Source organism: Salvelinus alpinus, chromosome 33 (genome assembly GCF_045679555.1).
Source record: "Salvelinus alpinus chromosome 33, SLU_Salpinus.1, whole genome shotgun sequence".
Classification (NCBI taxonomy): Eukaryota; Metazoa; Chordata; class Actinopteri; order Salmoniformes; family Salmonidae; genus Salvelinus; species Salvelinus alpinus.
In genome coordinates, this window is record NC_092118.1 from 29,086,335 (window position 1) to 29,158,423 (window position 72,089).

The 72,089-nt window shown below is 43.9% G+C and overlaps 3 protein-coding genes across 5 annotated transcripts in view; 1 reads left to right on the forward strand and 2 right to left on the reverse strand.

The window, feature by feature from the left end:
* Positions 1–21,680: 21,680 nt before the first annotated feature.
* LOC139563330 (proline-serine-threonine phosphatase-interacting protein 1-like) lies at positions 21,681–39,225 on the forward strand. 3 transcript variants are annotated; one of them, XM_071381956.1, is made up of 15 exons: positions 21,681–21,929; positions 22,880–22,980; positions 23,137–23,211; positions 27,276–27,310; positions 27,389–27,495; positions 27,603–27,665; positions 29,560–29,634; positions 33,121–33,219; positions 35,579–35,624; positions 35,833–35,912; positions 37,335–37,433; positions 37,659–37,755; positions 37,987–38,083; positions 38,330–38,561; positions 38,952–39,225. In XM_071381956.1, the coding sequence occupies exons 1-15, from the start codon at positions 21,897–21,899 to the stop codon at positions 39,081–39,083; spliced, it is 1,371 nt and encodes a 456-aa protein (XP_071238057.1). In that variant the 5' UTR covers positions 21,681–21,896; the 3' UTR covers positions 39,084–39,225. The 3 variants fall into 3 exon arrangements, with proteins under 3 accessions (XP_071238057.1, XP_071238058.1, XP_071238059.1); XM_071381957.1 differs by lacking the exon at positions 29,560–29,634; XM_071381958.1 differs by lacking the exons at positions 29,560–29,634; positions 33,121–33,219.
* Positions 39,226–40,954: 1,729 nt separating this feature from the next.
* Positions 40,955–46,967, reverse strand: LOC139563331 (tetraspanin-3-like). The gene is made up of 7 exons (XM_071381959.1): positions 46,756–46,967; positions 44,767–44,958; positions 44,577–44,651; positions 44,337–44,438; positions 44,050–44,202; positions 43,112–43,195; positions 40,955–42,108 (listed from the first exon to the last, which is right to left on the reverse strand). The coding sequence occupies exons 1-7, from the start codon at positions 46,816–46,818 to the stop codon at positions 42,016–42,018; spliced, it is 762 nt and encodes a 253-aa protein (XP_071238060.1). The 5' UTR covers positions 46,819–46,967; the 3' UTR covers positions 40,955–42,015.
* Positions 46,968–68,673: 21,706 nt separating this feature from the next.
* LOC139562752 (signal peptidase complex catalytic subunit SEC11A) overlaps positions 68,674–72,089 on the reverse strand; it is an 8,424-nt gene continuing 5,008 nt past the window's right edge. The window contains exons 5-6 of the mRNA XM_071380742.1: positions 69,314–69,371; positions 68,674–69,088 (exon numbers count right to left, since the gene is read on the reverse strand). Of these exons, the coding sequence (XP_071236843.1) occupies positions 69,038–69,088; positions 69,314–69,371 (109 nt within the window). The 3' untranslated portion in view covers positions 68,674–69,037. The remainder of the gene's footprint in view (positions 69,089–69,313; positions 69,372–72,089) is intronic.

Below are 72,089 nucleotides of genomic sequence, written 5' to 3' on the forward strand. Positions count from 1 at the left end.
TAACCGATAATTACTCAAAGCTACACAATTATCTTAGATACAAAGATAGCAAAGAAAACTATGTAGCTAGCTAACACTACACAAATCAAGTCGTTCCGTTGTAATGTAATCGTTTCTACAGTGCTGCTAATCGGTGGCTAGCTGGCTAGCTAGCAGGGTTGACTACGTTACGTTACGTTAGGACGAGAATACCTGGCTAGCGAACCTCAGCAAACCTCGATAACTACACAATTATCCTTGATACAAAGACGGCTACGTAGCCAGCTAAGTAGCTAGCTAAGATCAAACAAATCAAAGATAGCAAAGACAACTGTGTAGCCAGCCAACACTACACTAATCAAGTCGTTCCGTTGTAAATCACTCGTTTCTACAATGCTGCTATTCGGTGGCAAGCTGGCTAGCTAGCAGTGTTGGCTACGTTGCGTTACGTTAGGACGAAAATAGCTGGCTAGCGAACCTCAATAACTACACAATTATGTTTGATACAAAGACGGCTATGTAGCTAGCTAAGATCAAACAAATCAAACCGTTGTACTGTAATGAAAATGAAAATCAGACCGTTGTACTATAATGAAATGTAATGAAAAGTTATACTACTATTGGGTAGACGGTGGACGTTTGCTAGCTGGCTAGCTGCTGGGCAGATAGCAGTGTGGACTACGATAGACGACGAAATACGATAATTACGCAATTATCTTTGATACACAGACGGCTATGTAGCTAGCTAAGAAGAAATTGCTAAGGTTGGACAAATTAAACAAATTAAACCGTTGTACTATAATGAAATGTAATGAAATGTAATGAAAAGTTATACTACCTGCAGAGCGAATGCAAATGCGACCGCTCGCTCCAAACCGGATGTCAGTAAAGCCCCCCTTTGCTTCTGAGCGTGTCATATATATTGTATATATAGTCAATTTAGGAATCATTATTTTACACACAGGCTTTGTAGGATTGGAGGATTGCTGATGGACAGTAGCAGAATAGGAGATCACCAATCAAATCAAACATCTCAATCAACACCAATTACAGTAAGGGTTTGATACTTTAGCTTCCTCCTCGGTAGTGTAATATTAGCAGCATTGTGGGGTATGAGGAGCATCTGCAGGGTTAAATAAAGATCAGCAACACGTGGGCTGCTGTATGAAGACCTGCCTAACATATTGAGATGAATGGCGTTTTAATGGCATATGGGGAGTGCTGCTATCTCAAGCCAGATCAAAAGGAGGCCTGGGCGTTGGTCTTGGAGTGGTCCAGACGCCTTGCTGGGTGGATCAGATAATTATCCTGCTGTTTAGACTACTTGTTAAAGACAAACAGAAACACAACAGCCACGGTGATTAAGGAACGATCTCTCTCATTTTCCTCATTAGGCTAAATTGCAGATTCTTCTCAAGGCTGTTGGGCTATTGTTAGCCTAACCACCCATTCCAGCCATAGGTTGGGTGTTCAGCGTTGCTTGGCTCCAGTGTTGTTTGTCGAAGGGAGGATTTCATATTTCAGACTGACATCCTCCACAAGGAATCAGATTTGACTCACAACCCAAAATAGCAGACTGATTAAAACACAATAGATCTGTTGAATCTTCTTAGATTCACTGTCTTACATCCTCATTGATGTAGTGATCAGCAACGCTATACTTTCAATGCCTTTTCTTACAAAATAAAAAAGGTGAGTAAACAGCATTTCCCCTCCACTACACTGAATATCCTGTACTGTATGTCTTGCTAGTCTGGTCAACCAATCAATGGTGATGGAATTCCTCAGATGAGGAGGCTGATAAAAACTCTACATTTCCATATAAATAATTCACTGACTGATTCACTGACTGAATTCACTGACCAGAACGATTCGATACATTCAAGGCATAGCTCAAAGCATAGAAAGGGCTCAGTTGTTACAGGAAAATCCCACTAAGAAAGTCCTCCTATGGATATGGAGCAGGAAGGAATATGTTGAGATTTATCCACTTCAGGCAGAAGTATGCCATCAGCCAAGAGGAGGAGAGGTGAGCCCAACACACCCACATGACCCATTAGAATGTAGACTGTTCTGACTCCATCTCACACGCATGACTGGTTACTGATACATTTTTCAACATGGCAGGTACAGTACAGCCAGCCTGATAAAACACTGATGCTAACGGAAGCTAGCAGAGAGCCAAGCTGTGACCCTAGCCTCGGAAAGAGAGTTTTCTGGGATTGAATAATGCAAACCCCAAACAAAGAGAGAGGGAGGACACAAATAGCTCTAAGTGAGTAACAGCACAACCAGACTTCACAGCAGTGGTTGAAGTGCATTTCTACCAGCTTTTCTGGATCACACATACAGTATATCACATGTAACACTTCTTCTACTTCTTCTTCTACTTCTTTTTCTTCTTGTGGTTCTTGTTCTTCTTCTTTGGCCCTAACACTGTCTGAGTCCAGCCCGGCACCCACTCACTCCACTAGCTTCTACAGTGACTAAATGGTCATCATGATCAATATCTATTTCCTGTGGTGTCGGGTTGCAGAATAATGTACATATTGAACCAATGTTTCAGCAGACTCTAACCACACTTTTTACACTTGTATTTTTCTTCCACTGTTTCCGTGCTTAAGGAGAGAAAATCTACACAAATCGAATTAAACAAATGATTTTCGGGCAGCGATTGATCCTCTAGTTTTAGTCCAATGGGGGCCTAGGATCCTGGCAATGTAGACTGGGTATTTGAGAAGGGAATGTGCTTGTAATCTGGTTAGCCTTTCTGTTTATCCTGCATGGATCAGCAGTGTTAATGTAATAGGTGAAACCTCTAAGTCACATTGTCTCATGGCAGATCAGTTACGGGAAATCTAGCTCTAAAATACTGCAACTTTACCTCACAGAAAACTGAAAGCCAGCATAAGAACTGCACTGGATATCACTCTTTGTTACGTTCGTCGATGGAAGGATCGGACCAAGGTGCAGCGTGGTAGACGTACATTTTAATTTATTAAATGAACACCGAAAAAAAAACAAATACAAAACGTAAGAGTAGGGCTGAACAGCACAGTGCCAGAAAACAAGATCCCACAAACTACAGGTGGAAAAAGGCTGACTAAGTATGATCCCCAATCAGAGACAACGATAGACAGCTGCCTCTGATTGGGAACCATACCCGGCCAACAAAGAAATAGAAAACATAGATTGCCCACCCTAGTCACACCCTGACCTAACCAAATAGATAATTAAAAGGATCTCTAAGGTCAGGGTGTGACACTCTTAGATAAAAGGGTTCTAAAAGGGTTCTCCAACAAGGACAAGGGTTCTACATGGAACCGTGATCATCCAAAAAAAGAGTTCTAAAACAATTTTTTGTTGGTTGAAAATGTTCTACCTAGAACCATGAACAGTTTTCTACACAGGGCCAAGCCAAATAACCCTTTATGGTCCTAGGTGGATACATTTTGATTGAAGTTCACCATTACTACCTCCCCTGATGATGACTGAAGTTCACCATTACTACCTCCCCTGATGATGATCATCAGGATGACTGAAGATCACCATTACTACCTCCCCTGATGATGACTGAAGTTCACCATTACTACCTCCCCTGATGATGACTGAAGTTCACCATTACTACCTCCCCTGATGATGACTGAAGTTCACCATTACTACCTCCCCTGATGATGATTGAAGTTCACCATTACTACCTCCCCTGATGATGACTGATGTTCACCATTAGTACCTCCCCTGATGATGACTGAAGTTCACCATTACTACCTCCCCTGATGATGATTGAAGTTCACCATTACTACCTCCCCTGATGATGACTGAAGTTCACCATTACTACCTCCCCTGATGATGACTGAAGTTCACCATTACTACCTCCCCTGATGATGACTGAAGTTCACCATTACTACCTCCCCTGATGATGACTGAAGTTCACCATTACTACCTCCCCTGATGATGACTGAAGATCACCATTACTACCTCCCCTGATGATGACTGAAGTTCACCATTACTACCTCCCTCAGTGGGGGAGTCAGTGTAATACTACCAACTAGCTCATGTAAAATACATTTCTCCATCCAGTAAACTGAGTTATTACCCTTATGGGAAACAAAGCCATGTGCCACGTATGTAACATATGTATGCAAACAACTAGAAAACCAATCAATGTACAGTCTGAGCTAAAAGCACAAATTGTGGTCCTGCGTAAAAGCCCTGCACTTTTATGCCTTAATCAATTTATGGGTGTACTGGTCATTCTGTTAGAGCCAATAAACTGGTGGATTACCTTGAATTACAGCTCAGTCCATTGACCCTCTCTGTTTATGATGCCAGTTGTTTTTCAGTTTTAGGGTTCTTGACATTGGGACTGGTATACATTGGTCACAATGAGCCAGGGAAACCAACCTATCCTGGGCATCTGTGTTCAAACTCTGTTTGTCTTAACTGGAATAAGTCCAAACGAGTTTGAAATCCCAGTACTGTAACAGTTTCTTGTGAAACACAACCAGCATTCCTAAGAAATGCTGGACTGCTGTTTTACCAAGAAGCAGAGACTCAGGCATTCACAGTATGATAATATTTCAGTCAAATGGAGGTAGAGCTGTCAGAGAAAGGTGTCTCTCTTTCCATCTCTCTCTCTCGTTCTCTCCCTCTCCGCCACACTCCTCCCGGACCCTCTGGTTCCACTACTGACAGGCTCAGTGAGCTGAGCACCGATCCTCCTCCTCCCTGTCTTCCTTCTCACCCTTCTAACCCCTCTCTGTCCCCGCTCTCTCTGGTTCCACTACTGACAGGCTCAGTGAGCTGAGCACCGATCCCCCTCCTCCCTGTCTTCCTTCTCACCCTTCTAACCCCTCTCTGTCCCCGGCCTCTCTGGTTCCACTACTGACAGGCTCAGTGAGCTGAGCACCGATCCCCCTCCTCCCTGTCTTCCTTCTCACCCTTCTAACCCCTCTCTGTCCCCGGTCTCTCTGGTTCCACTACTGACAGGCTCAGTGAGCTGAGCACCGATCCCCCTCCTCCCTGTCTTCCTTCTCACCCTTCTAACCCCTCTCTGTCCCCGGTCTCTCTGGTTCCACTACTGACAGGCTCAGTGAGCTGAGCACCGATCCCCCTCCTCCCTGTCTTCCTTCTCACCCTTCTAACCCCTCTCTGTCCCCGGCCTCTCTGGTTCCACTACTGACAGGCTCAGTGAGCTGAGCACCGATCCCCCTCCTCCCTGTCTTCCTTCTCACCCTTCTAACCCCTCTCTGTCCCCGGTCTCTGCTGTTCCAGACCCAGGCAGGTTATTTCAGGACTAATTGGGAGATTGATGCTTCTCAGAAACCCTATCACCTCCACATGCCTTCCTTTCCCTTTCATCCACTTCCTCTGAGAAAGACTGACAAGTAGACACATTGACGTCTGGCTGACTGAAATTGCCCTTTGAGAGTTATTCAGTGTATGCAAAACCAAGGACATTACACAATATAACATATACAGGAATCAAACCCACTATCCTGGCATTGACCAACTGAGAAAGAGAAATAAACAGTCATAAGGGAGGTTTTTGAAGAAAATAATCCTGTCTTGGTACTATATAAAATAAGCATGTTACCCTGTCTGCCCCCTCCTGCATCCCTCCCCACCACCTACCTGACACATTACCAGTCCTACAGAAAGTCTGAAAGGCAGAGAAAAGCCCTGAATGGGCCAGGAGTACAAGGCTTCGCTCCCAGCTAATGGCCCTATTTGAGGGGAATGTCTGGAAAGACCCAGAGCCCAGGGCTGTGCCTCTATCGCGTCCCATCCAGGGCCACTCAGGAGGGGTATAGTCGTAACCCGAACCCTCCGTATCCCCTGTCCACCCCTCTGTCCACAGCCTAGAAAAGACAAAAAGGACAAGCAGCTGGAGGAGTGTGTGTGTGTGTGTGTGTGTGTGTGTGTGTGTGTGTGTGTGTGTGTGTGTGTGTGTGTGTGTGTGTGTGTGTGTGTGTGTGTGTGTGTGTGTGTGTGTGTGTGTGTGTGCGTGAGTAACTGGTTCACATCTTTCTCCAACCCCGGCTGCCTCCGCGGGCTATAAAATACATTTATTTTGTTCAGGCAGATCCACGGACAGTCACAGAGAGAACAAAAGTCCCTCAGAGAAAGAACTCGGCTGGCCCAGGACCCTGGCGATCGCCACGGCTAGATGTCCAGCTGAAATTACCAATTAGTTTACCAATTGGCTGCAACAAATTAGATTGGTTTGTAATTAATTGTAGTTAGTGGCGCATAGAGCAGGATGGGTGGCGCCAACCCTTTGTCCTACTGACACACTATCCCACAGAGCCCTGCCCAGGGGAGGCAGCTAGCGGACATCAATACAGGCCCCTGCCTGCCTGCAGCTCCACACACAGCAGAACCCCTTCCTCACACACACACAGCTGTGCCTGTACTCATGCACACACACACACACACACACACACACACACACACACACACACACACACACACACACACACACACACACACACACACACACACACACACACACACACACACACACACACACACACACACACACACACACACACACACACACACACACACACACACACACACACACACACACACACACACACACACACACACACACACAGGCCTATGGCAGCGCTCAGCTGAGTTTGTAGAGAGAGGGAGAAAGATCAACCACCTGAGAAGGTGCTGACGACAAACAGAGAGAACAGGAACCGTGACTTTCTCCTCATGCCCTCTTCCCCCTCTGTGTGTGTGCGTGTGTGTGTGGAGAGTGCAGCGGCCCAGTGCAGAGTTCACATGGCTCTGTGATACCTCCCACGCTGAAGGTCAAGTCTGGGAGGGGGAGGAGGGGGGGGTGGAGGATGGAGGAGAGGGACGAATAAGAGGGAGGGGGAGGAGGGAGGAAAGAGGAGGGGGGATGAGAAGATGCGGAGGGGAAGGGGGTGGGAAGAGGAGGGAGGAGGAGGGACGTTAGGGGAGGAGGGGAGGAGGAGAGAGGAGGAGGGAGAACCAGATTGATGAGGCTGATAAAAAATTGTCTGGGATTCAGTTTGTCTCCTTCACACTCACACAAACACCAAATGACTTAAATACCATACAAATGATCTTAGCCTCCTTCTATTGAAAGTGATATCAAAGAAAGTGCCTTGGCTACAGCAATGGACTGATGCTATGATAATAATGCAGCAATAAAACACAGTAAAAGATCATAACAGTTTAAATGATGAAGTTTCCTTCCATTGTTGCTCCAGGGCCTAAACCTCTGGCAATCAAACAGCCATTGCACTCGATATAAAAGGGGACAGGTTGAGGTTAGAGGTACAGCTACAGTTACAGCAGAGTGCACCGCTCTCAGCCTGGTCCCCTGAGGAGTGTGTGTGTTACGCTCGTTGTTGGAATGAGTGGACCAAGGTGCAGCGTGGTAGGCGTACATCTTACTTTATTCAATGAACACCGAAAAAAAACAAAAAAACAAAACGAAACGTAAAGTTTAGTAGGGCTAAACAGCACAGTACCAAAACAAGATCCCACAAACTACAGGTGGAAAAAAGCTGCCTAAGTATGATCCCCAATCAGAGACAACGATAGACAGCTGCCTCTGATTGGGAACCATACCCGGCCAACAAAGAAATAGAAACATAGATTGCCCACCCTAGTCACACCCTGACCTAACCAAATAGAGAATTAAAAGGATCTCTAAGGTCAGGGCGTGACAGTGTGTGTGTGTGTGTGTGTGTGTGTGTGTGTGTGTGTGTGTGTGTGTGTGTGTGTGTGTGTGTGTGTGTGTGTGTGTGTGTGTGTGTGTGTGTGTGTGTGTGTGTGTGTGTGTGTGTGTGTGTGTGTGTGTGTGTGTGTGTGTGTGTGTGTGTGTAACAGGGAGAGCGAGAGGGCTGCCCCAGCCCTGCTGCCCAGATGTGTGTGTGCGTGTGTGATATGTTTCACCAGAGAGGGGAGTGGTAATAAGGATTAAAGCTCCATGGTAAAGCTCCAAGTCAACTAGTGAGAGATGTCAGACAGCACCCAGCCGGATTAGACCTGGTTGGCTCTGACAGTAAGATAGAACAATGAAGCAGCACTGTATTGTGATGTGGAAGAGATTTTAAGCCAAGAGGCTATGGCACTCTAGTCCCTATACATGTATAGTGCACTACTTTTGACCAGTACATGGGTCAAATGGGAAGTAGTGCGCTATATAGGAAATAGGATTTGGGACACACATATAGATGGATGATCTGTGATGTTGTGTTGCTCATTGAGAATACTGATGAGATGGGAGAACTTCATCATGGTCCCGTATCTGTACTACACAGAAATGCATAATTATGGTTATGAATGTCGTTCTCTTCATGGTTATGTATCCTAAATAGGTACACAAAGGTATAAATATCCAATATCCTCCTTTGCATATTTGGGTATTATTCTACACACTGGCTATATTTTTAATGTGCTCTGCCGCCAAACAAATTTGAACCAATCATAGACGTCTATGTTTCACAAATTTGGACATCAAAGCACAGGACAGTAAGGCTCAGTAGAGTACAGTAGAGTTCAGTAGAGTACAGGACAGAACAACCCAGAACAGTAGAGTACAGTAGAGTACAGGACAGAACAACACAGAACAGTAGAGTACAGTAGAGTACAGTAGAGTACAGGACAGTAAGGCTCAGTAGAGTACAGTAGAGTTCAGTGGAGTTCACTAGAGTACAGTAGAGTTCACTAGAGTACAGTAGAGTACAGTAGAGTTCACTAGAGTACAGTAGAGTACAGTAGAGTACAGGACAGAACAACACAGAACAGTATAGTTTACTAGAGTACAGTAGAGTTCAGTAGAGTACTGTAAAGTAAAGTACAGTAAAGTAGAGTATAGTTCAGTACAGTACATTATAGTGTACTCAACTCTACTCTACTCTACAGTACTAAACTATACAGTACTTTTCTTTACTGTACTCTACTGTGCTGTTCAAACTTGTGAACCAAACTGTGGTTTGTGACTACTATGATTTCCCATTGTAGCCAATTCAATTGCAGAAATTCCATTACTGATTTTTCATAAATTCCGAAACCATTTTGGTAACGTAATTCCAGTTTAACCACTTAAAGAAATAAGCAAAATTGATATCAGTAAAAACATTACAACTAATTGATAGGTTTACCTTTACTTGTTACTTCTCTGAACTTAAATCATCCTCCATCCTCATGAGGGAAATAAATTAGAAAATATCTTAAAGTGTGTGTGTTTTTTGGTATCAGAATTTCAAGGCACAAAGCGATGTTTCTTAAACATACAGAAGGCAGAAAAATGTCTCCAAAAGTAAATATAGAGTAAGTGTTTTCCATCCTAATTTTTAGATTGGAAAATTTATATACCTATGCCTTAATTTCTCAAAAATATAGACTCTTAGCTTTCATTTGACACCCAATTTGACATGCTCCTATGAGCTTCACATGTTGGTGCTCATGAGTCCTTTTACATGGAAATGATCTTATCATAACTGACAAGCTAACTAATCTAACTTGCCATTTTCTGAAACTCAAGAAACTCATTTAACTAACTACTCTTGTGGTTTCAATAACCATTGTACTTGTCTACCATAGAAAACCAAGCAAAGGCAATGACATGAAATTCTCTCAATTTTACAAACTGTCAATCCAATCTCTTTCACGGTTAGACACAAATTATGCTAATGGTGTTATACCAGGACATAAGATGGGAGCCTCTGGTACTTACAATGTATGAGCTGGTATAAATCAAGGCAGGCTGCAACAAACGCTTGAATATAACTAATTAGGCTTTTCATCTCTTGGTTACAGAGGTTTGGCTGTTATTCAAATAAAATCATATATCAGCTGTCTCATCGCAATCCTCACTTCTAGATAGATAGATAGATAGATAGATAGATAGATAGATAGATAGATAGATAGATAGATCATTGGAGATCATAGTGAATTCAATTAATCTTCACACTCATATAACCACTGGTGTACCTGAAACCAACAAGTAAACACAATCTTACTATGTCACTTGGACCAAGATCAACGGCCAGTATGTTTCTATAGCAATCAAACATCATATAAATCAATATATTTGATGATGTCCCAAAACTATTAGAATGATGTCAAAATATCGCCACATTGCCAAATATACTGAAAGGTGCATGTGACACTGTGGGTGGGCTTGTGGCAAACCTCAGCCAGATAGTGTTTGTGTTGTGTGTTGAAGCCCATGCAGAATTGATGAAACCATGTGAGTATCGTCAGCAGCAGGGCTGAATCAGAGCGCTATGCCCGGCTGCACGCAGTACTCCCCGCTTCCCCTCAGGCTGATTCCACCATTTATCAGACTGCTGCATTAGCTCCAGGCACTCGGCTGGGATGCATGTGTGTGTGTCTGTGTGTGTGTGTGTGTGTGTGTGTGTGTGTGTGTGTGTGTGTGTGTGTGTGTGTGTGTGTGTGTGTGTGTGTGTGTGTGTGTGTGTGTGTGTGTGTGTGTGTGTGTGTGTGTGTGTGTGTGTGTGTGTGTGTGTGTGTGTGTGTGTGTGTGTGTGTGTGTGTGTGTGTGTGTGTGTGTGTGTGTGTGTGTGTGTGTCTGTACTCTCTCACAGTGGATGGGTGGCCAGGGTGATGTCTGAGACGTTGCCCCAACATGCTGGAGGGCGAAGGACAGGTGGGGGGCAGGAATGAAGAGAAAGGAGGTTTGGGTGAAGAGAGAGAAAATTAGAGAGAAAGAAAGAAAGAAAGAGGAGAGAGAGAGAGAGAGAGAGAGAGAGAGAGAGAGAGAGAGAGAGAGAGAGAGAGAGAGAGAGAGAGAGAGAGAGAGAGAGAGAGAGAGAGAGAGAGAGAGAGAGAGAGAGAGAGAGAGAGAGAGAGAGAGAGAGAGAGAGAGAGAGAGAGAGAGAGAGAGAGAGAGAGAGAGAGAGACAGACAGACAGACAGACAGACAGACAGACAGACAGACAGACAGACAGACAGACAGACAGACAGACAGACAGACAGACAGACAGACAGACAGACAGACAGAAGGAGATATAGATATATAGAGAGAGACAAAGCAATAGGGCATCATATTCCATCAGCTGCTCCTCTTACACGGCCTGGCCTGCTCTCTTTGTATCTGTGTGTCTGCAGTCTAACCACAAGCCTCCTCCCTGCAGCGCTGAGCTGATGATCTGACCGCAGAGCAGTCAACAGAGCCACGCTGCCACGGCCATTATCCTGCACGACACACCACAGCACAGCGCCACCAGGCCGGTCGATAATCATGCACACCACTGCATAGCACAAAACCACTGATACCTATCACTGCATAGCACAACACACACCACTGCAATGGGGATACCTACCTCCGTCTGGCCTGCCTGAGCCTACTGCATAAACAAAGTGTGGAAGGAGCTACACTGCCACTGCTATGTCAGGTCTGCTACTTCAGGGCTGCTATGCCAGGTCTGCTATGTCAGGTCTGCTATGTCAGGGCTGCTATGCCAGGTCTGGTATGCCAGGTCTGCTACAGTATGCCAGGTCTGCTATTTCAGGTCTGCTATGTCAGGTCTGCTATGTCAGGTCTGCAATGCCAGGTCTGCTACAGTATGCCAGGTCTGCTATTTCAGGTCTGCTATGTCAGGTCTGCTATGTCAGGTCTGCAATGCCAGGTCTGCTACAGTATGCCAGGTCTGCTATTTCAGGTCTGCTATGTCAGGTCTGCTATGTCAGGTCTGCAATGCCAGGTCTGCTACAGTATGCCAGGTCTGCTATTTCAGGTCTGCTATGTCAGGTCTGCTATGCCAGGTCTGCTATGACAAGGCTTCTATGTCAGTCCTGCTATGTCAGGGCTGCTATGCCAGGTCTACTATGTCATGTCTGCTATGTCAGGTCTGCTATGTTAGGTCTGCTATGCCAGGTATGCTATGTCATGTCTGCTATGTCAGAGACGGCTGATGTACATGCTTGTCTGAGTGACTAAAATGCATATCAAATATTTCCATACTAATTCTCATGAAGAGTTTATACATTGTAATGAAGAGCTTATAGCCACAATTGCATTGTTAAAGAATGTTCAATGGGCATTAGATATAGGTTAACACATTTTAATGCAGCACACATTTACAACAATGTTTTAGACTTCACTTCGTATATCTAAAAAATGCAAATGCAGAATGTGAATTCCTCATTAGTGTAAGAGTTCCAGTGGAAACCCAGAGCCACACTACTACAGTACTGCTGGTCTGTCAGCAGGCCTACCCAGCACTGAGAAATAGAAACACTCACAGCATTGCATGTGAGAGACTAGGGTCCAACCCGGCCAAGGTAGACAGAGTAGAAGCATCTGCCCAGCGTTCATCACATATACAGTATGTGGCTGAGTCAAACACTGATGACCCATAGCATTGATATGAATGGCTGTGTTAAGTTTTATCAGGGTAATAAAACTGGTGATGTAGTGACCTTAGTCCCAAATGGCACCCTATTCCCTATAAAGTGCACTACGTTTGACCTGGGCCCTGGTCAAAAGTAGAGCACTTTATAGGGAATAGGGTGCAATGTGAAGAAAAAATGTATACTCTGCACAGCTCTGAGGTATGATCTGCATATGATCAAAGACAGCCTGTCACATATAAACTACTGAGGCTGGCTGGGGAACTCTGTTAAACTACTGAGGCTGGCTGGGGAACTCTGTTAAACTACTGAGGCTGGCTGGGGAACTCTGATAAACTACTGAGGCTGGCTGGGGAACTCTGCTAAACTACCGAGGCTGGCTGGGGAACTCTGTTAAACTACTGAGGCTGGCTGGGGAACTCTGTTAAACTACCGAGGCTGGCTGGGGAACTCTGCTAAACTACTGAGGCTGGCTGGGGAACTCTGCTAAACTACTGAGGCTGGCTGGGGAACTCTGTTAAACTACTGAGGCTGGCTGGGGAACTCTGCTAAACTACTGAGGCTGGCTGGGGAACTCTGCTAAACTACTGAGGCTGGCTGGGGAACTCTGCTAAACTACTGAGGCTGGCTGGGGAACTCTGCTAAACTACTGAGGCTGGCTGGGGAACTCTGTTAAACTACTGAGGCTGGCTGGGGAACTCTGTTAAACTACCGAGGCTGGCTGGGGAACTCTGCTAAACTACTGAGGCTGGCTGGGGAACTCTTCTAAACTACTGAGGCTGGCTGGGGAACTCTGCTAAACTACTGAGGCTGGCTGGGGAACTCTGTTAAACTACTGAGGCTGGCTGGGGAACTCTGCTAAACTACCGAGGCTGGCTGGGGAACTCTGCTAAACTACTGAGGCTGGCTGGGGAACTCTGTTAAACTACTGAGGCTGGCTGGGGAACTCTGTTAAACTACCGAGGCTGGCTGGGGAACTCTGCTAAACTACTGAGGCTGGCTGGGGAACTCTGCTAAACTACTGAGGCTGGCTGGGGAACTCTGCTAAACTACTGAGGCTGGCTGGGGAACTCTGTTAAACTACTGAGGCTGGCTGGGGAACTCTGCTAAACTACCGAGGCTGGCTGGGGAACTCTGCTAAACTACTGAGGCTGGCTGGGGAACTCTGTTAAACTACTGAGGCTGGCTGGGGAACTCTGTTAAACTACTGAGGCTGGCTGGGGAACTCTGCTAAACTACCGAGGCTGGCTGGGGAACTCTGCTAAACTACCGAGGCTGGCTGGGGAACTCTGAGTCACAGAGACAGAGCAAGTCACGGGGGGAAGGTCCTTCCTCCCTGTTCATATACGCATGCATGCAGCATGCAGGCACGGACACACACATGCACGCACACAAACAATGGCACCTTTAGACAGTCTGTCCCTCACCTTTCAGCTACACACAGTGAGTGTTGACCCTCTGTCATCGATCGCTGGTCTGTGCAGGATGACCGGGGCAATGGCCAGTGATAATTCTCTCACCAGGAGCCGTCACAGCGTTGTGATACTAACCAGAAAACAAAAGGAATGTCAGAGGAAACGTTAAGAAAAGGAAAAGTCACCTGCTGGTGGAAATATGTAATTGTGTCGTATTATTAAAAATGTATTCGACAGACTCATCCTTAGAAGTATCACTATAGTAGAGAAGCCAGAAATGTTTCAGCGGACTGGATTTCATCTAAGATTTGATGCTGTCATTCTGGGGTATTGCCTCAGATAACAGCAACGTTACCACTGTCATTGTCTAAATAATGGATGTGATTACTGAAAGAGAAGAAAAAGCAACACCATCTACATGTTAGTGTGTCTGGTCAGCTCTCTGTGTGGGCTGTGAGGTGTGTAACATGTTAGTGTGTCTGGTCAGCTCTCTGTGTGGGCTGTGAGGTGTGTAACATGTTAGTATGTTTGGTCAGCTCTCTGTGTGGGCTGTGAGGTGTGTAACATGTTAGTATGTTTGGTCAGCTCTCTGTGTGGGCTGTGAGGTGTGTAACATGTTAGTATGTTTGGTCAGCTCTCTGTGTGGGCTGTGAGGTGTGTAACAAGTTAGTGTGTCTGGTCAGCTCTCTGTGTGGGCTGTGAGGTGTGTAACATGTTAGTATGTTTGGTCAGCTCTCTGTGTGGGCTGTGAGGTGTGTAACATGTTAGTGTGTCTGGTCAGCTCTCTGTGTGGGCTGTGAGGTGTGTAACATGTTAGTGTGTCTGGTCAGCTCTCTGTGTGAGCTGTGAGGTGTGTAACATGTTAGTGTGTCTGGTCAGCTCTCTGTGTGGGCTGTGAGGTGTGTAACATGTTAGTATGTTTGGTCAGCTCTCTGTGTGGGCTGTGAGGTGTGTAACATGTTAGTGTGTCTGGTCAGCTCTCTGTGTGGGCTGTGAGGTGTGTAACATGTTAGTATGTTTGGTCAGCTCTCTGTGTGGGCTGTGAGGTGTGTAACATGTTAGTATGTTTGGTCAGCTCTCTGTGTGGGCTGTGAGGTGTGTAACATGTTAGTGTGTCTGGTCAGCTCTCTGTGTGGGCTGTGAGGTGTGTAACATGTTAGTGTGTCTGGTCAGCTCTCTGTGTGGGCTGTGAGGTGTGTAACATGTTAGTATGTTTGGTCAGCTCTCTGTGTGGGCTGTGAGGTGTGTAACATGTTAGTGTGTCTGGTCAGCTCTCTGTGTGGGCTGTGAGGTGTGTAACATGTTAGTGTGTCTGGTCAGCTCTCTGTGTGGGCTGTGAGGTGTGTAACATGTTAGTGTGTCTGGTCAGCTCTCTGTGTGGGCTGTGAGGTGTGTAACATGTTAGTGTGTCTGGTCAGCTCTCTGTGTGGGCTGTGAGGTGTGTAACATGTTAGTGTGTCTGGTCAGCTCTCTGTGTGGGCTGTGAGGTGTGTAACATGTTAGTATGTTTGGTCAGCTCTCTGTGTGGGCTGTGAGGTGTGTAACATGTTAGTGTGTCTGGTCAGCTCTCTGTGTGGGCTGTGAGGTGTGTAACATGTTAGTATGTTTGGTCAGCTCTCTGTGTGGGCTGTGAGGTGTGTAACATGTTAGTGTGTCTGGTCAGCTCTCTGTGTGGGCTGTGAGGTGTGTAACATGTTAGTGTGTCTGGTCAGCTCTCTGTGTGGGCTGTGAGGTGTGTAACATGTTAGTGTGTCTGGTCATCTCTCTGTGTGGGCTGTGAGGTGTGTAACATGTTAGTATGTTTGGTCAGCTCTCTGTGTGGGCTGTGAGGTGTGTAACATGTTAGTATGTTTGGTCAGCTCTCTGTGTGGGCTGTGAGGTGTGTAACATGTTAGTGTGTCTGGTCAGCTCTCTGTGTGGGCTGTGAGGTGTGTAACATGTTAGTGTGTCTGGTCAGCTCTCTGTGTGGGCTGTGAGGTGTGTAACATGTTAGTATGTTTGGTCAGCTCTCTGTGTGGGCTGTGAGGTGTGTAACATGTTAGTGTGTCTGGTCAGCTCTCTGTGTGGGCTGTGAGGTGTGTAACATGTTAGTATGTTTGGTCAGCTCTCTGTGTGGGCTGTGAGGTGTGTAACATGTTAGTGTGTCTGGTCAGCTCTCTGTGTGGGCTGTGAGGTGTGTAACATGTTAGTATGTTTGGTCAGCTCTCTGTGTGGGCTGTGAGGTGTGTAACATGTTAGTGTGTCTGGTCAGCTCTCTGTGTGGGCTGTGAGGTGTGTAACATGTTAGTGTGTCTGGTCAGCTCTCTGTGTGGGCTGTGAGGTGTGTAACATGTTAGTATGTTTGGTCAGCTCTCTGTGTGGGCTGTGAGGTGTGTAACAAGTTAGTGTGTCTGGTCAGCTCTCTGTGTGGGCTGTGAGGTGTGTAACATGTTAGTGTGTCTGGTCAGCTCTCTGTGTGGGCTGTGAGGTGTGTAACATGTTAGTATGTTTGGTCAGCTCTCTGTGTGGGCTGTGAGGTGTGTAACAAGTTAGTGTGTCTGGTCAGCTCTCTGTGTGGGCTGTGAGGTGTGTAACATGTTAGTGTGTCTGGTCAGCTCTCTGTGTGGGCTGTGAGGTGTGTAACATGTTAGTGTGTCTGGTCAGCTCTCTGTGTGGGCTGTGAGGTGTGTAACATGTTAGTATGTTTGGTCAGCTCTCTGTGTGGGCTGTGAGGTGTGTAACCAAGCAGAATCCCTGTCCTCTGTCAAATGGATGAACCCACTTAGAAAATTAGCAGCCTTGCCCCTATCTCTCCGGACACGCAACCACACACACACACACACACACACACACACACACACACACACACACACACACACACACACACACACACACACACACACACACACACACACACACACACACACACACACACACACACACACACACACACACACACACACACACAGGTTGGCAAAAGGCCTGGCTTTGAGAGCCTCACCAGGAGGGATAGAAACATGAAGAGGCCTAAGCGGAGAGGGAGGAGAAGAAAGAAAGTGGGATGTGTAGGAGGGCAAGAAAGTATGGAGAGCCCTGGGTGCAGATGTAGAGGACAGGGGTCCCATGGAGGGACCAGCCGTGGGGCAAATTAGACCAACACCAGCATCCAGTCGGTCAGTGGGACCCAGGCAGGGGGCAGGTTCTGCCCCTGGCATGCACCCTCTCATTGGGGTCACCTAGCAGCCTGCTACACCCCCTCTGGTTCTTCTGAACATCTATTTATCCCCTTTCAGGAGAACTCAACTATCCTTTATAGGACCAGACCACAGAATGTTGAAAACAACAACTAAAGGGTTACCAGACTGTGACATCAGGGCTGATCAAATATTTAACAGAAAATCCACATCAACATACAACTGTGTGTGTGTGTGTGTGTGTGTGTGTGTGTGTGTGTGTGTGTGTGTGTGTGTGTGTGTGTGTGTGTGTGTGTGTGTGTGTGTGTGTGTGTGTGTGTGTGTGTGTGTGTGTGAAAGAGAGAGGAAGAGAGCTTCCCCGGCCCTGCTGCCCAGACCCCAGTAGCCATAGGGAACAAAACAGGGAGTAATGGACGAGGAGGATCAGATTAATTAAGCCCCTCGATTTTAGGAGTGATACAGCAGATTAACCAGCTAATACATTTTTAATTTGAAGCCAGATTTAGATCAAATGTGAGAAAGCCAAAGGCCTTCAGCTTGCTTTGTTCATTGGCTTCAATGTCTTGGGTCCTGGGTTATAACCAGCATCCAAAATGGCACCCTATTCCCTACAAAGTGCACTACTTTTTTTTGTTCTTTCCCACCCCTTTTTCTCCCCAATTTCGTGGTATCCAATTGTTAGTAGTTACTGTCTTGTCTCATCGCTACAACTCCCGTACGGGCTCGGGAGAGACAAAGGTCGAGAACCATGCATCCTCCGAAGCACAACCCAACCAAGCCGCACTGCTTCTTAACACAGCGCGCATCCAACCCGGAAGCCAGCCGCACCAATGTGTCGGAGGAAACACCGTACACCTAGCGACCTGATCAGCGTGCACTGCGCCCAGCCCGCCACAGGAGTCGCTAGTGCGCGATGAGACAAGGATATCCCTACCGGCCAAATCCTCCCTAACCCGGACGACGCTAGGCCAATTGTGCGTCGCCCCATGGACCTCCCGGTCGCGGCCGGCTGCGACAGAGCCTGGGCTCGAATGCAGAGTCTCTAGTGGCACAGCTAGCACCACTGCGCCACCCGGGAGGCTCAAAGTACACTACCTTTGACCAGAGCCCAGGGCCTTGGTTAAAAGCAGTGCACTATGTAGGGAATAGGGTGCCATTTGGGACGGTCCCCAGCTGTTGGTTTTATGAACTGTATTATTATGACAGCGGATCATCTCACTAACAACTACAGGCCCCTGCACTGCTGCCTACACATCATTAGCCATCCATCTGTCAGGATACTAACAGGTTTGCACTAACGTGGCCAATCAATGCTCACTTCACTGCATTCCTATCCACCAGAGTCGGAGAAGGGGATACACAGCTCACGCATGCACACACACACACACACACACACACACACACACACACACACACACACAACACTCTGCAGACATGTACCCAGGGCATCGGAGGGGAGGTAGAGATAAAGGGCTGGTGCCAATAGTCAATTGGGGATTACAGAGGACGGAGGGACGGAGGGATGGAGGGATGGAGAACGTGTGAAAGCAGTGAAGTCACTCACACTACCACAGAGGCACAGAGCCTCACACACGCAAGCAAGCACTCAGGCAGGCAAACACACTCAGGTCAAGTCACAGGAATATATGCATGCCCAGTTGCACAGCACACACACCTACATACTGTATACCAATACACACATACTGAACGGACATAACAATATGGACCTGGAAATGAAAAGAGTGGAAAATAACTTCACAAGTTGAAACGGGTGAAAACTCCATACAGTCCTTGGGAAAAACTCTATGGCAGTGGGGACAATGGACTGCGGTGAATGATCTGCCTCCCTGTGTAACCCTATCTGAGGAGGCTGAGGAGGGGGAATACACCAGTGGTTAATGGGAAGGTCATTTAGAGAGAACCCCCCAGGTAGGAGGCTGGTCCTGGCACTGACACGGCTCGTTAGTCACAGTTCAATAACTGCCACTCCAGGGAGCCCCTGTGTGGAGGCTGTGTGTGTCTGTGGACCCATTGGCCTGGGTAGGACATGACTACACAGCTGATTTCTAGTGCTGCCTGACCCTCCATTAGAGCCCTCACACGGGGTCCAACACGCAGATAGACCTGCTCACACGGACCCTGGGCTGCAGGAATCAGTAGCCATAACTAACAGGCTGGATAAATGTCAATTCCCCTATTCATGCAGACTGGAAGGATTAAAAACGGTTGAGGATGATGTACACTGTTAGAAAATAAAGCGTTCCGAAAGGGTCCTTCGGCTGTCCCCATGAGAGAACCCTTTTTGGTTCCAGGTAGAACTCTTTTGGATTCCATGTAGAACCATCTGTATAAAGGGTTAGACCTGTAAGCAAAAAAGGGTCCTTCAAAGGGTTCTCCTATGGCAGGGGTGGGCAAACTTTTTGGCTCGAGGGCCACATTGGGATATTGAAATTCAACGGAGGGCCGCATTTTTGGGGGGACCAATTGTTTGTTAAAATCTATTTGCGGGGGCCTCCCGAGTGTTGCAGCAGTCTAAGGCACTGCATCGCTGTGCTTGAGGCGTCACTATAGACCCGGGATCGATCCCAGGCTGTGTCACAGCTGGCAGTGACTGGGAGACCCATGAGGCGGCGCACAATTGGCCCAGCATCGTCCTGGTTAGGAGAGGGTTCAGCAGGCCGAGATTTCCTTGTCCCACCGCACACTAGCGACTCCTGTGGCGGGCCAGGCGCACGCACGCTGACACGGTCGCCAGGTGTACGGTGTTTCTTCTGACACTTTGGTGCTGCTGGCTTCTGGGTTAAGCAAGCAGAGTGTCAAGAAGCAGTGTGGCTTGGTTGGGTCGTGTTTCGGAGGACACATGGCTCTCGACCTTTGCCTCTCCCGAGTCCGTACAGGAGTTGCAGCGATGGGACAAGACTGTAACTACCAATTGGATACCATGAAATATATATATTTTTTTTTGTAAATGTCTCGCGGGCTGGATTGAAGTGCCCATCGGGCCGGAAATGGCCCGCAGGCCATACTTTGCCCCCCCTTGTCCTATGGGGACAGCCGAATAACCCTTTAAGGTTCTAGAATTCACCTTTTTTTCTAAGAGTGTAGAGAAGGGGCAAAGCTCCATTCCTAAAACCCTTGGGATTATTTAGGGTCCGATGGCATTATTGGTAATAAATGAGTTGATGACAAACAATACAGAGTAGTTGAAAATGTTAACTTGCAAGCCCAATACCTCAGGCCTACTATCGTTTTGTTAGACAGAGTGCTATAATTCTAGTGCTGAACTGTCTGTATTGATGGGAATGCCCTCTGTAACCTGTCTCTCTCTCTCTGGGTAGATAATAGTAACTAGGTGATTCCCCTACTAAGAGAGAGAGAGAACCTTCGGATTTTCACACATCTTATTGATCAGGAGGACAGTGAGAGACTGAGACACCACACAGCCATCCTTTCTCACTCTGAAAATCAATAGGCTTTCATGTGTTTGTTCATCCATGTGTTACCATGTCCTCAGTCACACATGCCCAGTGCACAATTTCGACATAAAACTGAGATTTAGGTTTTGGGTCGATTTTCGGTCTAGTGGGATTTGGTGGACCTATACAGTATTTTATTGTCGGTTAATGCTTAGTGCCATGAGGAGAGCAGAAAAGGTCTGTGTCTCCCTCTGGTGGTCATATTGTGAAACATACATTTATTGTAGCCCTAATCTGAATAAAGTATGTTTATTTGCAGTCCCTTCGAAATTAGAAAAACAACACTCCATATTCCAGTGAATAAATGCAACAAAAAAACAGTTATGAGGACCAGTACCTCAATGTGATACTTAGGCCTATACTCATGGGCAAATGGCGGCACTGAAAACAGTGCCAAGGAAAAATGTACCAAACGTACTATGTCCAATCCATGGGATGTCCATTCTGAAGGATGAAGCATTCATCTTGTCATAGGTACGAGCGTAGGCTAAACCTATTTAGCAAGTTGAAAAAAATATGCATCAGATGACCAGAAAATAAATATCGACGCTCTCAATTCTTGGATCGAACCTCGACATCATTCTGCCTCTTGGTTTACCTCCCGTCCCGTTGATGGCATTTTACCTGCATGGTCCTTTTCAAGAACTTGAATATTTAACCACAACATGTAGGCCTAATGTTTAAAGATGTGCTGCTACGTTGTTTCAACTTTCAAGTTGATGGTTTATGTATCTCCCTGAGTAAACCACTAGAGGTCAGTATTTGTTAGCTGTTAAAGTTCAGTTAGTTGTCTGATGTTCACAGGTGGATATGATGGCTTTTTACAAGCAGCAGTAATTAGAAAGCACGTACTGTGTAGGCATGTCAAACATATGATTAAACATAAATAAGAAACTATATTTTTACAGATATTATTTATAATACATTTTAATGTATTTCTAACCTTTATTTAACTAGGCAAGTAATTTAATTTAGAACAAATTATTATTTACAATGACGGTCTACCCCGGCCAAACCCGGACGACGCTGGGCCAATTGTGCGCCGCCCTATGGAAATCCGATCACGGGCAGATGTGATACACCCTGGATATAATCAAATCAATGGCTATTCTTCATGAACAAGGGCACAATCTGTGCCCAATATAGTCTGTGAATCCGTTTTAGGTCTGAAATTCTATATGATATATTATTCAAATAATAATCAAAACTGTAGTTATCTACATATCTCAGCAAGAGGCTGTGTCTGTGGATAGTGACATCACAGGGTACTTCTTCCTCATTCAAGTTCAACAGTGATATTGCAGTTATAACAGCTGAGGCATTCTGGAGTTGTCCTTCATATATATACTGTATATATATATATATATATACTTTTTTTTATCTCAATAAGGAATCTGTTAAACTTAAGTGGTTTATGTTTTTTGTAAAAGTTGATAAAGAGGATATTAACATTAAACTTTGAGGAAGTACATGTATAACACAGAATGACTCCCTTGCTGTTTAAAGATGCCTTTTGGGTAAGTTCACTCAGTCTGATACCATTGTCTCTTGATGTCCTGCGTTGGTGTGTGTAGCTAGATATAACTAGACCGTCTACTGATAACTCATTTAAAATCTCTCTATCCAGAAATATTAGTATTTTGTTCATGCTCAACCATTTACAGACTTGAAAGTGTAGTGAGCCTTTTAAAGCAAACAGAATAAGGTTTCTAAAATGTGACAATTGTCTGTCAGAATATGATGTCCACAGTAATAACATGCCAATGAAATGTGGAACTGAACTGAGTGCTGTGGGAAAGCTGGGTCTGGGTTCAACTCTTACTGCTAACCCCTTAGATATGCACTGTAGGATATGCACTGTGCTTTCACCACAATTTACACATTTTAATCTGTTATATTCTGTTCAACTTGTGAGGTATCAGAGTGTTTTTGCACAGGTGTTCCCTGAGGCGTTGGTTGCTATGGCTCCCTTCCTGCTCACGGTGGTTATGAATTTAGCCCTCTCATTGTCCAGATAGATTTGCATCCAAGGCAACAGTTGATAATCTACCTGTCATCTTCAGACATGAAAGATAACATATTAAATGGGTTTCTATTATCCTGTCTGTAACTAAAGGTTGTTCAAAGTGAATATTCTATGGTCCTCTGGACAGTCCTCTGACTATATTGTCTGTTGTTTGTAAGTACTGTAACAAGTTTTTATGACGCAATGCACATTTCAGTGAAACGTAATATTAATTTTAAATGCTTTGGGAATTTCACCAGGTTCATATACCATGTTGTAAAGACACTAGACCCCCTTCTATGGGAACCAATCCCTAAACAAGTTCCAACTTCTGTGGAATCTAACTGTTCAGTATGTGCCACTAAATACAGAGAAAAACCACAGGGCAGTTTGAGTCAAACGTTTATTTTGTAACTATTGTTGTGTAACTGGATTACAACACATCTCTTTCTCTCTCTGTAGGGAGTTGATTTCACTAATCATCTGGGCTATGAGGTTCTGATTCAGAGACTATGTGATGGCAGGCGGATGTGCAAAGATGTGGAGGAACTGCTGAAGATGAGGTAGGGTTTCTCTGACGTCATTAAAACTTCATACAAAATGCACGCAGGGATGGTCAGCAGTGATTGCACACTGAATCGGAATGTTCATACAACTCAGATTGGTCTACACTCTACAAAACACAGCACTTTTAAGTCTGCCTGTTTGTCTGTCTACAGGGCCATGGCAGAAGAGAGGTATGGGAAGGATCTGGTGACAATAGCACGTAAAGCTGGAGGGCAGACAGAGATCAGGTAAATGGCTGGTTACGTACATATATAGAGATGATATGTTTGGACAATTTCCATAATACCTACTATGCATAAGTTAGCCAAGTGCTGTCATAACAGATACAAATAACATTGGGGGGGACGTTGGCCCAAATCAAATGTAAAGTTCCTTTTTTTTCTTTAAATAATTTGCCATAACCTGGCGTGGCGCGCCTGCTAATATGCCACAACCACTTCACAGGCAATATAATAGGTAGTCAATAGAATAATAGTGGTATTTTTAGAATATAAATGATAGAGTCAGGGTTCAGTAGTGGCACACAATGCCATTAAGTCACACATACTAGCCCTCGTGGAATCATTGCCACCAGAGAGAGCGAGAGAAAATGTGTGTGTGCATCCTCAATCCAGTTTCCTGTTTGCACAGTTACACCCTTGCTAATAAGCCAGTCATGTGACATGGTAAAGTTGGACGCAGAGAAGAGACCAGACGAGGAATCAGTGGTTAAGGATAAACATAATAATTTACTGAGCCGCAGGATCCGCAGGATCACAGTACACTTGAAACAACAAACACTACGTCTTGAAAACTCACTCAGGAAACAAACGCACACAGTAAACAATTCAAGCTTCTGCAAAGGACAACAGAAAACACACCTCTTAACAGGGAAATCATTATCGCCTTGGGTCAGGTTCTCGTGTCTGGGCTTGTCGGACCGTGGTCTCAATACTCCATATCACAGATTCCACAATGCGGGAGCTGGGGATGATGGGCCCGGAGTCCCTCTCCTAGTTAGAGGTATCGTGTTGGTGGGACAGGGCGCCTGCTTTCTGATTCTTGGATCCCGGGCGACAGGCTAGTGTGAAATCGAACCTGTTAAAAAAAACAGAGCCCACCTAGCCTGGCGAGCGTTCAACCTCTTGAATGGAGACCAAGTTCTTAAGGGCCCACTTAACTGCCAAGAGCTCACAGTTGCCTACATCGTAGTTGCGTTCCGCTGGCGAGAACCACTTGGAGAGAAAGGTGAATGGGTGCAGTTTCTTGTCCTCCTCGTTCCGCTGTGAAAGGACCGCCCCTGCTCCGGTGTCCGAGGCGTCCACCTCTACCACAAAGGGCCGAGTAGGATCAGGATGAACGAGGATGGGTCCAGAGGTGAAACATCCCTTGAGCTCTATGAATGCCATATCAACCTCGGGAGTCTAGCAAAAACGGGTCTGGGAATTTAAAAAAATGATGTAACCTTTATTTAACTAGGCAAGTCAGTTAAGAACAAATTCTTATTTACAATGACGGCCTACCCCGGCCAAACCCGGACGACGCTGGGCAAATTGACATGCGGGTTTGGACCGAGAGATGCGCTGCCACTGCACCAAAGTTGCATATAAAACATCTGTAGAAATTATTTAACCCGAGGAACCGCTGGACCTGCTTGAGTGAGGTGGGACGGGGCCAGTCGGCGACCGCCTCAACCTTTTGGGGTCCATTTGGATGCCTGTGGTAGAGATAATGTGACCCAGGAAGGAAACTTGCGATACGTGGAACTCACACTTCTCCATCTTGACATATAGTTGGCTCTGCAGGAGGCATCTCAGGACTTGACGGGCGTGCAGTATGTGTTCTGGAAGGGTTTTGGACGAGATCAGGATGTCGTTGAGGTAAACAAAGAGAAACCGATTTGAGTGTCATTGATCAATGCTTGAAAGACTGCCAGTGAGTTCGATAATCCAAAGGGCATGATTAAATACTCAGTGTCCACTAGGGGTGTTAAAGGCAGTTTTCCACTCATCTCCCTGATTCTCAACAGATTTTAAGGGTTGCGGAGGTCCAGTTGGGTGAAGAATTGGGCCAACTCCAAGATGGCGGACATCAGGGGTAGGGGGTAACGATTCTTGATCGTAATCCAGTTCAACCCTCTGTAATCGATGCGAGGACGCAGGTCTCCATCCTTCTAACCCACGAAGAAACCTGCACCAGCTAGGGATGTAGAGGGGCTAATGAAACCTGCCTCCAGCGACTCCCGGATGTAATTGTCCATGACTGCTGCTTCAGGGGTTGAGAGATAGTACAGACGGCCCTGGGTAGGTGTGGAGCCAGGTAGGAGTCCTATGGCACAGTCGTATGAACGATGTGGAAGAAGGGTGGCAGCTTGCCTCTTACTGCAGGCCTCCGGGAGGTCGAAGTATTCAGGAGGGAGAGCGGAGAAGTCTTGGACCTCAATGGATGCAGGAGGACATGGCGAGGCTCTTGGTGGGGGTCTTAGACATTTAGTCTGGCAGTCCTTACCCCATTCTAGTAGGTGTCCCGTGGACCAGAAGAATAGTGGGTTATGTAGTGCTAGCCAGGGGTACCCTAGGATAAGGCGGTTTCTAGGGAGCAGTGATCAAAAGAAAACTAAGAGTCTGAGTGTTTCACCCCAGCCTGCAGTAGAATGGGCTTGGTCTGATATTCCACCTGACCGGAGCAAATGGGCCATCCATCGAGGGCTTGAATCTGCAGAGGGATGGGACACTTCACGCAGGTGATTGGTAATTATCTGGTGAAGTCCTGATCAATAAAATTATCTGTGGCCCCGGAGTCCACGAAGGCTTGAATCTGGTGCTGACGGTTGTCCCAGTGGAGGGTTGCGAGTAGTGACAGACGGTGACTGAGAGGTAGCTGCACAGCTCGTCAGGGTCTCCCGTTGTCCTGGCAAGCCCTGGCGTTTCCCGTCAGCTCTGGACATGTAGCACGGAGATGGCCGAGACCTCCGCAGTAGAGGCGTCGCGCAGTAGAGCCGTCGCGAATGCGCCTGTCACGCACCTGTGGACTCAGACGTGTGGGTCCCAGCTGCATGGGCTCCTCAATTCTGGATTTGGGGGGCTTAAGGTGCTCAGGAAACCGAGATACTGGGGTGGAGTCAAAAAGGCGCTGTTTCACGCATTCGAGGCGGTTGTCGATCCTGATTGCCAGCATTATCAGGGACCCAAGGTCCTCTCCCAGTTCCCGATAGGCCAGTTCATTCTTGGAGTTAGACAAACCCTGGTTGAAAGCAGTTTCCAGGACCTCCGTATTCCACACACTCTCGGAGGCGAGGTTGTGGAACTCAATGGCGAAGTCAGCAACTGGTCTGGCCCCTTGGCAGATGTTGAACTGTCGGCTGGCCACTTCTCTTCCGCCGACTGGGTGGTCGAAGACTTGTAACTCAGCAATGAAGGCTAATATGGAGCTGCAGGATGGTGGCTGCTGTTCCCACACCGCCATTGCCCACGCCAGGGCATTGCCCGAGAGTAGAGAGATGATGTAGGCGATCATGGCCGATCAGTGTGGAACGAGGAGGAGTGCAGCTCGAACACCAGAGAACACTGAATGAGGAAGGAACCCCATGCATCCTCCCGGGTGGCCGTCATACCGCTCGGGGGCTGGGATCTTGGGTTCCCGGTGCAGGTTCCCTGGAGGAACTACGGCGACATCTGTAGCACTGGGCGATGAGACTTGGACATTGGCCCCTCTTGGGTTGAGGTTGGACTGTGGTTGGAGGGAGTTGGTAAGTGCCCGGAGGGTCTCTGATATTTGGGAGAGTTGTTCTTGCTGCGGCCCCAGCAGTGCTCCTTGGTGGGTTACAACATTCTTGATCTAACTGATCTCTGCTCATGTTTGGTGCAGAAGCTTGCTGTGACGTGGTAAGGTTGGACCCAGGTGCAGAGAAGAGACCAGACGAGGAATCAGGGGTTAAGGATAAACATACTTTACTTTACTGAGAAACGGTAGCCGCAGGATCACAGTACACATGAAAAAACAACAAACACTAAGTCCCAAAAACTCACTCAGGAAACGAAGGCACACGGTAAACAATTCAAGGACAACAGAAAACACACCTCTTTTAACAGGGAAATCATAATGAATAAATTGGACACACCAGAGTGTCGTTAATGTCTCTAGGACGGTCTCTTCTGCCCTCTGGTGACAGGTGGAACCATGACAAGTCATTGCTATCTAGATACAGTTGAATGCAGTGATTTGGCAATCTGTTTATGCATACTGGGTTTAACTAATATTTAGTATGCTACACTACCTGTTATTGATAAATGCATCATTCCTATTTTTTCAGCACTCTGAAAGCCTCCTTTGATCAACTTAAAACACGTAAGTTTATCCTGTCTACTGCATCTCTCACAACAAAGCCCAATGACAGTTTACTAAAATAACAGTTTTCTTTGACAGAAATTGAAAACATCGGGAATCTGCATATCCAGCTATCCGGAATGTTACGGGAAGAGATCAAGAAGATGGAAATATTCAGAGAGCGGCAGAAAGAACAGAGGAAAAAGGTTTGAAATCTGTTATTGAGTGCTTATTTCATTTTGAAAATACATTTTGAAAAGCTGTATTTATGAGGTGCCAGTAAATTTCAACCATGTTGTTTATCCTCGTTCAGTTTGAGGGGATTATGGAGAAAGTTCAGAAGATGAAGGTGTCCTTATACAAGAAGACCATGGAGGTAGGCATACTATTTACTCAGGGAATTACATGCTTACTTAGTAAGTCAGCTTAAGTACAGAGGTACATACACAGAGGGTAATAGAACAGTCTGAAAGTGGGACTTTATCCACACGTGTAACGGCAGCCTTCCTCCTCTTCAAGAGAAGAGAAGGTGTAGCAGGGATCGGACCAACACGCAGCGTAGCCAGTGTTCAACATGTTTAATTACGAATAACGTGAACACTTACAACAATACAAAATAACAAAATGTGGCAAACCGATACAGCCCTATCTGGTGCAGAGAAAACACAAAGACAGGAAACAACCACCCACAATCCCCAACACAAAACAAGCCACCTAAATATGATTCCCAATCAGAGACAACACAAAACACCTGCCTCTGATTGGGAACCATATTAGGCCAAACATAGAAACAGACAAACTAGACACACAACATAGAATGCCCACCCAGCTCACGTCCTGACCAACACTAAAACAAGCAAAACACACAAGAACTATGGTCAGAACGTGACAGTACCCCCCTCCTGAGGTGCTGACTCCGAAAGCACCCCCTAAAACTCTAGGGGAGGGTCTGGGTGGGCATCTGTCCGCGGTGGCGGCTCCGGCGCTGGACGAGGACACCACTCCACCATTGTCTTTGTCCCCCTCCTTAGCGTCCTTTGAGTGGCGACACTCGCCGCCGACCTTGGCCTAGGAACCCTCACAAAGGGCCCCATCAGACTGAGGAGACAGCTCCGAACCGAGAGGTAGCTTAGGACAGAGAGGTAGCTCAGGACAGAGAGGTAGCTCAGGACAGAGAGGTAGCTCAGGACAGAGAGGTAGCTCCGGACGAATGGCAGCTCCGGACTGAATGGCAGCTCCGGACTGGAGGGCAGCTCATGACTGGAGGGCAGCTCATGACTGGAGGGCAGCTCATGACTGGAGGGCAGCTCATGACTGGAGGGCAGCTCATGACTGGAGGGCAGCTCATGACTGGAAGGCAGCTCATGACTGGCGGGCGGCTCTGGCAGCTCCTGACTGACTGGCGGCTCTGGCAGCTCCTGACTGACTGGCGGCTCTGGCAGCTCCTGACTGGCGGGCGGCTCTGGCAGCTCCTGACTGGCTGGCGGCTCTGGCAGCTCCTGACTGGCGGGCGGCTCTGGCAGCTCCTGACTGGCGGGCGGCTCTGACGGCTCGGGACAGACGGGCAGCTCAGACGGCGCTGGGCAGACGGGCAGTGCAGGCGGCGCTGGGCAGACGGCCGACTCTGACCTGCTGAGGCGCACAGTAGGCCTGGTGCGTGGTGCCGGAACTGGTGGTACCGGTTTGTAGACACGCACCTCAAGGCTAGTGCGGGGAGCAGGAACAGGGCACACTGGACTCTCGAGGTGCATTATAAGCCTGGTGCGGGGTACCGGCACTGGTGGTACCGGGCTGAGGGCACGCACCTCAGGGCGAGTGCGGAGAGAAGGAACAGTGCATACAGGGCTCTGGAGACGCACAGGAGGCTTGGTGCGTGGTGCCGGAACTGGTGGTACCGGGCTGGAGACACGCACCACAGGGCGAGTGCGTGGAGGAGGAACAGGGCTCTGGAGACGCACTGGAAGCCTGGTGCGTGGTGTTGGCACTGGCGGTACTGGGCTGATGACAGGAGAGCTAGTACATGGGGCTGCCACGGGAGAGCTGGTGCGCTGAGCTGGGACAGGACGTGCAGGGCTAGGTAGGCGCACAGGAGGCCTGGTGCGTAAGGCTGGCACAGTCTTCACCAGACGGCTAGCCCGCACCTCAGGACGAGTATGGAGAGCTGACTCAGGTGATATCAAATCCCCGACATGCTTCGTCGGGCAGATGTCGTGCCTCATGCACCAAACCAGCAAATCCCTCATTTCTCTCTCCTCCAATTTCCCCTTTAGATCCTTCACAGTCTCTACTTCGCTCACCTCCAATACCGCCCTCACCGGCTCTGGTTCCATCCTTGGCTCCTTACGGTAAGCAGGGGGAGTTGGCTCAAGTCTCCTACTTGACCCAGCTACACTCCCCTTAGCCCCCCCCCAATAAATTTTTGGGGTTTCTTCTCGGGCTTCCTACCGCGTCGTGCTAACCTCATTCGCCGGTATCCCTCTGCACATTGCTCCATGGAATCCCAGGCAGGCTCCGGCACTCTCCCTGGGTCGATCGACCACCTGTCTATTTCCTCCCAAGTGGTATAACCCAGATCCTGCTCACGCTGCCGAGCTAGCTCCTCAAAACGCCGCCTCTCTGCTTTCGCTGCCTCCAGCTCCGCTTTGGGGCGGCGATATTCCTCTGGCTCTGCCCAGGGTCCTTTACCGTCGAGCTCGTCCTCCCATGTCCATTCCTGAACTCGCTGCTGCTGCTGCTGCTGCTGCCCGTAGCCACGCTGCTTGGTCCGAGTTTGGTGGGTGGTTCTGTAACGGCAGCCTTCCTCCTCTTCAAGAGAAGAGAAGGTGTAGCAGGGATCGGACCAACACGCAGCGTAGCCAGTGCTCAACATGTTTAATTACGAATAACGTGAACACTTACAACAATACAAAATAACAAAATGTGGCAAACCGATACAGCCCTATCTGGTGCAGAGAAAACACAAAGACAGGAAACAACCACCCACAATCCCCAACACAAAACAAGCCACCTAAATATGATTCCCAATCAGAGACAACACAAAACACCTGCCTCTGATTGGGAACCATATTAGGCCAAACATAGAAACAGACAAACTAGACACACAACGTCCTGACCAACACTAAAACAAGCAAAACACACAAAAACTATGGTCAGAACGTGACAACACGCTTAGAAAAAAAGGTATCTAGAATTTAAGGGTGCTTCGGATGTCCCCATAGGAGACAGGTGGCAGGTAGTCTAGCATTTAAGAGCATTGGGCCAGTAACTGAAATGTCAGTGGTTTGAATCTCAGAGCAGACTAGGTGAAAAATCTGCCTACGTTCCCTTGAGCAAAGCACTTAACCATAATTGCTCCAGTAATTCTGAATTAGAGCGTCTGCTAAATGACTTAAATGTAAAATGAGAATCCTTTGAAGAACCCTATTGGTTCCTGGTAGATCCCTTTTGGTTTCCATGTAGAACCCTTTCCACAGAGTGTTCTACATTGAACCCAAAAGGATTCCACCTGAAAACCAAAAGGGTTCTAGCTGGAACCAAAAAGGGTTCTCCTATGGGGACAGCCAAAGAACCCTTTTGGAACCCGTTTTTCTAGAGTGCAGTGTAAGAGTTCATACCCAGAAAAGAGGAAGGCTGACATTACACCCAGTAGACCTAGCTACCTCTCAGAGATGGGTGAGCTACCCAAGAGAGAACATACGTCACAGTGCAATTCTGCAAGAGGAAGAGGGTAGGAAACAAAGTATAGACACACACACACACCCACACACCAACCACAGACTTTGGCCCTATTATAGTGGGGAACTGGTAGGATAACACAGGCCTTGAAAATGAACATTTTGGTCTGCATCAATACGGATCTCACCTCTCATAGTCCCATGATTTATGCTCAATTATAAACCGGGTGATTTGAGCCCTGATGGCTGGTATATCAAACCGTATACCACGGGTATGACAAAAACATGTATTTTTTGTGGTCTAATTACGTTGGTAACCAGTTTATAAAATATTAATAAGGCACCTCGGGGGTTTGTGGTATATGGTCAATATATCACAGTTAAGGGGCTGTATTCCAGGCACTCCGTGTTGTGTAGAGGGTAAGAACTGTCCTTAGCTGTGGTATAATGTCCACATATCACATCTCCTCGGGCCTTATTGCTCAAATATACATAAACTTGGGCCTATTTTCGTGAGTATCATTACAGTATCATAACATCCTGTATACAGTGCCTTCGGAAAGTATTCAGACCCCTTGACTTCTAAAATTGATTAAATTGTTTTCTTTCCCTCATCAATCTACACACAATACCCCATAATGACAAAGAAAAAAAAGTTTTTTACACATTTTTGCAAATGTATTAAAAATAAAAAACTGAAATATTACATTCACATAAGTATTTAGTCCATTTACTCATTACTTTGTTGAAGAACCTTTGGCAGCGATTACAGCCTTGAGTATTCTTGGGTATGACGCTTGGCACACCTGTATTTGGGGAGTTTTTCCCATTCTTCTCAGCAGATCCTCTCAAGCTCTGTCAGGTTGGATGGGGAGTTTGAGTTTATTTCTTTTTACAGGTACAGTGCACATTAATCAACGTTTCAATAAAAGTGCCTGGTTTTAGCCAGCCGGCTAATTGCTCTGTCAGGTTGGATGGGGAGTGTCCCTGCACAGCTATTTTCTGGTGTCTCCAGAGATGTTCGAATGGGTACATGTCCGGGCTCTGGCTGGGCCACTCAAGGACATTCAGAGCCTTGTCCCAAAGCCACTCCTGCGTTGTCTTGGCTGTGTGCTTAGGGTCGTTGTCTTGTTGCAAGGTGAACCTTCACCCCAGTCTGAGGTCCTGAGCACTCTGGAGCAGGTTTTCATCAAGGCCTTTCTCCCCCGATTGGCTGAGCGGCCAGCTCTATGAAGAGTCTTAGTGTCCAAACTTCTTCCATTTCAGAATGATGGAGGCCACTATGTTCTTGGGGACCTTCAATGTTGCAGAAATATTTTTGTACCCTTCCCCAGATCTGTGCCTCGACACAATCCTGTCTCAGAACTCTACAGACAATTCCTTCAACCTCATGGCTTGGTTTTTGCTCTGACATACACTGTCAACTGTAGGACCTTATTTGACAGGTGTGCGCCTTTACAACTCATATCCAATCAATTGAATGTACTACAGGTGGACTCCAATCAAGTGGTAGAAACATCTCAAAGATGATCAGTGGAAACAGGATGCACCTGTGCTCAATTTCAAGTTTCATAGCAAAGCGTCTGAATACTGTTTTTTATTTTAATACATTTGCAAAAAAATCTACAAACATGATTTCACTTTGTAATTATGGGGTATTGTGTGTAGATTGCTGAGGATTACATTTTTTATTTAAGAAATTTTAGAATAATGATGTAACGCAACAAAATGTTGAAAAAGTCAAGGGGTCTGAATACTTTCCGAAGGCACTGTATAACCCTATTCTCTATGCGAGCATTTACATACCGAATAGATAAGCTACATCATTAGGCTACTCTGTGGTGAGACAAGTGACAAGAGCCAATGGCAGAGTGGCATAAATGGAGCTAAAGCGGTGAAGACTGATTATCCTGTACAAGAAACAACCAATCTGAAGCCAGAAATACATATTGACCTAAATGTTTGCTTAAACTGCTAAGTGAGGACTGCACCATTCGCCATTTTGACATTGCATACAGTTGCATACAGTTGCATACAGTTTTACAGAGATCCAACATTGCTACAGGTTTTATTGATTGTTACATAAAACATGACACCACAGACCACTGTGGCTGCTTCAATGATGATTCCCTGAATGTCTCTTCTGTCCATCTCCAGTCTAAGAAGTCCTATGAGCAGAAATGTAAAGAAGCAGACGAGGCAGAGCAGCTTGCTGACAGGAGCACCACAGCCACAACACCAAAACAGTCTGAGAAGGTAACACCACCTCCCCAAACCCTGGAACTATACAAACACACAGCCTCCAAGCAGTCTGAGAAGGTAACACCACCTCCCCAAACCCTGGAACTATACAAACACACAGCCCCCAAGCAGTCTGAGAAAGTATTGTAATCCCCCATACCTGGAATTACATTTACATTACATTTAAGTCATTTAGCAGACGCTCTTATCCAGAGCGACTTACAAATTGGATAGATAAGTATTTACACACATACAGCCACAACACCAAACCAGTCTGAGAAGGTAACACCAGTGCCAACCCTGCAATTATACACATGTAATACACCTAGTTATTCAGTGCATTCAGAAAGTATTCAGACCACTTCACTTTTTCCACATTTAGTTACGTTACAGCCTTATTCTAAAATTGATTAAATTATATTTTTTACTCATCAGTCTCTACACAATAACCCATAATGATGTTTGCAAATGTATTAAAAATAAAAATAGAAATACCTTATTTACATAATTATTCAGACCCTTTGCTATGAGACTCGAAATTGAGCTCAAGTGCATCATGTTTCCATTGATCATCCATTGAGATGTTCCTACAACTAGATTGGAGAGCAAAAACCAAGCCATGAGGTCGAAGGAATTTTCCGTAGAGCTCTGAGACAGATTTGTGTCGAGGCACAGATCTGGGGAAGGGTACAAAAACATTTCTGCAGCATTGACGGTCCCCAAGAACACAGTGGCCTCCATCATTCTTAAATGGAAGAAGTTTGGAACCACCAAGACTCTTCCTAGAGTTGGCCGCCCAGTCAAACTGAGCAATCGGGGGAGAAAGGCCTTGGTCAGGGAGGTGACCAAGAACCCGATGGTCACGCTGACAGAGCTCCAGAGTTTCTCTGTGGAGATGGGAGAACCTTCCAGAAGGACAACCAGCTCTGTAGCACTCCACCAAGCAGGCCTTTATGGTAGAGTGGCCAGGCGGAAGCCACTCCTCAGTAAAAGGCACATGACAGCCCACTTGGAGTTTGCCAAAAGCCACCTAAAGGACTCTCAGACCATGAAAAACAAGATTCAACAAGATTCTCTGGTCTGATGAAAACAAGATTGAACTCTTTGGCCTGAATGCCAAGCGTCACATCTGGAGGAATCCTGGCACCATCCCTACAATGAAGCAGGGTGGTGGCAGCATCATGCTGTGGGGATGTTTTTCAGCGGCAGGGACTGGGAGACTAGTCAGGATCGAGGGAAAGATGAACGGAGCAAAGTACAGAGAGATACTTGATGATAACCTGCTCCAGAGTGCTCAGGACCTCAGACTGGGGCAAAGGTTCACCTTCGAACAGGACAACCCTAAGCCCACAGCCAAGATAATGCAAGAGTGGCTTTGGGACAAGTCTCTGAATGTCCTTGAGTGGCTCAGCCAGAGCCCGGAATTGAACCCAATCGAACATCTCTGGAGAGACCTGGAAATAGCTGTACAGCGACGCTCCCCATCCAACCTGACAGAGCTTGAAAGGATCTGCAGAGAAGAATGGGAGAAACTCTCCAAATACAGGTGTGCCAAGCTTGTAGCATTATACCCAAGAAGACTCTGAGTCTGTGATCACTACCAAAGGTGCTGCAACAAAGTCCTGAGTAAAGGGTCTGAATAGTAATGTAAATGTAATATTTCTATTTTTTATTTATTTTTATACATTTTCAAAAAAGTGTAAAAACCTGTTTTGCTTTGTCATTATGGGGTATTGTGTGTAGATTGATGACACAAAAAAAAAACGATTTAATACATTTTAGAATAAGGCTGTAACGTAACAAAAAGTCGAAAGCGTTGTAGTTATTGTTGTGCTACTGCAACTCAATTTCTCAGTATCAGAGAAGGCTATGAAACAGTTCCGTTTGTTACTGTTTTCCTACTACAAGTAAAACAGTGGTATAGTGAAGGAAAACGCAAATAAACGCAGTCTACCCACTTTTTTCTTTTTCCCAACAGTTCATCCACCTTTTGCAGAAAAATGCACTGAAAGAATAGGAAGTGTTACATTTTTCACCACGACCAGCAAGCAGTTTACCACCTCTTTTTTTCTTATTTTTCTGTAAACTGGACTGGTTCTGTGAGTCTATGAGTTGGTTATAATGCAAGGCATTTACAATTGAATGTCCAATGAAATGATGGCAATTCCTGGAATTGAGTTATCTATTTATTAGAAATGTTTGTTCTGTGTGCGTTCTGAAAATGGAGGTCTGTAGAGGAACAGAGAGTCTGGAGAGTAAAGAGAACACATCCTGATATTTTCTTCTAAAGGAGAACTGTCTCTTCTATTTTTTTGTTTAGCAGTCACGTTTTGATTCAGAGCATGACCAGTTCCTCTACTGCTGTCTTTTTCAGGTACAACACAAGGCCAAGCAATGCAGACAAGCCGTCACTGAAGCAGGTCTGAATCATACCATACAATATACTGTACTTTTCTTTGTTGGTGATAATATCAATGGATGAATGAATCAATGAATCTGTAAATCCATTACGAATTTATTATCATTGATCTGATTATTTAAAAAACATGTATTTATTATTGTAATCCAAGTAAAGAAGACTGCTTTAGTAAAGTATTCCCTAACCTCTATTGTGCTCCACCTGTACAGAGAAACAATACATGTTGAACGTAGAGCAGCTGGAGAGAGTTCGTCAGGACTGGGAGGGAACACACAAGAGCACGTGTGAGGTTAGAGCTCTCTGTTACACAGCAACAACTTTTCACATTGCACCCACCCACAACTGTTACTAGCCCAACTACGACCTCACACAACAGCACACCACACCACGCCCCCTTCCGCAGTATGTCTGAGTAGGCCTATATTTCTCAGTATAACACCCCCCTGTGGCTTATGTACATACATCCAGAATAGACTACACTGTTAGAACAAAAATGTGCTATCTAGAACCTAAAAGGGTTCTTTGGCTTTCCCCGTAGGAGAACCCTTTGAAGATGCCTTTTTGGTTCTAGGTAGAACCCTTTTTGGTTCCATGTAGAACCCTTTACACAGAAAGTTCTACACGGAACCAAAAAAGGTTATCCTATGAGGTCAGCCGAAGAACCCTTTTAGGTTCTAGATAGCACCTTTTTGTTTTAACAGTGTAGTCTATGCCTCTCAAAGCACAATATTGAACGTTACCGATTGAGCAGGTAGGCCTGATGATTCAGCTATTACAGTAGCTTGTAAAGCTATTTAGAGCCTGGTTACGCCTGGTTAGCCTCCTTAATGTATGCAATCGCTTTTGAGACAGATTGATTACTTAACAAAAATATAAACGTAACATGCAACAATTTCATTTATTTTACGGAGTTACAGTTCATATTAGGAAATCAGTCAATTTAAATAAATTTATTAGGCACTAATCTATGGATTTCACATGACTGCGAATACAGATATCCATCTGTTGGTCACAGATATCTTTAAAAAAATGGGCCTCAGGATCTCATCACGGTATTTTTGTGCATTAAATTGCAATTGCGTTCGTTGTCTGTAGCTTATTCCTGCCCATACCATAACCCCACCGCCAACATGAGGCACTCTGTTCACAACGTTGACATCAGCAAACCGCTCTCCCTCATGACAGCATACACGTTGTCTGCGGTTGTGAGGCCGGTTGGACGTACTGCCTAGTTCTCTAAAACGACGTTGGAGGTGGCTTACGATAGATAAATGAACATTCACTTTTCTGGTAACAGTTCTGGTGGACATTCCTGCAGTCAGCATGCCAATTGCACGCTCCCTCAAAACTTGAGACATCTGTGGCATTGTGTTGTGTGACAAAACTACATGTTTTAGAGTGGCCTTTTATTGTCCCCAGCACAAAGTGCACCTATGTAATGAGCATGCTGTTTAATCAGCTTCTTGATATGCCACACCTGTCAGGTTGATGGATTATCTTGGCAAAGGAGAAATGCTCACTAACAGGGATGTTAACATATTTGTGCTCAAAATTTGAGAGGAATACGTTTTTTTGTGTGTATGGAACATTTCTGGGATCTCATGAAACATGGGACCAACACTTTACGTTACATTTATATTTTTGTTCAGTGTGTATATATAGGGATAGATGATTAAGGGTTTGTACTGTATGTGTGTCTCTGCTGTTACAGGTGTTTCAGCAGCAGGAGGTGGACCGCATCACTATCCTGAGGTGTGCCCTCTGGGACCACTGTAATCACTTCTCTGTGCAATGTGTCAAAGACGACGAGGTGAGCTCAACAATGACCACACTTCAGATGATAAGCAAATGGATTATGGATGGGTCCATGAACTGCTGTCTACATTAAACTCTATTAGTACCAGTACTACACTGCCTAACATGCAATGTATCTGGTGATCAACCGAAATGGATCCTATTTGTCAACCAGAACAATTTTAAATCAATGAAGCTTCTTTGAAGACTGAGCATGAATATGAGAAATGTTTTTTTGCAGTTTTACGAGGAGGTGAGGAATATTCTGGAGACATGTGACATCACAGCAGATAACAACTGTTTCATAGAGATGAAGACAACAGGTTCAAGTCCACCAGGTAAGAGCTCACTGAATACAGGACAGAGCGTGAAGGGCCAGGGTTGCTGTCAACATTGGCACCAATGGCGAACACTTCTTAGAGTAATTGTAACGGGTTTGTACTGTGTGTGTCTCTGCTTTTCAAGTGTAACAGTTCCTCTGAATAACATTTGCCATTTGAAATATTATATGCAATACACCTCTATTGGCTATGCTTCATTTCTGTGGACTTCCATCCTCTTCTCTCTAGACCCCGTTGTGTTTGAGAACTACTATGAGAGGGAGCCATCGCCAACGGGCGACAACAACGGCAGCGCTCGCTTTGGAGGGGGAGGGGTCAGGAAAAGGTCAGTTAGCAGAACTTGGGACTCGTAGGGGCAGTTTCCTGAAGACAATCGAGGAGTAGGCTAAATTGTGTCCAGGAAACCACCCCATAGTGTTTCTGCGAAACAAGCTCTATCACTTTGTAACACTGGAATAACAGTTGAATGCATAGGAATTCTAATATGGACATTGTATCACTACATTCTCATAGCTATACATCAACACATTCATATATATTTGAGAATGTGACATGAAAAATATTTGTGCAGATTCTCCAATATTCTGCCACGAAACTCTGGTTCAAAGATGAGTATCAGTGAGGGTTCAACTTCCGAGCCAGCGGTGCCACCTGTTGGTCAAACAGTGCCTGAGAGTTCAGATGGAGTGTATGCATCCATACCTGGCTTCCAGTCTGCAGCTGCAGCGGCCCTGCCTGCAGTGACAACCAATGAGGATGATGATGATGATACCTTCATGGTGTTCTATGACTACTCTGCACAGGTGAAACCTGCACACACAGTTACAGGTGTCAAGTTACAGGTGAAACCTGCACACACGGTTACAAGTGTCAAGTTACAGGTGAAACCTGCACACACAGTTACAAGTGTCAAGTTACAGGTGAAACCTGCACACACAGTTACAGGTGTCAAGTTACAGGTGAAACCTGCACACACAGTTACAGGTGTCAAGTTACAGGTGAAATCTGCATACACGGTTATATGTGTCATGTAACCGTGTATGCATGTAACTAGTTGAGATATTGATGGATCATGTTTACATAAACTTTTCCACTGCTCTGTATTATACTGTATGTATGTACTGTATATGAGCCATACAGTAATTCAAAGCCTCATACTTCTGTTACTAACAATGTGTTCCCTGTGCTCCCAGGACCCAAATGAGCTGTCAGTGTCTAAAGGGGATGTGGTGTTGGTGATAGAACAGAGTGAAGACGGCTGGTGGACAGTGGAGAGAAACGGACAGGTTGGGCTGGTACCTGGCTCTTACCTGGCCAAAGTCTAGACAGAGTCACACACACACGCACGCGAACACACTCATGCACACAGGTACACGGATTCACACACACATACTCATGCACAATCACCCATACATACTGTAGTCTTCAAAACCTTACTATGCGGACCCCCTTTCTGCTTCTTACTCAGATGTTCTGATCCTTTGTTCAAGACTTCGGAGTAATAGATTCTCCAGCAGTAGAGATGACTCACTGAACTGACTTGGAACATAACTGTGTGTTCCCTATTAACTATTAGGCTATGCTGCACCAGAGAATGTCAGGCTTTTCACCCAACAGACCTACTGCATACATACAGTGCTGTGAAAAAGTATTCGCCCCCTTTCAAATTTTCTCTACTTTTGCAAAAATGTTATACTGAATTTGATCAGATCTTCAACCAAAACCAAATATTAGATGAAGGGATCCTGAGTGAACAAATACCACAATTGTATACTTATTTCATTTATTTCATAAACAAAGTTATGCAACACCCAATTCCCCTGTGTGAAAAAGTAATTGCCCCCTTACACTCAATAACTAGTTGTGCCACATTTAGCTGCAATGACTCCAACCAAAAGCTTCCTGTAGTTCCAGTCTCTCACGTCGCTGTGGAGGAATTTTGCCCCACTCTTCCATGCAGAACTGCTTTAACTCACAGACGTGTGGGTTTTCAAGCATGAACTTCTCGTTTCAAGACCTGCCACAACATCTCAATTGGGATTAGGTCTGGACTTTGACGAGGCCATTCCAAAACACATTTGTTGCTTTTTAGCTCTTTTCACGTGGACTTGTGTGTTTTGGATCATTGTCTTGCTGCATAACCCAGATGGAGCTCACAGACGGATGGCCTGACATTCTCCTGTAGAATTCTCTGATACAGACCAGAATTCATGGTTCCTTCTATTAAGTCAACTCGTCCAGGTCCTGAGGCAGCAAAGCATCCCCAAACCATCACACTACCACCATACTTGACCGTGGGTATAAGGTTCTTACTGTAGAATGCAGTGTTTGGATTTCACTAGACATAATGTAACCCATGTCATCCAAAAAGTTATACTTTTGACTCATCTGTCCATAGAACATTCAAGAGTCTTGATGATCATGCATGTGCTTTTTGGCAAACTTGAATCAACTTTTTGGATAATATGGACCCCATTTTTTTTGTTTTGGAATGGCCTAGTCAAAGTCCAGACCTAATCCCAATTTTGATTTTGTGGCAGGACTTGAAACAAGCAGTTCATGCTTGAAAACCCACAGATGTCACTGAGTTAAAGCAGTACTGCATGCAAGAGTGGGCCAACATTCCTCCACAGCGATGTGAGACTGATCAACTACAAGAAGCATTTGGTTGCAGTCATTGCAGCTACAGGTGGCACAAACAGTTACTGAGCGTTGGGGGGCAATTACTTTTTCACACAGGGGAATTGGGCGTTGTATAACTTTATTAATGAAATAAGTAAAATAAATACTAATTTGTCGTCATTTGTAAACTCCGGCCCTTTAATCTAATATTAGGTTTTGGTTGAATATCTGAAAACATTCAGTAGCAAAAATATGAAAAAGTAAAAATCAGAAAGGGGGCAAATACTTTTTCACAGCACTGTAGAGAATCTCAGATACCATACAGAAAACTAGTCAAACTTTAAACTGTTTCAATTGTAAATATGTGTGAGGATAAAATAACTGCACTGGTCTACACCAACCTGAGAAGTGATCTACAAGAGAAAGTAGAAGAGTATCTGAATCAAGACCAACAGCTGTACTGTATTTGAGGTGATATTTGATTCATAAAATATGTCATGTTTCCTTTGAAGTTTCCTTAGTTTGGATACATTGAAAAGTGGTGCTTCAGTTCATCAGTGAACAATAAAACATGTTTTAGTTTAAATGTAGGTTTATTTCAATCAAAGTTCTTTCCCCAATCTATTTACATGATTTTGTTTCACATTATGTTCTGCAATGCTACAGGTCTAAATATCAACTTCCGTTTGAAAAATAATACACAATGCCACAAAAATACAAAACAAAAGTGACTCCCTCAGTCCCAGACCCAATTCTTTGGTGGTTTACATCAAATTCCCAGGCAGGCTTGACTCTCGAGTGAATCTCAATTGTATTCCTCATGTCCTCCCTCCTCAGCTTCTCAATGCACAGATCTGAGGTTTCTCCACTTGGATTTTCTCCTCCAATGCATTTTAAAAAGGAGGCAAGGAGAGAGAACAAGGGAATTAAGAAAATACAATTGAGATTCACCCCTTCCCTTTCATACTTGGTATTAGAATGTGTGTGTTGGAAAACACCTACATATGTACCAACTTGTAACACAAAGCTCTATCTACACATGGGTCTTAGGTAACACTGGTAAAGTACCTCTACACTACCTATGAATGGAGACTGGAGATGGGTTGACTGACTCACAATTTAGTGGTAAACTACAGGGTCCCTCATAGATAAAGGTACTTCTAATATTCACATGATTAAATATTCCTTAAATACCTCCAGAGCTCTAGTCATAGTGCAAACTGACACATGAGAAAGGAGTACATTCCACATATTGCACTGAGCAGTAGTTCTCTTCCGTAAAGAGCCCCTAATCATCCTTTGTGCCCCAAAAGGGAAAAGACAATAGGCAAGGCTGTATTTCTTGAGCAAAAGAAAAACAATATCAATTCGCCATTTAACAACTTTGGCCTTAGGCGTTCCAGTGTCTAAAAAAAACATTTAAAATAAAGTTACAAAGCATGTTCAATAAATAATTATTTTCACAGATCACCCCCCCCCCCCGCCATCACCAGTGTATAGACAATAGTTATCCTGTGCAAGGTGTGCTTGAGCTTACTACTACTGAAAACTACAAATTGTGGACATGTCAGGTGAGGCTTCTTTTCTTTATTCTTATTGGTGGAGCCCTTGGTGCGGGCGGGGCCTGTGTCCTCCTCATGCGTAGGTTGCTCCGGTGACCAGTAGCTCATAGGCCGGGTCGTGCCCCCTCCTGCACAGCACCACACAGGCACACAGCATCCCCAGCATCTACGGGCAGATGGAGGAGTACAACAGTATGCATAGTTAGCATAATCATCATCGCTGCACCCAGAATAAAATTTCACGTGCACTGGCCAGCTACTCCGTCTTGTGAAAGACTAGAATTTCCAGGAGTCCTGCTCCTAGAGCGACAGTAGTGCAGGGTTTCTGTCCCAGCCTTGTGCCATGCCATCACACGTGATTCGATTAATTGAAGAGAACTTGGTGTGAAGCGAAGTTCTTCGAATGAAGGAGAACAAAAAGGAGAACCAGAAGAATCATACCTACAAAAAAGGTAGAAAAAAACACCGGCCGAGGCACTCTAGTCTTCATTAACCGGGTACATTGAGCATTAACACCTGCACAATGTGATGCATGCCTTCATCAGGGCTGGTTTTTAAATGCTCTTTATGCCTGGAGAATAAAGGCTCTCTATATTAAAACCCACTAGAGTGCTTCAACCTCAAGTTTTCTACCACTTTACACCTTTTTGGTGGATATGTTTCTTCCTGATCTCCCCCATCCCAGAGGCAACCATGGCTGTTTGGGATACCTGCAGCATTCTACATTGTTATGACTCATGAGACTGCATTTGAACATCCATTTCATAATTACTATGCATCCAGTGACTCCACAAATAGAGCAAGTTATCCTCATAAGGAGAAGGGAAGTGACTGGTCAGCAGAACCCATGTTGTGATGTCCCGTAAGGTAGTGTTGAAACATTGAAAAAGCGATTTGACACAATCAGGTCAGCTTCTCTGCAGCAGCTCAAGGCCTACTAGACTAGAGACTCCCACTGCAGGAGGACATTACTGCAGCTCTAGTTAACATGCACCTGGTACACATGGTTCAGATGTTATTACAGAAGGACTCAAATATCGGCCTAGGAACAGTGGGTTAACTTCCTTGTTCAGGGGCAGAACGACAGATTTTTACCTTGTCAGCTCGGGGATTCGATCTTGCAACCTCCAACACTCTAACCACTAGGCTACCTGCCTATATTTGTTTACCTGTATTGCAGCGAAGGTCAGAGCAGCCCAAATGACATACATCATGATTTCTTTCAGCTTTTTCACAACAAGAGCTTCACAGCCCTAGAGGAAAAAAGACAAATATTAAAAACATGTGTCTGTATGTCAGTATTTTCTTTAGGAAAGAAATGTGTGAGTCGAATGTCCAACCAAATCAAATAAATTCCCATTTGAATGCCGTCATGTGTTAGGTAATGGTTTTCTAGGAGTGCCCACTGACAATTCATTGACACCATATGCAAGTGACTACAATAAATATGCAAGGAGAAATGAGGGCCTACGAAGTGAACGTTGGCTCCTTGCACAATATCCTGTTTCAGTGTTTATTTAAAAAGAAATGCTGTGCCTCCATCCTTGGTACGGTAGCTAGTTAGCTAACTAGCTAACTTAATTTGCACTGTATCCAGCATTTTTAAGCTACTTGACTAGGCATTAGATTAGGAGGAAGAGGAGGGAAGCAAAATTACTTAATTTAAATATTCCTCCTTGGTGGACTATCTGTAAATTCTCTTTAAAATACAGTGAACACTTTTCAGACTCACTGGCGCAGGAAACCTTGTGGGCCGGAACCAGTTGATACAATGCTGTAAGTTTGCTAGTGAGAGCGCAATCTCAAGACAGACAGGCATAGTAGAGAGATGATGCGATTGAAAGACAACCTGAACCAAACACCATGCATAGTCGATGGGATTTGTAATAAATGCCATTTAGCTGACACTTTTATCCAAAGTGACTTACAGTCATGCGTGCATACATTTTACGTTGGTGTGGTCCTGGGATTCAAACCCACTACCCTGGCGTTACAAGCGCTATGCTCTACCAACTGAGCTACAAAGGTCCATTTATAGACAATATTTATTTTCATTGGGCTATTTACCGGCTAAAGGAAACGCTTGGGCGTGCGTGTTCTCTCTTACCTCTGGGTAGAGGTCGCCAGGCCGGCTCATGGTTCCAGTACAGTTGCTGATGTTGGGTTTACAGCAGCTGACTGGAACACTGTCGTTTCTGGACTCCTTGAACCAGCGAGTATTCCTCCAGTCAGAGTAGTTGTGAATGCCACAGCAGTGGAGCTATGACGGGGGAGAGCGTAGGAGAGAGTTGTGGAGAGAGAGTGAGACTGCTGTAGGCACCCCTGCAAACTCACCTATAGCCATCTTTTTTAAAAACATGTCAGGAGAAATAAATCCAGTCGCGTTGTTCTCACCTGTCTCTGCACATAGTCGATGGCACGGCTGGGGGCATCTGTGTTGGTGCCATTGTACTCGTCATACACCTTCTGAATGGAGTGGTTCACCTGATCTTCCACCTGAGTACAAGCAACAACGTCAATTTAATCTGTGCAAGAATTGTAACATTCATATTAAATTCTAACAAACTGCATTCCCATTCACCCTTTTCTATTGTTATTGTGCGATAAGACACTAGACAGTAGGCCAATACTAACCCTAGCTCTGTAGATATAGCCAATAACAACCACAACAACTTCCGTGACAAACACCAGCAGGAGAATGACAGCAAACTGCAGAGCAAAGAGAAGAGATATGATCAATTCAATATCTAGTCCAAAGATTAGAAATTACATTTACTTGCATTATACAAATTACATTTGTATCCATGTGCTTTTCAATACTTACAGCTGTTAGTCCGCAGGAGCTTTCCCGTATTGTGGCACAGCATCCAATCAGCCCAATGATAAACAGCAGAGTCCCGACTGCTATTATAATGGACGCTGGGATCAAGGTGTACACATCCTCAAAGAAGTGGTCATAGTCATCATATGTGATGAACACATAGGCTCCAATGTAACACAGAATTCCAGCTGCAGCCTAGAGAAGGGGCAGTGAGAGGGAGACAGAGCAAGAGAAAGAGTGTGCGTCAGGCATGTAACATCCAAAGTTTTTTTGCTTATCAGAAAGAAAACCCAATATTGTATGCAGACTGAGACATAGCTTTATGTGTGTTTGTTAAAACAATGTTGGTATGTGGTCACTGGCTAGCTGCTGGTGTGTAGTAAGGGTATCCTCAGTTTCACTTTAAAAACTTGCACAAAATATACCCTTGCAATAACTTGTCTAAATTCATGGATTTAAGAGGACATATGCCATTTTTGTGATAAAGTGTGACTCTGAAGTTATTTTGGAGTGAGTTAAGTAATACATTTTTTTTTCTTCATTAATATGACTCATGTATTTACAATGAGAGGTAATATGTTATTATTCAAATAAAAACAAAACTACTTGAAAGCTGTCCCTAAAATGCAATATATTTTTACTTGAAATCCAATATTTTATAAAATATCTACAATTAGTCAATATTTAAAAAAACAATGTATTCTTACAACAATTGTAACCGCTGACATTCTATTTTAATTAAGGTACTTTAACTTTTAAAACTGTTGTCACTGGCAATTCGTGTATAGGGATTTGTAAAAATACATGCGTAGTGATGTCCTATGTTTTTTTCTATTATATTGCAATTGGAAATGTTGTTTAAAAAAATAAGAAAAAAAGGGAATCCTCAGTCATGTAAAGTTAAGCTTAGTGAACATTGCAGCACACTGTATTACCAAGCACTATCAGATGTGTCTGGCTGCTAGACGGACTCCTTGCTAGTGCCAAACTCTACGCCCGTTAGTTTCTTCTCAGTAATTAAAGTATATCGCGAACGACAGAGCAGCGTAATAATTTAGTGTGAGTCGTCAGGCTACTATCAGATGAGATTGGGTGAGAGGTTAGGCCTAAACAATATGAAATACTAACTTTTGAAAACACTGATATTGCAATGAAATGTCGGGAACATCGGCGCATGGCGGCTAGGCGTTAGGTAGCAGGCTAGCTAGGTTTCTTACAATGATACCAAAGATGTTTTTCATTGTTCTCTGTGGTGATACGTTTTCTGCTAAACAGACTGGCACAAACTACAATCGTGCAAATAGTCTTACCCACCGTTATGCAGTATTTCATTCAATCTCGCTGGTCTTCATGCAACAAATTGCAGCATTAAATGTCATTAGCTAGCTAAAAGCTAGAACTAACAACAATGGCAAATGCCTGTCCGGCGTTAGCCAGCAGATCCGACACGCTTGCTCACAGCTGCATTAGTCTCTGACACCGCGAAGCCGGCGCGAGATATAACTCGTTAAATGTACTTTAATCCGGGAATGGGAAATGCGTTGTACTCCGAATTGTCCCATTTCCCAACTGTTACACTGAGAAGATTGTATAATTAAAACGAGTAGTCGTTCAGACGTTTTCTTCCTCTTGTTAGCTAGCATGTGGCAACAACAGCCATTTACGAAAAGTGTCTTGTATACACAGGAATGCTGTCCTACCCACGAACGGGTCGGATCCGCTGGCTACCTGTCCTTGTTCTACCCGTGCTTGCAATAACAGCAAAGCATACATTTCAGAAATAATGTATATTTTAATAAACAAACTAGACAAGATGGTTGGAAAGCTTCACATGTTCATTTTGTAGAGAATTAAGGTGAGCTAGCTAATGTTAGCAGACGCCTCCCTTTGCTGCAGCTAACGTTAGCAATTTCTGTTGCGTACTGGAATTAATCCCAACCTTGACTACCTAGCGTCAAATACATGTTTTGAAACAAATTCGTGATATTTTACCCAGAATATTAGATTCAGAAACACCAGGACGGTCTTTGATGACGTAATCCCACACTGGCCCATGGTTGCGCTGGAATCCAAATATGTTACTGTAATTGCGGATGGATCATGGATGTTGTTATGATAATAAAATGGCTGTCCTGTCCGTTCTTATTATACCTCAGTGCAGTGGTAGGTTCTGCACCACTGCCTTCTTCTTCTACAAAATCGCCAAAAGAGAGGATATGTCACGTGTGCAGATGAGATCATCAAAACAACCCGATGGTAAACTTCTTCTTCTGTGGGGTTTATCAGCGGATGGCGTCTACTGTTATGGGTCATTACTGTCACCTACTGCACTGAAGTGTGAGCTAGAGGGAGAGGAATCCTACCTGCCAGCCCTGTTTCTCCTATAAAAAATATAAAGAATTAAACTGTATCTAATGTAAAAAATGGTGCTGACAGAGAGGGCTGCCTCGCTTCTAGTCCTTAGGAAATGTTGCAGTTTTTTTTTTTTTTTTATGTATTATTTCTTACATTGTTAGCTCAGAAAATCTTAAGTGTTAATACGTACAGCCGGGAAGAACTATAAGATATCAGAGCGGCATCAATTTACCAGCACTACGACCAGGAATACAACTTTCCCGAAGCGGATCCTTTGTCCGAACTACCCAGGGAATTTGAGCTGATTCCAGAGGCTGACCCAAAACAACGCCGCCAGAGAAGAGGTAGACGGAGCGATCCTCTGGTCAGACTTCGGAGGCGTGCACACCACCCACCACTTCCAAGTATATTACTCGCTAATGTCCAGTCTCTAGATAACAAGGTAGATTAAATTAGGGCAAGGGTTGCTTTCTAGAGAGACATCAGGGATTGTAACATACTCTGTTTCACAGAAACATGGCTCTCTTGGGATATGCTGTAGGAGTCAATAATGCCACCTGGATTCTTTGTACGTCGCGCCGACGGGAATAAACATCTCTCCGGGAAGAAGAAGGGCGGGGGTGTGTTTCATGATTAACGACTCATGGTGTAATTGTAACAACATACAGGAATTCAAGTCCTTTTGTTCGCCTGACCTAGAATTCCTCATAATCAAATGCTGACTATTATTTCCCAAGAGAATTCTCCTCGGTTATTGTCACAGCCGTGTATATCTCCCCTCAAGCCGATACCACGACGGCCCTCAAGGAACTTCACTGGACTTTATACAAACTGGAAACCATATATCCTGAGGATGCATTTATTGTAGCTGGGGATTTTAACAAAGCAAATTTGAGAACAAGGCTTCCTAAATTCTATCAGCATATTGACTGTAGTACTCGCGCTGGCAAAACTCTGGATCACTGCTACTCTAACTTCTGCAATGTATACAAGGCCCTCCCCCGCCCTCTTGGCAAATCTGACCACGACTCCATTTTGCTGCTCACTTTCCCTTCCTTTAGGCAAAAACTCAAACAGGATGTACCTGTGTTAAGAACTATTCAACGCTGGTCTGACCAATCGGTGTAGAGATGTCAGTGTAGAGACAAAGTGGAGTCGCAATTCAACAGCTCAGACACGAGACGTATGTGGCAGGGTCTACAGACGATCGCGGACTACAAAAACAAAACCAGCCACGTCACGGACACTGACGTCTTGCTTCCAGAAACTAAACACCTTTGCCCGCTTTGAGGATAATACAGTGCCACTGACGCGGCCCGCTACCAAGGACTGTGGGCTCTGCTTCTCTGTGGCCAACATGAGTAAGACATTTAAACGTGTTACCCCCCCGCAAGGCTGCCGGCCCAGATGGCATGACTAGCCGCGTCCTCAGAGCATGTGCAGACCAGCTGGCTGGTGTGTTTACGGACATATTCAATCTCCCTATCCCAGTCTGCTGTCCCCACATGCTTCAAGATGCCCACCATTGTTCCTGTACCCAAGTAGGCAAAGGTAACTGAACTAAATTACTATCGCCCCGTAGCACTCACTTCTGCCATTATGAAGTGCTTTGAGAGGCTAGTCAAGGATCATATCACCTCCACCTTACCTGTCACCCTAGACCCACGTCAATTTGCATACCGCCCCAATAGGTCCACTGACGATGCAATTGCCATAACACTGCACACTGCCCTAACCCATTTGGACAAGAAGAATACCTATTCTTCTGAAAGCTGTTCATTGACTATAGCTCAGCATTCAACACCATAGTACCCTCCAAGCTCATCATTAAGCTAGAGGCCCTGGGTCTCAAACCCGCCCTGTGCAATTGGGTCCTGGACTTCCTGACGGGCCGCCCCCAGGTGGTGAAGGTAGGAAACAACATCTTCGCTGATCCTCAACACTGGGGCCCCACAAGGGTGCGTGCTCAGCCCCCTCCTTACTCCCTGCTCACCAATGACTGCGTTGCCATGCACGCCTCCAACTCAATCATCAAGTTTGCAGACGACACAACAGTACTAGGCTTGATTACCAACAACGACGAGACAGCCAACAGGGAGGAGGTGAGGGCACTCGGAGTGTGGTGTTAGCAAAACAACCTCTCACTTAACGTCAACAAAACAAAAGAGGTGATCATGGACTTCAGGAAACAGCAGAGGGAGCACCCCCCCCCCCCCCCCCCCCCCCCCCCCATCCACATCGACGGGACAGCAGTGGAGAAGGTTGAAGGTTTTAAGTTCCTTGGTGTGCACATCAAGGACAAACTGAAGTGGTACACCCACACAGACAGTGTGGTGAGGAAGGTGCAGAAATTTGGCTTGTCACCAAAAACCCTCACAAACTTTTACAGATGCACAATTTAGAGCATCCTGTCGGGCTGCATCACCGCCTGGTACGGCAACTGCACCTCCCACAACCGCAAGGCTCTCCAGAGGGTGGTGCGCATCACCGGGGGAAAACAACCTGCCCTCCAGGACACCTACAGCACCCGATGTCACAGGAAGGCCAAAAAGATCATCAAGGACAACAACCACCCGAGCCACTGTCTGTTCACCCCGCTACCATCCAGAAGGCGAGGTCAGTACAGGTGCATCAAAGCTGGGACCGAGAGACTGAAAAACAGCTTCTATCTCAAGGCCACCAGACTGTTAAACAGCCGTCACTAACACAGAGAGGCTATTGCCTACATACAGACTTGAAATCGTTGGCCACATTAATAAATGGATCACTAGTCACTTTAATAATGCCACTTTAATAATGTTTACATATCTTGCATTACTCACATTACTCACACTCATATCTCATATGTATATACTGTATTTTATACCATCTATTGCATCTTGCCTATGCCGCTCTGTCATTGCTCATCCGTATATTTATATGTACAGTTGAAGTCGGAAGTTTACATACACCTTAGCCGCATACATTTAAACTCAGCTTTTCACAATTCCTGATATTTAGTAAAAATCCTAGTAAAAATGTCCTGTCTTAGTTCAGTAAGGATCACGACTTCTAAGAATGTGAAATGTCAGAATAATAGTAGAGAGAATTATTTCTTTCAGCTTTTATTTCTTTCATCACATTCCCAGTGGGTCAGAAGTTTACATACACTCAATTAGTATTTGGTAGCATTGCCTTTACATTGTTTAACTTGGGTCAAACGTTTCAGGTAGTCTTTCACAAGTTTCCAACAATAAGTTGGGTGAATTTTGGCCCATTCCTCCTAACAGAGCTGGTGTAACTGAGTCAGGATTGTAGGCCTTTTTCAGTTCTGCCCACACATTTTCTATAGGATTGAGGTCAGGGCTTTGTGATGGCCACTCCAATACCTTGACTTTGTTGTCCTTTAGCCATTTTGCCACAACTTTGAAAGTATGCTTGGGGTCATTGTTCATTTGGAAGACCCATTTACGACCAAGATTTAACTTCCTGACTGATGTCTTGTGATGTTGCTTCAATATATCCACATCATTTTCCCGCCCTCATGATGCCATCTATTTTGTGAAGTGCACCAGTCCCTCCTGCAGCAAAGCACCCCCACAACATGATGCTGCCACCTCCGTGCTTCACGGTTGGGATGGTGTTAATCCGCTTGAAAGCCTTCCCTCTTTTTCCTCCAAACATAACGATGAATGATCATTATGGCCAAACAGTTCTATTTTTGTTTCATCAGACCAGAGGACATTTCTCCAAAAAGTACGATCTTTGTCCCCATGTGCAGTTGCAAACCGTAGTCTGGCTTTTTTATGGCGGTTTAGGAGCAGTGGCTTCTTCCTTGCTGAGCGGCTTTTCAGGTTATGTCGATATAGGACTCGTTTTACTGTGGATATAGATACTTTTGTAACAGTTTCCTCCAGCATCTTCACAAGGTCCTTTGCTGTTGTTCTGGGATTGATTTGCACTTTTCACACCAAAGTACGTTCATCTCTAGGAGACAGAACGCGTCTCCTTCCTGAGCGGAATGACGGCTGTGTGGTCCCATGGTGTTTATACTTGCGTACAATTTTTTGTACAGATGAACGTGGTACCTTCAGGCGTTTGGAAATTGCTCCCGAGGATGAACCAGACTTGTAGAGGTCTTCAAATTTTTTTGATTTTCCCATGATGTCAAGCAAAGAGGCACTGAGTTTGAAGGTAGGCCTTGAAATACATCCACAGGTACACCTCCAATTGACTCAAATGATGTCAATTAGCCTATCAGAAGCTTCTAAAACCATGACAACCTTTTCTGGAATTTTCCAAGCTGTTTAAAAGCACAGTCAACTTAGTGTATGTAAACTTCTGACCCACTGGAATTGTGATACAGTGAATTATAAGTGAAATAATCTGTAAACAATTGTTGGAAAATTTACTTGTGTCATGCACAAAGTAGATGTCCTAACCGACTTGCCAAAACTATAGTTTGTTAACAAGAAATATGTGGAGTGTTTGAAAAACGAGTTTTAATGACTCCAACCTAAGTGTATGTAAACTTCCGACTTCAACTGTATTTATTCTTATTCCATCCCTTTACTTAGATTTTTGTGTATTCGGTAGTTGTTGTAGAATTGTTAGATTACTTGTTAGATATTTCTGCACTGTCGGAACTAGAAGCACAAGCATTTCGCAACACTCACAATAACATCTGCTAACCATGTATATGTGACCAGTAACATTAGATTTGATGATATTCTACTTAGTATGCTCATTAACTCAATTCCTGTATCCCCTTCTTCCTCATACTGGATCTGTCTCTCTTCCTTTTCATACTGCCCACAATATATCAGCACATGCACCACTGTCTGTTTCCTGGAAAAAATCACACCTTCCTGTTGGATGCTGTCTTATGCAATCAGCTGTGTCCATCTTGAAGCAGGTGGGGACAGTAGGTTGGGATAAAGGAGAGATTGAATGTATCCGAAACACTCCAGCCAGCTGGTCTACTCATGCCCTGAGTGCACGGCTAGGGATGCCGTCTGGGCCGGCAGCCTTGCGAGGGTTAACTCGCTTAAACGTTTTACTCATATGGCCACGGAGAACGAGAGCCCACAGTACTTGGGAGCGGGCCACGTCAGTGACATAGCTGCCACCGATCCCTTTTTCCTTTCTGTTTGTTTTGTCTTGGATTGTTTTCACCTGTTGCTCATTTTGGTTCATTATTTGGTCTATTTAAACTTCTAGTGCGCGCCTGCTGTTGTGCGGGCTTATCCTTACTGTCAGTGGTGCAGTTGGTTTTTTCCGCCTGCGTATTGTGTTGTATGTTCTTTCCCTGTTTTGGAGACATACGTGTTCTATGGTCATTGCCTGTTTGTTTGGCTAGACCACACGCAATAAACGCATTTCTTTGGAAGTTTGCTCTCTGCGCCTGACTCTACACCCACCACTCATAGAAATACGTGACAGGGTTATCCTCAAAGCGGGCGAAGAAGGTGTTTAGCTTGTCTGGGAGCAAGACGTTGGTGTGGCTGGTTTTCCCTTTGTAATCCGTGATTGTCTATAGACCATGCCACATATGTCTCGTGTCTGAGCCGTTGAATTGCGACTCGTTTTGCCTGTTTGATTGCCTTACGGAAGGAATAACTACCCACCACCCAAAGCTCATGTTCCCAGCATGCCTGTAGCATCCCTTTCGCAGGATGAGACACCCCATGTCCCTGTAGGTTGAGCCAATCGTTAATTGCCAGCTGCTGTCTCCTAATCTGCAATGGCATCTCCCTCATCTCCACCTGACACTGGGGAGGTCCAAAACGCCCCACTACATATTCTGAGTCCTAGTGCCTGTATGACATCTTTTCAGTGAGGTAGGGGCTGCCGAACCATAAGCTCAAAGTCTATTACAGATGGAATCAATGCAACATACATGGTCCTCAGTGAGGAATACACAGCCCCCCATTCCATCCCTGTCAGACAGCCCATCACATTTAGCACCTTCTTACACTTTCCCACCACTCTCTCAATGTGTTCTGCCCAGGTCAGCCTAGTGTCACAGTACACCCCAAGGAACCTGAAGACCCCCACACTCTCCAGTTCTCTCCCGTACAACCTCAGGCGTACCTCATCTCCCACTTTCCTCCTGGTAAAGAACATTGTCTGAGTTTTCTCTACAGAGAACCTGAATCCCCACATTAATGCCCACCGCTCTACCTCATCAATTTCTTCCTGTACTTTCCTGACTATGTATGGTACATATCTTCCCCTCTTCCATAAGGCCCCATCATCTGCAAATAAAGACCTCCCAATATCCAGCAGACAGTAAACTGTTGAATACTGTAACATTATGAATTGATACAATGTATAACTTGTTTTGTTAAAATAGATTACAGATTAGTTTCAGTTAACTCCAACATGCCTAGTAGCTTTTAATTATCAAAAATATATCAATCAAACACAAAATATGAGACACACATGCACACACACACTGTACATAGTACACACATACAAGGCCTATACTAATAGCTACCATAAATGAGGGTTTAAAAACTGATAGGCAGTGAGTAAGCAGTAAAAGATTAGAAAAACTCAGACAGGAAAATTATCATTCATACCAGAAGGTGGCAATATACCCCCTCAGTTGTTAGCTTTGACTTGCATCAATTTCTGTACAATATTTCTGCGTTCATCCACCTCTGGCCTGCTCGCCTCCCTACCTCTGAGGAAGTACAGTTCCCGCTCAGCCCAGTCAAAACTGTTCGCTGCTCTGGCACCCCAATGGTGGAACAAACTCCCTCATGACGCCAGGTCAGCGGAGTCAATCACCACCTTCCGGAGACACCTGAAACCCCACCTCTTTAAGGAATACCTAGGATAGGATAAAGTAATCCCTCTAACCCCCCCCCCCCTTAAAAGAGTTAGATGCACTATTGTAAAGTGGTTGTTCCACTGGATATCATAAGGTGAATGCACCAATTTGTAAGTCGCTCTGGATAAGAGCGTCTGCTAAATGACGTAAATGTAGATATGAGACAAAATATTGATGCACACACACACAAAACTCCTGTCAGAGGATTGTGTGTTTCTCAAAGCACGCAGATCCCAATGTGTTCCCAATGTGTTTCTCAGATCCACTGGGGTTTATGTGTTGATTATTTTCAAACGGTTAAACCCACATACCGGTATGGTCTCGTGAGTTTGCATTATAAAACTAATGAATTACCTCTACCTGACAGCCAATATCAAGGGTTTGAAATTAGACTGAATACCTTAGGGTCTACATTATCTCTGAGGTTGTGGGATATAGCCCTTGCCTAAAGCCTTTCCTTTATTGAGCTATTAAATGCCACCTAGATCCATCTATCAGTCAGCCATAGGTAATATAAGCTGGGAGCCAAATGCATTTTTGCATCATGATAACAAGTCTCTGGCTAACTTTCACCAAGAGTTTCATTTGTATTCAGAGCAAATGTATTTTTTTGATCCGTTTAGGGCGGGAAATCATGACCTAACTAACAAGACAAACTGTTACTATTTCATTCAAATTGTCCAGGCATATGCTATAATCTTTGTTTTACAAACATACATTTGAACCAGGAACAATTGTTGTTATATTGAAATCAGTCTACTCATCATACTGATGTCACAAACAGAAGCGTAATGATTCATTCTCTCTCACCATCAGCATTGCAATGGCTTGACCTGTTCCTTCAGTATAATCTTATTGTGGGGGTAATTTAAACCATTCAGAAGAGGGTTTACACACACACCAACAAGCTTAGGTTGTTTGTGGTGCTGGGAGTTACTGCCCCAAAATACATTTAAACCACTTCATATCTCCCTGTAAATTTAGAATAACAAAACATCTGCCAACCCAACGTTGCAAAATTATGATTTCCTCAAAACAACTCCAAAAGCCAATTAAATTGGCTTCATACATGATATCTATATGAATGTGATATCTGTGTCACTATCAAGTGATATAAGGACATAGTTTACTTTCTTAATAAAGAAGCTGTCTACCCAATCAACATTAGTGCGTTCATGAGAGCAAATGACTGCTTCCTCGGCTGTCTGTCTGCCTGTTGCCCTCCTCATCATTAACCTGGTTAATATTCTATCAGCCTCCAGCTAGACATGTCAGCAGATGTGTATGTGACTGTCAGAGGAGACAGATCACTGTGTATCTTCTACCACGCAAGGAAGGCAAAACTGGGATTTGTGTATTGGAGTGAGTGGGAAGCAAGGAAAGGCCATTGAGATGATAAATTCAATCTCTCTTCCCCAAGGAGAGGAGCATGTGTCAGTGGAGATCTAGTGTTGGGGGCCGGCGGGCTGGACTAGCACGTCATACTCTAACTGGGGATGCCGCCTACTACTTACTCAATGACCAACACTGAAAACATTACAGTCGTGCACTTCTTAGGGCTCAGACACACCAATAGCGTTTGCTGGCCGAGAGTACTTAACACCTCGGAACGTAATTTGCGAACGCAGTGCGCACCGATTTTACCTGTGGAACAGCTTGAAAAATGTCGGCAGTCAGACGTCTCCAGTGGGTGGTCAAAACACAGCGCGCGGGACGATCGGCAGACAAACCCTAGATCCACATTCGGTGCGATGTGTGCGAGCTATTAGTCACGGAAAGACAATTACATTTAAATTCAATCAACTGTTCATTACGAAATACAATTAAGACTATGATATGATGTGCTACACTGTAGCCTATACATGGGTGGGTGTTACCTCATCTGACCATTCAAAATGTTGATTGTTTGTTTATTTATTTACTTTTATCTACAAATTACATCATGATGACCCTTTGAGATTTAGCATATCATTCTGAAGAGACAGCCTAATTAAATGTAAAAGCATTTCCCCAGAGGTGTCATGCATGTACGTAGGCTAGTTGAGGGGTTGATTATAGCCAAATTCAACATGGCAGAATGAATTCTGTGTAGGAGAATGTGTTCCTCCTACTCCATACTGACGGTGTATCTGGGAGCTATGCAAGGCTAGTAATAATAATGATAATAACACTATGCAACACATGTTACCATGCATAATATGACAATATTAATGTGTAACCTACATGTATAAAATATATTATGTATACTTGTGTGTCATATATTTAAGCAATAAGGCCTGAGGAGGTGTGGTATATGGCCAGTATACTATGGCTAAGGGCTGTTCTTATGCACGTCACAACGAGGAGTGCCTGGATACAGCCCTTAGCCATGGTATATTGGCCATATACCACAAACCCCGTGGTGCCTTATTGCTATTATAAACGGACTACCAAAGTAATAGAGCAGTAAAAATAAATGTTTTGTCATACCCGCAGTATACAGTATACGGTCTGATATACCACTGGTGTCAGCCAATCAGCATTCAGGGGTCAAACCACCCAGTTTATAAACAGTAATTACAACGGGGAAACTTTAATCAGAAAACATTTGAAGAGGAACAATCATAAATCAACCACATGAGACAACAATGTGAGAAGAGGTGTTAGTGTATTAGAACTACACAGCTGTAAGTAATCAAGACCCAGAGTGACAAATACATCCATGCTGTGTGAAGAGAACACAACGACAATACCTAATATACTTAATTAAAAAACATCCTAATCTAATCAATCATCTAACCTCTATTATACAGAGACCTCTTTTGACTGGATTGTAGGAATGCTTTTCAGACATTGGGTGCTGAGGATATGGCATTTATTTGTGACATAGGAGGTCACCTAACATAATGATTTAAAAAAAATGAAGAGTTCAAACATCAGACAGTACAGACCAGGGTAGGGGTCCATTCCATTTCAATTCCAGTCAATTCAGGAAATACGCTGAAATTCCCATTTGAATGCTTTTCAATTAGAAAAATATAGAATTGAAATTTGGTTTACTTTCTGAATTGACTGGAATGTAAATGGAATTGACCCCAACCCTGGTACAGAGCAGTGGAGAGATAACTGACGAATACAGAGGCAAAACAATAGAAGTGGCAGATGTGTGGTGGGAGTGAGCAGACCCTGGGGTGCAGACCTTACTGAATGATCAAGCACCCATCGTGTGAGATGGGGAAATGTGGCTATTGGCTACCATTTGTTCCTAACATCTACATGTATTAGATGTTGTGTGCGGTAAATGTCCATAAAACTACTTAAACCCCACACTGTCAGTTTACAGGAACCTGGATAGAGCCCCCACTTGTCACAAACCGGCTCGAAGTCCGTAACAAAAAGGGAGACAATGTGGAAATAAGGAATAGCAAACATATTTATTAACTGAAGTAACGTAAATACATATAACAATGGTGTGTTTAGTCAGTAATCAGTAGTGTAAGTGAGTGGTTGTGTGCATAAATGTGATAATGAGGGGTGTTGAAAGGTGCCAAAGCAAACAGACAAACAAAAAGTCCATAACCAAAATCTAACAGTGTGTCTGCATGGAGAGAGTCTCCTCAATGAATGGGGAGGTGTATTTATCCCGGGACACACCCGGGCCCAGATGTGTCCCATGTCGCTGACGACCCTCCCAGCTCCTAACATCCTAATAAGGAAAACAAGAGCAAAGAGAAAGAAAACGGCAGACAGAGTGGGAGGGTCATCACACAGTGTTCTGCCATGGCCAGCGAAGAGCCCGGATCTCAATCCCATTGAGCACGTCTGGGACCTGTTGGATCGGAGGGTGAGGGCTAGGGCCATTCTCCACAGAAATGTCCGGGAACTTGCAGGTGCCTTGGTGGAAGAGTGGGGTAACATCTCACAGCAAGAACTGGCAAATCTGGTGCAGTCCATGAGGAGGAGATGCACTGCAGTACTTAATGCAGCTGGTGGCCACACCAGATACTGACTGTTACTTTTGATTTTGATCCCCCCTTTGTTCAGGGACACATTGTTCAATTTCTGTTAGTCACATGTCCGTGGAACTTGTTCAGTTTATGTCTCAGTTGTTGAATCTTGTTATGTTCATACAAATATTTACACATGTTAAGTTTGCTGAAATTAAACGCAGTTGACAGTGAGAGGATGTCTCTTTTTTTGCTGAGTTTACATTGAGTCAGCCTTCATATGCACAGTGTAAGCCCTGTTTGTTTGTGAATGATGTATCTGTTACGAAAGTTGAATGTATTACATGTCAACGGGCCACACTCTAGTAAATGTTTCATTATAGACGTATAGAGTTTCAGTCAAGTAAGCTACACAGCACAAATAACAGTTCGGAAAAATGTGATACCCTGCCTACAGGAACTGTCATGACTGGCAGAACATATTGGTAAATGTCATTGAAATATAGTTGGCTAATGTTATTGGTTCAGTTTATAATACAATGGATTGTCTCAGGGCAATAAAGGTGAAATATATTACATTGCCATTATTGATTGAGAAGGCCAGAGATCATCCCTTCATGCAAAAAAAGCCAGATAATAAAAAATGAGTTGGATAATAAGAGATTGAATACTTAGAGACTGGACGATACTGAGAGAAATGGTGAATGTGAGTACCATATTGATTTTTTTTCAGTTTGAAGACAAGATTTAAACATTAAATCATGAATATACATTATTTATGTAAGGCGCCCACATGTAGTGTTTATGTAAGTAAGTGTTGCTTGCTTCAACTTGATTTTTAGTACACACTTGTTACATTTGCTCGCATAAAAAGCAAGTTATTTTCTCTCACTCACGCTGTGAATACAATCTGTTGATTTCTCAGTCCTGCTATAGCCTGAGGCAAAGTGAAGCTTCTCTTCCCTGGCTGACTAAAGTAATCTGGTATAGGCCCCTATGGAATATCAGTCAATATCAGTGTTAAAGGGGGCAGAAACTGACAGAATTAATATCTATCCACTTGTACTGTTTTGTGCATTTTTAATAAACCCTGTTTCCACAACATAATGGGATTTCAATTCTCAAGGAGAATCAAAACGTTTATTTATTAGTCAGAGCATTATGGTGATAATGTGATTTATTCTATTCTCAAGTACAGGATCTTTGTATTAAAAAATAAAAAGTTATTTATCAGTCAGTAATAATTTGGAGTTTTCTCTCTGTTTCTTCAATTAAAGCTTCAGGAGACAAACACATGAGAATGTAGTCAATTAGTAGACTAGTCTTCCAGTCAACAAGTAGTAATGAGACGATTTTAAGTGAAGAATGGGTCTTGTTCATATCTCTCTGTGTTATTAAATCACTTTATTGGTCTTCTGAAGTGCCTGTTGATATCATGCCTGGAATTTCACATTGTGGAATGATTATTACGATGGTATGCTGCGTTCCCCTTAGTTGTTGGTCTATGTGTGTAGGCTATGAGGGGACGAGGCATTCTTTTTCTCAGTAAAACTAAAGGATTCCGTTCTTACAATTCCCTGGAGTATTTAAAAAAAAAAAAAAAAATCACCTTTATTTAACCAGGTAGGCTAGTTGAGAACAAGTTCTCATTTTCAACTGCGACCTGGCCAAGATAAAGCAAAGAAGTTCAACACATACAACAACACAGAGTTACACATGGAATAAACAAACATACAGTCAATACAACAGTAGACAAAATCTATATACAGTATGTGCAAATGAGGTAGGATAAGGGAGGAAAGGCAATAAATAGGCCATGGTGGTGAAGTAATTATAATATAGCAATTAAACACTGGAATGGTAGATGTGCAGAAGATGAATGTGCAAGTAGAGATACTGGGATGCAAAGGAGCAAGATAAATAAATAAATACAGCATGGGGATGAGGTGAGGATGGGCTATTTACAGATGGGCTATGTACAGGTGCAGTGATCTGTGAGCTGCTCTGACAGCTGCTGCTTAAAGCTAGTGAGGGAGATATGAGTCTCCAGCTTCAGTGATTTTTGTAGTTCGTTCCAGTCATTGGCAGCAGAGAACTGGAAGAAAAGGCGGCCAAAGGAAGAATTGGCTTTGGGGGTGACCAGTGAGATATACCTGCTGGAGCGCGTGCTACGGGTGGGTGCTGCTATGGTGACCAGTGAGCTGAGATAAGGCGGGGCTTTACCTAGCAGAGACTTGTAGATGACCTGGAGCCAGTGGGTTTGGCGACGTGTATGAAGCGAGGGCCAGCCAACGAGAGCGTACAGGTCGCAGTGGTGGGTAGTATATGGGGCTTTGGTGACAAAATGGATGGCACTGTGATAGACTGCATCCAATTTGTTGAGTAGAGTGTTGGAGGCTATTTTGTAAATGACATCGCCGAAGTCGAGGATCGGTAGGATGGTCAGTTTTACGAGGGTATGTTTGGCAGCATGAGCGAAGGTAGATTTAATTTTGGATTGGAGATGCTTAATGTGAGTCTGGAAGGAGAGTTTACAGTCTAACCAGACATCTAGGTATTTGTAGTTGTCCACATACTCTAAGTCAGAACCGTCCAGTATACAGGACATACACTCTGCAACCCTGATAAATTGTTCATACCTTAAGTATGAAAACCTTAACTTTTCCTTTTTGGAACCTTCTAATAATTTAATGTACGGTAAATGTCAAAGAATTTGAAAATAATTGGTTTTATTGAATATAAATAATTTAATATCAACAATACAATGCAGCACATCCTCAAAAACGATAAATACACATGTACATTTGATTCACCCTTTCAGATCCAGTGACATTGCAAATAGCATTTTGGTCAACTGTAAACTGAACAGACATGTTACAATCACGTTAAAGCATATGAGATTTGATTCCATGTTGACCAAAACCTTTATAGACATAGACTGGATGACTTCATCTTGGTTATAAGGAACATTATGATAGACCTCTGCATCACTTTCTGTTGTTTTCAATGTAGCTCTCTAATATCTTCAACAACAATCCAGTCTCCTATGGGATATTAAGAGAATGCCATTAAATAATGCAGTAGACATGTATTTTCTACTGCACAGTTAAATCGTCAGACCGGTTGAGGCTCACCTGGTTAAGATAATGCCATTAAACAATGCAATTTTGACACAGGATAGTCTCATTATAAATTGTACAGATAAATCTATGGTCATATACAGGTTGGTGTTGTTGATAGCTCACCTGGTTTTTAGAGCGGTTCTCTGTGTCATCTCTGAGTTGGGCTTGCAACGCGACCCTCAGCACATCTTGGAAGAGATTACCCATCCCGTTCTGCTCCGGACTCAAGGCGACCTCGAACGCATCCACAGACTGCCCATCGGGAGACTGGAGCAGAGGGCTATCCATGACACTCTTCTTGCCCATAAAATGACCTTGGAGGTAAGAGAAAGTTATATTTTGGTCATTTGATTCTCAAGTGAAATGAAATATTTCCTAACATGTTGAAAGTCTATGTTTTGAAAGAGTAAATATAGCTTTCTTTGATAAGAGCTAGACTTAATCCATTGTTGTAATTAGGAATAAAAAATATATAATTGCCAGATTTTAGTTTCACAATTGTATGCTGTGTTGTAGATGAGATTGAGAATAGCCTTCGGAAGCCTTACCTGTCGCCCAAAGATTCCCTCTTTGATTAACTTTAATTTTCGCAACTTTATTTCCAAGTTCGGTTAAATCAAAACTCACTGAAGTGGTTACAGAAATGTAAGAAAAAAGCACAAGGTAGGTAAAAAAACCAAGTTGGCAAACGTTCAAAAAAAATCCGGACATCTCTACGGAAGAAATAGGCTATAGAACTGTCCTCCTGGACGCAAAATTTCCAAATGGCAATAGAAGCGCAGTTATTCGTGACAGACTTTCAAACCCAATCCGATGCTGCATTTATACCATGCTGATCTGGGTGGGCTCTCTTGCGTGACACTGACACGAAGTCAGGGGAATTTTAAGCAGATCAATTCACAAGCATGGTTGTTGACCAAACCCAAGCTGTCAGTCAATCTCACAGTTTAAATCGGTCACAACGTAATGATTCGTGCGTAATCTTTAAATCTATAAATTATATTTGCTGCGTAAATTACGAGCGATTAGCTCGAACAATAGGTGAGTTTAATATAGCCTATCAGTGTCAACAGCTACAGGAAACATGTCGATGTCAACATGTCAATGATTTCAAAATGAATTAGTCCATAGTAAACTCAATTAAGGGCACTGCAGGGGGAATATTCCAATATTCTTAGTTTAGAAAACTAATCTATAGATGAATAGGCCTATTTTGGAGAACTCTGCAATGCAACTATTGAAGTGGTTGATCATATTACAGAAGGCCTTATCAGTCCTCTAATACAGGACTAGTAAAGGCACAACTTTTTTGAGATTTTTTTTTCTCTAAAAAAACAACAACATTTTATTCATATTTTTTTAATTATTCAGATGTTTCTGGGGGTGATGCAGCAGCTCTACTAATATATATGTATTATCAACAGAGAAGTCAGTATTAGCCCCTTGAGATAAATGTATATTTTAGGATAAATTATTGGAGGTGTAAATTAGGTCCATTATCAGCTCTGCCCACAACAGATCCCTTCAGCTTTCCTTACACCATGGATGCATGGCAGGAAATTCAGGCCAACACATTGGATGCATCACAAATGGAACCCTATACATCGTGCACTACTTTTGACCAGAGCACTGTGGGCTATGTAGGGAATAGGGTGCCATTTGGGATGCAAACATTATTTCCTGCCAAGACACCCCCAAGGCCTTAGTTCCACATGAGTAGCCTGACATTTGGCTGTCAGTTGTGGCACACAGGCAGTCGTGGTCACTGGACCGGGGTCTCAGTCCCGCAGACCTCAGCCTCGGGTGTTAGGACAGGAGGGCTTGGACCCCAAATGGCACCCTATTCCCTATGTAGTGCACTACCTTTTGACCAGGGCCCGTAGTGCTCTGATCAAAAGTAGTGCACTATGGAATCGGGTGCCCTTTGAGATGCAGAAGAGGACTTGCTGATTCTCACCCTAGAATTAAAGCTGTTGAGACAGTGTCCTTTTTGACACTTCAGGGTGCTAACTGGGAAGTTAAGTAAGAGAACTAGGCCTACTACTTGGTATTGTCCCCTGTCTAACCTTTGACATCCAAGACTCCAGTCACACTGTTCCTTCATTTAGCCTGGGTGCCGTGGGTTTGTTTGACAGAAATTAGGATATTATGAATGGACTATCAAGACAACCAAGTGCATTGATGAAGGAGTTTGATGCAAGAGAGACAAAGTACGTTCAGACATTTGGGGCGGTTTCTCAGGGCACAGGGCATTAAGCCTAGTTCTGGAATAAAAGCATGGTCAATGTAAAATCTCCATGAAATCAAATCAAATTGTATTTGTCACATGCGCCGAATACAACAGGTGTAAACTTAACCGTGAAAATGTTTACTTCCGAGACATTTTCAATAACACAAAGGAAATAAAATGGCTTACAAGTTGCTTCATTGTCCAGGACTTAACTTAATCTGTGACCGGGAAACTGTCTCTTAATAAATTAAATTACTTGACAAGGACAATACTTGAAAGGTTGATTGAGGTCTATGGTTGAGCTGGACTCGACTTGCATGGAAGCCATGAATTTGAAGGGCTCACTGATTAGAGGTTATTTCATCTTAAAGTGCCGGAAGGATGTGTGAAGTACCTACAGACTGAGTCAATGCAGGTAATTCCCTAGAGACCTGGAAAGTGTTGGTCTCCCCCAAACATACCTGATTAACCCTTTGATGGGGATTAGACTATGTTGGAGGGATTTCCAGTATTCTATATAAAGACGTATAGGATTCACCATTAGATAAATTAGAAACGGTATAAGCAAACCAGGGCCACATCTAGACTGCATGTCCTTTTAAGATTGTCTGAATGTGAAGTAAAACAAATTGCGGTAACTGCTGTGCTTTAAAATCCCAGGCTACCACCATCAAACCTTCTATCACTCTACAATAGCAACATCCTCCAGAAATGCAAGATGATTTTAAGACTGACCACCCACGGTTAATTAGAATTTTAACTCATACCATCAGGGAAACTGTAAAGGGTCCATCAAATGAAGACTGTGAGCAAAATCTGCCTTAATATCTGTTAATAAATCACGTATAAAATATGGTTGTATTTATTGTATTATTGTGTAACAATTTTAACGGTGTGGGAGGAATACTGTTTGGCCGCGTCTCAAGAATATTTGGATGCTGTACAGTGTTTATTGAATAAGGCCCTTTGTCAGGTTGCGTCCCAAAGCTTTAAAACGCTTGATTTGAAGAGGCAAATATTTATCCTTCATAACATCTTCATAGTAACTTTGTTAATTCTTTGTTCTTCCTCCCCACCATGAGAGCATATACAGTGTCTTCAGAAAGAATTCACACACTTTGACCATACTTTGTTGTGTTACAGCCTGAATTTAAAATGGACAAAATTGAGATTTTGCATCACTGGCCTGCACACAATACCCCATAATGTCAAAGTGGAATTATGTTTTTAGACATTCTTACAAATTCATCAAAAATGTAATTCTGAAATGCCTTGAGTCAATAATAATTATATTCTTTTGTTATGTATGTATGGTATGGCAAGCCTAAATAAATTCAGGAGTAAAACTTTGCTTAACAAGTCACATAATAAGTTGCATGAACTCACTCTGTGCGTAATAATAGTGTTTAACATGATTTTTTTAATGACTACCTCATATCTGTACCCTCATATATAATTATCTGTAAGGCCCCTCAGTCGAGCAGTGAATTTCAAACACAGATTCAACCACAAAGACAAGGGAGGTTTTCCAATGCCTTGCAAAGAAGGGCACTTATTGGTAGATAGGTAAAAATAACAAAAGCAGACATTGAAAATCCCTTTGAGCATGGTGAAGTTATTAATTGCAATTTGGATGGTGTATCAATACACCCAGTCACTACAAAGATACAGGCTTATTTCTTAACTCAGTTGCTGGAGAGGGAGGAAACCACTCAGCGATTTCACCATAAGGCCAATGGTGACTTTAAAACAGTTACAGAGTTTAATGGCTGTGAAAGGAGAAAACTGAGGATGAATCAACAACATTGTAGTTACTCCACAATACTAACCTAAATGACAGAGTGAAAATAATGCAGTCTGCACAGAATTAAATAAAATATCCCAAAACATTCATCCTAAAATAAAACAGCAAAATATGTGGCAAATAATTTAATTGTATGTCCTGAGTACAAAGCGTTATGTTTCAAGGGCAAATCCAACACAACACATCACTGAGCACCACTCTTCATATTTTCAAGCATGCTGGTGGCTGCATCATGTTATGGGTATGCTTATCATCGGCAAGGACTGGGGAGTTTGTTTATGATAAAAAATAAATGGAATAGAGCTAAGCACAGGCAATATCCTAGAGGAAAACCTGGTTCACTCTGCTTTCCAACAGATACCGGGAGACAAATTCACCTTTCAGCGGGACAATAACGTAAAACACAAGACCATTGAATTACAGTTGCTTACCAAGATGCCATTGAATGTTCCTGAGTGACCTAGTTACAGTTTTTACTTAAATCGGCTTGAAAAACTATGGCAAGACTTGAAAATGTCTGTCTAGCTATGATCATCAACCAACTAGACAGAGCTTGAAGAATTTAAATAAAGAATAAAGTGCAAATATTGTACAATCCAAGTGTGCAAAGCTCTTAGAGACTTTCCCAGAAAGATTCACAGCTGTAATCGCTGCCAAAGGTGACTAACATATATGGACTCAGGGGTGTGAACACTTATGTAAATTAAACATTTCTGTATTTTATTTTCAATAAATGTGCAAACATTTTTAAAAACATTCTCTTTGTCATTATGGGCTATTGTGTGTTCAGGCTGTAACACAACAAAATGTGGAAGAAGTCAAGGGGTATAAAAACTTTCGAAGTCAAGGGGTATAAAAACTTTCGGAAGGTACTGTATGTCAAAAGGGCAAACATCGGTTCAGAATATTATTAAAAAAAAAATATATATATATATATATATATATATATATATATATATATATATATATATATATATATATATATATATATATATATACAGTACCAGTCAAAAGTTTGGACACACCTACGCATTCAAGGGTTTTTCTAAATTTGAACTATTTTCTACATTTTAGAATAATAGTGAAGACATCAAAACTATGAAATAACACATATGGAAACATGTAGTAACCAAAAAAGTGTTAAACAAATCAAAATATATTTTATATTTGAGGTTCTCAAAGTAGCCACCCTTTGTCTTGATAACAGCTTTACACACTCTTGGCATTCTCTCAATCAGCTTCATGAGGTAGTCACCTGGAATGCATTTCAATTAACAGGTGTGCCTTGTTAAAAGTTAAATTGTGGAATTTCTTTCCTTCTTAATGTGTTTGAGCCAATCAGTTGTGTTGTGACAAGGTAGGGGTGGTACACAGAAGATAGCCCTATTTGGTAAAATACCAAGTCCATATTATGGAAAGAACAGCTCAAATAAGCAAAGAGAAATAACAGTCCATCATTACTTTAAGACATGAAAGTCAGTCAATCTAGAACATTTCAACAACACTTTCTTCAAGTGCAGTCACAAAAACCATCAAGCGCTATGATGAAACTGTCTCTCATGAGGACCGCCACAGGAAAGGAAGACCTAGTTACCTCTGCTGCAGAGGATAAGTTCATTAGAGTTACCAGCCTCAGAAATTGCAGCCCAAATAAATGCTTCAGAGTTCAAGTAACAGACACATCTCAACACCAACTGTTCAGAGGAGACTGCGTGAATCAGGCCTTTATGGTCAAATTGCTGCAAAGAAATCACTACTAAAGGACACCAATGAGAAGAAGAGACTTGCTTGGGCCAAGAAACACCAGCAGACCGGTGGAAATCTGCCCTTTGGTCTGATGAGTTCAAATCTGAGATTTTTGGTTCTAACCGCCGTGTCTTTGTGAGACGCAGAGTAGGTGACTTGATGATCTCCGCATGTTTGGTTCCCACAGTGAAGCATGGAGGAGGTGTGATGGTGGTTTGCTGGTGACACTGTCAGTGATTTATTTAGAATTCAAGGCACACTTAACCAGCATGGCCACCACAGCATTCTGCAGTGATACGCCATCCCATCTGGTTTACGCTTAGTGGGACTATCATTTGTTTATCAACAGGACAATGACCCAACACACATCCAGACTGTGTAAGGGATATTTGCCCAAGAAGGAGAGTGATGGAGTGCTGCATCAGATGACTTGGCCTCCACAATTTACAACCTCAACCCAAGAAAATAAAATCTCTTGAATGTAGGTGTGTCCAAACTTTTGACTGCACATATATAGTGAACCAAAATATAAACGCAACATGCAACAATTTCAAAGATGATAAAGTTACAGTTCATATAAAGAAATCAGTCAATTGAAATAAACTCATTAGGCCCTAATCTATGGATTTCACAACTGGGAATACAAATCTGCATCTGTTGGTCACAGATACCTTAAAAAAAGGTAGGGGCGTGGATCAGAAAACCAATATCTGGTGTGATCACCGTTTGCCTCATGCAGCGTGACACATCTCCTTCGCATAGAGCTGATCAGGCTGTTGATTGTGGCCTGTGGAATGTTGTCCCACTCCTATTCAATGGCTGTGCAAAGTTGCTGGATATTGGCGGGAATTGGAACACACTGTCGTACATGTCGATCCAGATCATCCTAAACATGCTCAATGGGTGACATGTCTGGTGAGTACGCAGGCCATAGAAGAACTGGGACATTTTCAGCTTCCAGGAATTGTGTACAGATCCTTGCTACATGGGGCCATGCATGATTATGCTGAAACATGAGGTGATGGTGGCGGATTAATTGCACGACAATGGGCCTCAGGATCTCGTCACAGTATCTCTGTGCATTCAAATTGTCATCTATAAAATGCAATTGTTTTTGTCTGTAGCTTATGCCTGCCCATAACCCCATCGCCACAATGGAGCACTCTGTTCACAATGTTGACATCAGCTAACCGCTCGCCCACACAACGCCATACACTTGGTCTGTAGTTGTGAGGCCGGTTGGATGTACTGTAAAGTTCTCTTAAACAACATTGGAGGCGACTTATGGTAGAGAAATTAACATTCAATTATCTGGCAACATCTCTGGTGTACATTCCTGCAGTCAGCATGCCAATTGCACACTCCCTGACATCTGGCATTGTGTGGTGACAAAACCGCACATTTTAGAGATCTGTTTATTGTCCTCAGCACAAGGTGCACCTATGAAATGACCATGCTGTTTAAATAGCTTCTTGATTTGCCACACACATCAGGTGGATGGATTAATTTGGCAAAGGAGAAATGCTCACTAACAGCAACATAAACAAATTTGTGCACAAAAATATTGAAACAAGCTTTTTGTGCATATTAAACATTTCTGGGATCTTTTATTTTAGCTCATGAAACATTGGACCAACACTTTACATGTTGCGTTTGTATTTTTGTTCAGTGTATATAAAAACATGTGCTTACCATGAATGAGATATGTGGTTGTCCCACCTAGCCATCTTAAGATGATTGCACTAACTGTAAGTCGCTCTGGATAAGTGTCTGCTAAATGACTAAAATGTAAATGTCATATTTAGCCTGCATGTAAAATAATGGCATTTTGAAAATGCACAAATGTTTTAGTGAAGTTATGCTTGAATATAAGAAAAAACACTAGATGCATAAGTTACCAGAATGCAGGATAGAGGGTAACAGATGTCATATTTAATGTCAAACATATCACTTGTCATTCAATATTTCAAGCAAAGCAAAACCTAATTAAAAGTGAAAACAAAATACACAATTAACCATATAAAATGTTGGATTCATGTTCTGAAAAAAATAAAAGAAATACAGCTCTTTATTCTACTTAACTTATATCTCATTTCCCCTCACAAAAATAATGAATGCTTGTTTTTGTATAATGTAAACACTATCCACAATTCAAAACATATGGTACAGAAAAAGCAACTTAATTTGACATAATCAACATAATTCTGTCTTGAAAGGCATGGGGGGGGGATTTCCAATTTTTCCTCCGTGGCAGATAGTTAGGTAGTCTCTTCCTCACTCCCGATGGACCAGGACAAACAGACCCAGCAGGAAGAGAACAGCGTACTGGGAAGGGGAAGAACAAAATATTAGTATCCCTGTTCCGAGGATCTGAAACCAACAGCTTTCTGTCTGCCAGTTGCTCTCCCACTGTTTAGTGTCTGGCTGCTGGTCAGGCTCTCTAACCTTTAGAGTACCTGCATCACGCTCCTAATAAGGCTGAATTTAGTAAACAAGTCATAAAACCTTTGGTGATATTCCTTCTAGTGATGACGATGTAAAATATCTTACCTTGAATTTGGGATAGTCGTTCATCAGAATGGTAACGATTCCGATGTATGGTACAAACCTGGAGACAAAATTGACATTCAACATCAGATGACATGTTCATGACAATGTCATGACGCTGTTATGATGTACAATTCAAGTAAATTATTACCTAACATTACATCTTCAATAGTTAAAAACAGTGGTGGAAAAAGTACTCAATTGTCGTACTTGAGTAAAAGTAAAGATACCGTAGAAAATGAAAGTAAAAGTCACCCAGTAAAATACTACTTGAGTAAAAGTATTTGGTTTTAAATATATTTAAGTATCAAAAGTAAATGGAATTGCTAAAATGTACTTAAGTATCAAAAGTCAAAGCATAAATCCTTTCAAATTCCTTATATTAAGCAAATCAGACAGCAACATTTTCGATATACGGATAGCCAGGGGCACACTCCAACATAATTTACAAATGAAGCAGTCTGAGATGTCCATACCCAACTACAACATTTACCGTCAAGATAGAACTGCCAAAGGGGGAGGAGTTGCAATATACTGCAGAGATAGCTTGCAAAGTTCTGTCATACTTTTCAGGTCTATGCCCAAACAGTTCGAGCTTCTAATTTAAAAAATGAATCTCTCCAGAAATAAGTCTCTTGCCGGTGCCGCTGTTATAGACCCCCCTCAGCTCCCAGCTGTGCCCTGGACACCATATGTGAATTGATTGCCCCTCATCTATCTTCAGAGTTCGTTCAGTTAGGTGACCTAAACTGGGATATGCTTAATACCCCGGCAGTCCTACAATCTAAGCTTGATGCCCTCAATCTCACACAAATTATCAAGGAACCCACCAGGTACAACCCTAAATCTGTAAACGTGGGCACCGTCATAGATATTATCCTGACTAACTTGCCCTCCAAATACACCTCTGCTGTTTTCAATCAGGATCTCAGCGATCACTGCCTCATTGCCTGCATCCGCTATGGGTACGACCACTTCTCATCACCTTTCTAATCGACCTGGCCCGGGTATCCTGGAAGGATATTGACCTCATCCCGTCAGTCGAGGATGCCTCGTCGTTCTTAAAAAGTAAATTCCTCACCATCTTAAATAAGCATTCCCCTTTCAAAAAAAAATGTAGAACTAAGAACAGATATAGCCCTTGGTTCACTCCAGACCTGACTGCCCTTGACCAGCACAAAAACATCCTGTGGCGGACTGCAATAGCATCGAATAGTACCCGCGATATGCAACTTTTCAGGTAAGTCAGGAACCAATACACGCAGTCAGTCAGGAAAGCAAAGGCTAGCATTTTCAGACAGAAATTTGCATCCTTTAGCTCTAACTCCAAAAAGTTTAGGGACACTAAAGTCCATGGAGAACAAGAGCACCTCCTCCCAGCTGCCCACTGCTCTGAGGCTAGGTAACACGGTCACCACCGATAAATCCACGATAATCGAAAATTTCAATAAGAATTTCTCTACGGCTGGCCAAGATTTCCCAGCCCCGGCTAACCGCTCCGTCCACCCCGCATCTACTTGCCCAAACCTCCCCAGCTTCTCCTTCACCCAAATCTAGATTGCAGATGTTCTGAAGGAGCTGCAAAACCTGGACCCATACAAATCAGCTGGGCTAGACTATCTGCCACTATTGTTGCAACCCCTATTACCCGTCTGTTCAACCTCTCTTTTGCATCGTCCGAGATCATGCCGTGGTCATCCTCCTCTTCAAAGGGGGTGACACTCTATACCCAAACTGTTATAGACCTATATCCATCCTGCCCTGCCTCTCTAAAGTCTTCGAAAGCCAAGTTAATAAACAGATCGCTGACCATTTCGAATCCCACTGTACCTTCTCCGCTGTGCAATCCGGTTTCCGAGGTAGTCACGGGTACACCTCAGCCACGCTCAAGGTACTAAACGATATCATAACCGCCATCGATAAAAGACAGTATTGTGCAGCCGTCTTCATCAACCTGGCCAAGGCTTTCGACTCTGTCAATCACCGTATTCTTATCGGCAGACTCAATAGCCTTGGTTTCTCAAATGACTGCCTCGCCTGGTTCACCAACTACTTCGCAGACAGAGTTCAGTGTGTCAAATCGGAGGGCCTGTTGTCCGGACCTCTGGCAGTCTCTATGGGGGTACCACAGGGTTCAATTCTCGGCCGACTCTTTTCTCTGTATATATCAATGATATCGCTCTTGCTGCGGGTGATTCCCTGATCCACCTCTACGCAGACGACACCATTCTGTATACATCTGGCCCTTCTTTGGACACTGTGCTAACTAACCTCCAAACGAACCTCAATGCCATACAACTCTCCTTCCGTGGCCTCCAACTGCTTTTAAAACGCCAGTAACACCAAATGCATGCTTTTCAACCGTTTGCTGCCTGCACCCGTCCGCCCGACTAGCATCACTACCCTGGACGGTTATGACCTAGAATATGAGGACAACTACAAATACCTAGGTGTCTGGCTAGACTGTAAACTCTCCTTCCAGACTCATATTAAATATCTCCAATCCAAAATCAAATCTAGAATCGGCGTTCTATTTCGCAAACAAAGCCTCCTTCACTCACGCCGCCAAACTTACCCTAGTAAAACTGACTATCCTACCGATCCTCGACTTCAGCGATGTCATCTACAAAATAGCTTCCAATACTCTACTCAGCAAACTGGATGCAGTCTATCACAGTGCCATCCATTTTGTTACCAAAGCGCCTTATACCACCCACCACTGCGACCTGTATGCTCTAGTCGGCTGGCCCTCGCTACATATTCGTCGCCATACCCACTG

Bases quoted from the DNA above. Each gene is read 5' to 3' on its own strand.
- LOC139563330 (XM_071381956.1), top strand. From the start codon at position 21,897: ATGACTCCCTTGCTGTTTAAAGATGCCTTTTGG. The intron at 22,981-23,136 runs GTAGGGTTTCTC...GTCTGTCTACAG, and splicing joins GAGGAACTGCTGAAGATGAG to GGCCATGGCAGAAGAGAGGT. The intron at 35,625-35,832 runs GTCTGAATCATA...CCACCTGTACAG, and splicing joins ACAAGCCGTCACTGAAGCAG to AGAAACAATACATGTTGAAC.
- LOC139563331 (XM_071381959.1), bottom strand. From the start codon at position 46,818: ATGGGCCAGTGTGGGATTACGTCATCAAAGACCGTCCTGGTGTTTCTG. The intron at 44,652-44,766 runs GTAAGTATTGAA...TTTGCTCTGCAG, and splicing joins GCTCCTGCGGACTAACAGCT to TTTGCTGTCATTCTCCTGCT. The intron at 44,439-44,576 runs GTTAGTATTGGC...GCTTGTACTCAG, and splicing joins GCTATATCTACAGAGCTAGG to GTGGAAGATCAGGTGAACCA.